This window comes from Balaenoptera acutorostrata, chromosome 9 (assembly GCF_949987535.1).
Source record: "Balaenoptera acutorostrata chromosome 9, mBalAcu1.1, whole genome shotgun sequence".
In the NCBI taxonomy this organism is placed as follows: Eukaryota; Metazoa; Chordata; class Mammalia; order Artiodactyla; family Balaenopteridae; genus Balaenoptera; species Balaenoptera acutorostrata.
In genome coordinates, this window is record NC_080072.1 from 53,531,709 (window position 1) to 53,595,324 (window position 63,616).

At 41.0% G+C, this 63,616-nt stretch overlaps 2 protein-coding genes and 1 non-coding gene across 4 annotated transcripts; 1 reads left to right on the forward strand and 2 right to left on the reverse strand.

Moving 5' to 3' along the window:
• The first annotated feature begins 5,470 nt into the window (after positions 1 to 5,470).
• MRPL48 (mitochondrial ribosomal protein L48) lies at positions 5,471 to 56,472 on the forward strand. Of its 2 annotated transcripts, XM_007173711.2 has the most exons (8): positions 5,471 to 5,610; positions 16,205 to 16,257; positions 17,268 to 17,305; positions 29,473 to 29,561; positions 43,856 to 44,025; positions 53,307 to 53,409; positions 54,900 to 54,989; positions 55,538 to 56,472. In XM_007173711.2, the coding sequence occupies exons 1-8, from the start codon at positions 5,590 to 5,592 to the stop codon at positions 55,610 to 55,612; spliced, it is 639 nt and encodes a 212-aa protein (XP_007173773.1). In that variant the 5' UTR covers positions 5,471 to 5,589; the 3' UTR covers positions 55,613 to 56,472. The 2 variants fall into 2 exon arrangements, with proteins under 2 accessions (XP_007173773.1, XP_057409893.1); XM_057553910.1 differs by lacking the exon at positions 54,900 to 54,989.
• Positions 14,566 to 14,638, reverse strand: TRNAG-CCC (transfer RNA glycine (anticodon CCC)). Its single transcript has one exon. It is a non-coding gene; the product is annotated as a tRNA-Gly (tRNA).
• LOC114236679 (60S ribosomal protein L13) lies at positions 18,453 to 18,806 on the reverse strand. The gene has a single exon (XM_028164409.2). The coding sequence runs from the start codon at positions 18,804 to 18,806 to the stop codon at positions 18,453 to 18,455; it is 354 nt and encodes a 117-aa protein (XP_028020210.1).
• Positions 56,473 to 63,616: the final 7,144 nt, after the last annotated feature.

Here is a 63,616-nt window from a genome sequence, read left to right on the forward strand (position 1 = left end):
TATGTACATTTTAATTAAAATTAAATTCAAATGCAGTTTCTAGGTTGCACTAGTCACATTTCAAGTACTCAATTGCCATAGGTGGTTGGTAGCTACCATACAGGACAGAGCAGATAATAGAACATTTACATATTTGCAGAAAGTTCTGTTGGATAGCACTGCTACAGGTAGTGTGTGGGGAGCATTAAACACATTCCCTGTCCTTGGGCAGGGAAGTGACATGGTCATATTTGTCATATTTGTGATTGGAAATATCACTCTGATGGCAGCATTAAGAATGCCATGGAGGAGAGGGAGAGAGAGATTTGTCAAATCATTTTAAAAGTGAAGTGATCATAATTTACTATTTGGTTACCTATTCCTTAGCCCTACTGTCTTAGCTTCCTCCCCTCCAGTATCCCCGCATCAAGAAGGCAAAACTATCCAGAATTTAGGCCTAAAGAATTTACTTCAGGCAGCCCTTACAGGTGGCATTCAAATGTTCCTTCCCTTTTCTTCTATTTCTCCCAATGGGGAGGTCACAAGAGATTTGTTGAGCCTCAATCTATTTCCTACTCTAGGCTGATGGCCCAAGAGGCTTCTAGGAAATAAAGAGAGGGGAAGCAGCATATCATATGCCTGGGAGAATGGGAAACTGGCTTATCTGCCACCTATTTGTAGATGGGTACTCAGTACTCATCCCAGGATATAACTCAGAATGTCCCTTACTGCCCACATCTAATCAGGCACCATTCCTGGTCATTATACCTCCTTAACATCTCTTATATTAATTCCTCTCCATCTCTATCAATGCCTTAACTTAGGCCTTCCTTCTTCTCTCTTATATTACTCCCTTAGGGAGCTTCCAGGTTGATGAACACCTGAAGATTTGGGGAGAGTGGTGTGCTCAGAGAAAGTATGGAAGCTCCTCCTCCTTTCCCCATACTTTGCCCTATGAATCTCTTCCATCTGGATGTTCACCTATAGTCTTTATCATATCTTTTTATAATAAACTGGGAATCCAGTTTAAAAAATTCCTCCCTTAGTCTTCTGGCTGGACTCCCTGGCTCCATTCTCTCCTCCACTATCCCACTCTTCACTGGCTGCTGACTGGTCAAAGCTTCCCCAACCCTTTGGCCTAGAATTTAATGATGTGACTCTGTTCTTCCTCTCTAGTCTCTTTTCTCACCATTTTTTCTCTATGTCTACATTTCAGCCAAACTTGAATTTCCCCAGACATTCATCACTCCCTCTTTTTCAAAACCACATAGTGAGTAAATGGCTGAAGCAGGATTGGATTCAATACATATTCTCCCATCCTTATGTCTCTACTATGCCACTTGTGAAAGTGCAGACAGAAATGCCATTGTAGAGATGGGTTAGAGGTAGGAGAAAAAAGAGCTAGAAGAAGAGGAAGATTTCAATCAGTTCACCAGATGCATATTACCATGGTTCAGGCCCTGGAGTAGATACTGGAGATACAAAGACAAGTCTATAGAAGGATGAAGCAAGAAGGTAGGAGCCTTAGTACCTGGAAAGTAGCCTGTGTTGAGGTGTGTCTTGGTATGCCCAAGAGAGTTTTAGTTTTTAGAGTCTGGAGAAAAAATAAGTCAGAGGAACTACAAAATAATGGATAGGGAAGGATATCTGATCATATCTGTATGAAAGTGTCCTTCTGGAAAGTTCAGTAAGCTCATATACCTTTATAACTCATGACATAATCAACAAAGCTTGGCAACAATAATATAGATTCCAATACATTAATAGATATTGCTAAGGTATCTTTACATCCATGTATGCTGATTTCACCTCCCTTTTGGGTCCTTGATTCCTGACCTTTTAAAGTATTCTAGTTTAAAAGGGAAGCCTTGTACTTCGATACATAGAACTAATTGTCCTCTTCTTTTTACCTCTTCCCTTCAGCTTCCTCCCTCCTCTGAGTGTATGAACAACACAAAGGTGGATTTGTATCTTACCAGATAGCATTTACCTGGACTAGACAAGGAAAAAACTCTCTGGCTTAGCCAACCTGCCCTTTTGGAAACCTATATTTGCAGTCCTATGGAGCAGAAGGAGCGCAGGTGCTGAAATTAGCCAGCTCATCACGTACAGTGTGCCTTATGTTAACTAGGTAACTTCTTTGTGCCTCTGTTCCGCATCTATGAAATAAGTATAATGATTCCCCAGCTTCACAGGGTTATCGGGAGAATAACATGAAAAGATCTGACCTGACACACTAAGAACTTGAAGCGTTTTGTTTTGTTTTGTTTTTTCCATTTAAAAATTCACTTCTGGGACTTCCTTGGTGGCACAGTGGTTAAGAATCCGCCTGCCAATGCAGGGGACACTGGTTTGATCCCTGGTCCGGGAAGATCCCACATGCCGTGGAGCAACAAAGCCCGTGCGCCACAACTACTGAGCCCACGTGCCACAACTACTGAAGCCCGTGCGCCTAGAGCCCATGCTCCGCAACGAGAAGCCACCGCAATGAGAAGCCCGCACACCGCAACAAAGAGCAGTCCCCACTCGCCGCAACTAGAGAAAGCCCACGCACAGCAAGCAATGAAGACCCAACACAGCCAAAAATAAATAAATAAATTAATTTTTTTAAAAAATTCACTTCTAAAAATCCCAACAGCTTTTAGATACCCATGCAGACAATAACCTGTGGTGGAGCTATGACTTGTCTGCTATTTCCCCAGGAAGAATGAATTGCAATCTCTGTGTTGCCCCCAATACTTTACACACAATTCTGCTATTTCATCTGCCATACTACGTATTAATTATTTGTTACTTTCTCTTTCCCATGTTTGTGAGTTCCTCAAGGACTGACATCCTGTCTGATTAATTCATTCCAGCATCTGGCACAAGATGTGTAGATCCGACTTCTAACCTCGATGTAAAAGCTGATTGACCCTAAGTGAATTTTCCGACATTCAATTGCCCCATAATAATTGATAATAACTATTTTTTATTTGAGTGGCTGCTATGTGCAATGCATTATGCTCAGTGCATCATTTAACTGTGAATTTGTCTCTTTAGATGGTGTCTTAGCAACTTTTCTCCACAGGGGTTAAGGGCTACCTTTGGGGGACGTAGATTTACCTACATAGCCCTTTGTAGCTCCTTGAAATTTCATCATAGGAAGGATTGATAAAGCAATAGGACAAGGTATCTTGGCAGGGTTTCTGACAACAAAGGAAACTCCCTGTTACTGAAGACCTATTCATATTTACCAGTTTTTACACCTTTTCCTTGCTAAGTACAAAAATAATAACAAAAAGAGTAGCAGCAGCAATAATAACAGCAACAATAAAAATAACTGCATATTTGTTATTTCACTTGACGTTGACTTTGTAACCATGCACTCCATACAGAGTTTATATGTATATCTCTGTAACTCCTCATTGCTTTATAATTGTTTACAACTTGGCCTCCTTACTAATCTCTATGAGCAACTTAAAAATTGTATATATTTAAAGTGTAAAATATGATGATTTGATATACATATACCTAGTGAAATGATTACTACAGTCAAGCCAGTTAATATATCATTTCCTCACATAGTTAGCTTTTTTTTGTGATGAGAGCACCTGAAATCTACTCTCTTAGCCTATTTCCAGTATTCAGTATGGTGTTATTAACTATAATCATGCAGTACATTAGATCTCTAGATTTTTTTTTTTTTTTTTAAAGAAGCTTTTTTATTTATTTATTTATTTTTGGCTGTGTTGGGTCTTTGTTTCTGTGCGAGGGCTTTCTCTAGTTGTGGCAAGCGGGGGCCACTCTTCATCGCGGTGCGCGGGCCTCTCACTATCCTGGCCTCTCTTGTTGCGGAGCACAGGCTCCAGATGCGCAGGCTCAGTAATTGTGGCTCACGGGCCTAGTTGCTCCGTGGCATGTGGGATCTTCCCAGACCAGGGCTCGAACCCGTGTCCCCTGCATTAGCAGGCAGATTCTCAACCACTGCGCCACCAGGGAAGCCCTAGATCTCTAGATTTATTCATCCTGCATAACTGGACATTTGTACCTTTGACTAACATCTCCTCATCTCTCCCCTTCAACCCCACTTCCCCAACCCCTGGTAACCACCATTCCGTACTCTGCTTCTATGAGTTTGACTATTTTACGTTCCACATAGGTGAGATCATGGAGTATTTGTCTTTCTGTGCCTGGCTTGTTTCATTTAGCATAATGTCCTCCACGTTCATCCATGTTGTCACAAATGGTAGGATTTCCTTCTTTTTAAATGCTGTTGTAATATTCCATTATTCATATACGATTTATACTGTTTTTGATAGTGGCTGTACAAATTTACATTCCCACCAGCAGTGTGCAAGGATTCCCTTTTCTCCACATCCTCACCAACACTTGTTATCTTCTGTCTTTTTGATAATCGCCATTCTAACAGGTGTGAGATGATATCTCGTGGTTATGATTTGCATTTCCCTGATGATTAGTGATGTTGAGCGTCTCTTCATATACCTATTGACCATTTGTATGTCTTCTTCTGAGAAATGTCTGTTTAGATCCCTTGCCAAATTTTAAATCAGGTTATTTGTTTTCTTGCTATCAAGTTGAGTTCCTTATATATTTTAGATATTAACTCCTTATCAGATGTATGATTTGCAAACATTTTCTCCCATTCCATAGGTTGTCCCTTCACTCGCTGATTGTTTCCTTTGCTGAACAGAAAAACTTTTAGTTTGATGCAATCCTCTATGAGCCACTTAAGGGCAGGGACCATGTAAATATTCATCTCTGTCTTCCCAAGGTTCAAAGGATTGGCACAAAAAGTCATGCTAAGTAAATGGTTGATGTGTGTAAAATAAGTAAATGAATGTGTGCTGTGACATTATCTCATGTGAGAAGGGGTATGTCAGAGGGAAAACACTTTGTATAAATGAGACAGTTTGAAGCTCAGCTCTGCCTTGGTCGGTTGGCCCTAGACAAGTCTCTTAACCTCCTGCAATATCCTTACATGTAAAATCCAGTGATAATATCTCACTAACAGGCTTGTTATGAGGAGTAAATTGATGCTCTGAGCATAATGCGCTGCACATAGTGGTCACTCAATAAAAAATAGTTATTATCAATTATTATGAGGCAACTGAATGTCAGAAAGGCTCACTTAGGGCCATTCAGCTTTTTTTTTTTTTTTTTGGCCATTCAGCTTTTAAATAGAGGTTAGAAGTCAGATCTCCACGTCCCGTGCTAGACGCTGGAATGAATAAATCAGGCAGAATTTCAGTCCCTGAGGAACTCGCAATCAAACACGGGAAAGAGAAAGTAACAAATAATTAATATATAGTATGGCAGATGAAATAGCAGAATTGTGCGTAAAGTATTGGGGCAACACAGAGATGGCAATTAATTCTGCCCGGAGAATTCGCAGTGAAGGTGACACTTGAGCTGCAGTGGGCGATTTCTAGACACTGTGTCTCAGAAGCTGCCGGAACCAAGGTGCTGCGGGAGTTGAGTGAGTCTCGGTCGGATATTGTTACAGGACCGGATTGAGGCTGTTCCGTCAGTGTTTTCGGATGCCCAGCGGTCGCGGCTTCTTGGGCCGATCTTCAGCTGGCACAATTACAGGCCGCGCAGCAGCAAAGGATGAATGGAGCTCTGGGAAAGGTAACGTAGGTTCCACGCAAGCTGGGCGCGGGGGAGGTGGTGAAAAGAGCTGAGCTGCGAGGTGGCCGCGGGGCTCTCACGCTGCTGCAGACATCCGGGTAAGAGACTTGGGAGAAAACAAGGCTCTTCCCAGCAGCAAGTGCGGCGCCTTGTCAAAGGGTTGCGCTTAGTCGTCTGCTGCCGGGGAGTTAACCCGCGCGCCACGCCCCCCTTCGCGCTACCCTCGCCTCGCATTGGCCTGGAAAGAAAGGAGCCCCGCAATGGGAATCACAGCGGAATAGGTCCAAATAATATGTACGACCTTGAGCAGGTCATTTTATTTTTTTACCTTTAGGTCATCAGCTTCCAGATTTTTTTCTAAGAATACCGTTTTGACTCGCTGAACAGATTGGGATGTGAGGCTACTTGGCGACAAGGGAAGGGTAATAATAAAAAAACATTTTTACTTACAAAACCTTAATTACGTGACTGCAGTAAAACCGTGTGAACCACGTGAAGCATTCCTTGACTTTCCTTTGTCCTCTTAACAGATTTCAGCTGTGCTTTTTCAGTTGTACCATGCTGCTTAGAATAATGACTTTTTTTTTTTTTGGCAATTTATGTTAAAATTTTATTCGAGGCATTAATTTGGAGACTGTACTCCATGATACACAACATGATCATTGCTGCTCATGGATCTACTGGTCCTAACTTTGGGGCAGCCCCTGAATGTCTCTAGGTTTGTTTCCTTAAGGTCCCAAACCTCACTTCATCCTTAATGAAGTAACTCTCTGTTGTTCACTTTAGCCAAATTGTGAGAATTTAACTAGATCTGGTGAAAGGATAATAGAAAAAAATCAAAGTTTTAAAATTTAGCTGTTAAAGATGGTCAGATTGGTGGCTCCACGCTCCTGCTCTAAGAGCCTTGATTCGGAGGAATGCTGAAAGGGAGGGATCATTGTTCAGGGAATACTGTTTTTGGCCATTCTATACTCCTGAAGAGCCCGTGGAAATCTGTCATAGGCTATCACCTAAAGATACAAGGCATATAGGGCCCCTCTGGGTCTGATGCCACTGTTCCCTTCCAGACTCCTTTGTTACTGACTTCACTCTTCCGTTCTGCCCTATTGCTTTGGCCAGGTAGTCTCTTCTTTATTTACCAAATGCTGAATTCCTAATCTTTGATCTTGTGGAGCTCTCTCACTTGGAATGCCCTCACCTTTTTCACCACCTATCCAAATGCTCCATGGTTTAAGGCCCAGCTCAGGTCTCATCTTTTCCTTAAAACCTTTCAGACCATTCCAGCCAAAGTGCTTGTTTATTTTTTGAACTCTTAGCTGGTATTATCTTTTGGCATCTAATCATATGCAGTCTTGTGACCATCCTTGTCTCAGCCTGTCTGGAAGTGTTAGTTAATGCCTTACATTTATAAGGAAAACACATGGGATTTGCATCAGACCTGTGTTCTATCTCTTGCTAGCTGTGTGACCTTAGGCAGATTATTTGACCTCGCTGTGCTTCAGTTTCTTATCTGTAAATGCAGATAATGGTGCCCATCATATGGAATTGTTGTAAAAATTATAGAAGATAATGTAAGTAAGAGTATTTTCTAAGTGTGAAGGACTATACAAATAGGAATATTGATATTATTCTATAGTTAATAAACTGCTTTCATTTCCATAATTTTTTTTTTTTAATTTTTTATTTATTTATTTATTTATGGCTGTGTTGGGTCTTCGTTTCTGCGCGAGGGCTTTCTCCAGTTGTGGCAAGTGGGGGCCACTCTTCATCGCGGTGCGCGGGCCTCTCACTATCGCGGCCTCTCTTGTTGCAGAGCACAGGCTCCAGACGCGCAGGCTCAGTAATTGTGGCTCACGGGCCTAGTTGCTCCGCGGCATGTGGGATCCTCCCAGACCAGGACTCGAACCCGTGTGCCCTACATTGGCAGGCAGATTCTCAACCACTGCGCCACCAGGGAAGCCCCCATTTCCATAATTTTATTTGAGCTTCATGATATGAGATAATCCTGGCAGACACACAGATAAGGAGGTGGAAGCTACTGGTGCAGTGTCTGATACATAGTAGGTTCTCAGATGCTTTACCAAATGCCCGAATGAACGAATGCCTCGCTTATAGGTCAACATCTCTTTTGTGGTAGTGCTGAACTGGAGCCTAGATTTTCTACACCTCCTAAAACCCCACTGCCTTTCCTCTTCTGAGTATCTTGCATCTCCCTAATTTGATAATAATCTTGGTTTCTCTCATCTGTGAAATGAGGAATGAAAACCTTCCTTGACCTTCCCAGTTGTCAGTCCTTCCCTTCTTTGTGACCTGTGCAACCCATTATACTGATCTCATTTCAGTGTAATAAATAATTTGCGGGGCTTCCCTGGTGGCGCAGTGGTTGAGAATCTGCCTGCTAATGCAGGGGACACGGGTTCGAGCCCTGGTCTGGGAAGATCCCACATGCCGCGGAGCGGCTGGGCCCGTGAGCCACAATTGCTGAGCCTGCGCGTCTGGAGCCTGTGCCCCGCGACGGGAGGGGCCGCGATAGAGAAAGGCCCGCGCACCGCGATGAAGAGTGGCCCCCGCTTGCCGCAACTGGAGAAAGCCCTCGCACGAACCGAAGACCCAACACAGCCAAAAATAAATAAATAAATAAATAAATAAGAAAATCCTTTAAAAAAAAAATAATAATAATTTGCACATCTACTTTGCTCATTAGAAAGATTGAGGGTAGGGACTTCCCTGATGGCCCAGTAGTTAAGAATCCGCCTGCCAATCCAGGGGACACGGGTTCGAGCCCTGCTCTGGGAAGATCCCACATGCCGCGGAGCAGCTAAGCCCGTGCGCCACAACTACTGAGCCTGTGCTCTAGAGCCTGCAAGCCACAACTACTGAGCCCACATGCCACAACTACTGCAGCCTGTGCACCTAGAGCCCATGCTCCGCAACAAGAGAAGCCACCACAATGAGAAACCCACGCACCACAACAAAGAGTAGCCCCTGCTTGCCGCAACTAGAGAAAGCCTGCACGCAGCAACGAAGACCCAATGCAACCAAAAATAAATAAATAAAAATAAAATAAAATAAAAAATTAAAGAAAAAAAGAAAGATTGAGGGTAGGCAACTGTATTTTCTTCATGTCTGTATATACGCAGCCTACAGTGTACTTGACCTGATAAATATTGAATGAATAAGTGAATGAAAAAATGTTGACATTATGTGGTAAGTACACAGTAGAGCTGGGACTAGAACTTCAAACTCTTAGCTCAGTGCTTGGGACCCTAAGAAATCATCTCAAATTTTAGATGAGTGAGAAGCTCAGCTTTACTGGAATAAAACTGGGTGGGATCACATACCTCTTTAGGTCAACAGAAGTAGTAAAACAGGGTTGATACAATTAAGACACTAATGCTGATAGTCATCAGACTTCAGAAAACATATTGTTTGATCAAGATGGAAGGGTGGTGCCTGTGGAAGTCAACACGCACAGGGAATTGGTAGTGACTCACCTGCTGAGTTACTTTGCAGAGAAAATGGATGGTCCTGGAGTGTCAAGCTCAGGTCTGGATGTCACTCACCCTCAGATTACCATTCTTTTCGGGGATTACCATACCCTTGAGCCACAAGGATATGATTAGGGGAGTGGTGGTGATCACAAAAGATATGCTAGCCTTACCAGCCCAGAAGGAGCAACCTTGGGGACTGATCTCATAGTAAGATGTTTTCAAATGAAAACACTGAAGACTAACATGGAGCAGAGTTCATATGAACAAATAGAAGTGAGGATTGAAAAAAATGACAGATCAACAGACATGAATTAGGAGGACATAAGAAGATGTGAAACAGGAGGACAGAAATTTCAGAGGGCCTAGCAGGGCAGGGAGTCCAAAAGCCCAGCAAAATGGTCAAGAAGTTGGCTATTTCCTGGTCACTACTAGACTGTAAGTTCTGGAGGACAGGAACATTTCTCTATTTTGTTCATGGTTTTATCTTCAGCACTTGTCACATACTAAAGTACATATTGTTTAATAAATGAGGAACTGAACAATCACCACTGTTATTGTCACTGCTCCCAATTTGACCGTTAACAATATGCCTTGCACTTGCTAAGTCCTTTTCATATAATATCTAATTTAATAGTATCAACAACTCTATGAGTTGTTTTTTGTTTTTGGGTTTTTTTAATTTAACTTATTTTTTTATACAGCAGGTTCTTATTATATGAGTTGTTTTATAACCTCTTTAGAGATAAAGAAGCGAGGTTTGGAGAGATTTACTAATTTGATCAGCAAATATTTATTGAGCACTTGCTATGTGCCAGAGAGTATGCTAGATGCTGGGATGTAGTAGTTCCTGTCTTCATGGAGCTTATATTTCCAGCAAAACAGACTAATTAAACATATAACTACCTTTTGCTGTATACCTGAAACTAACACAATATTGTAAATCAACTATACTTCAATAAAAAAAAGTATAATTACTTAACTGTGATAAATGCCTCAAAAAAAAAAGATTCTGTGTGCTATATGGTGTGTATAACAGCAGAATTCAAGTAAGTCTGAGCAGTCAAGAAAGTTTTCTTGGTGATGTTACACGACTAAGACTTAAAGAATGATAGAATTTAGACTGGGGAGCATGTGCAAAGGCCCTGAAATGAGAACACGTTTGGGGCTCCAGAGGGCCCAGAGGAAATTGGAAGGGAGAGAAGCAAGGGAGTTTGTATCAAGGGAGAGTGTGCGGAGAAGTATGGGGATGAGAGTTGGGGAGATGGTAGGGGATTGGGCTTACATTTCAGTGACCACAGTTGTTTTGAAACATTTTAGCCCTGGAGGAAGGTAGGGAATTGGGCTTAACAGAGCTTAGCTGTGGCCTAGAAGTGCCATCCAGCAGTATGGTGTGAGGCCAGATACTCCTTTCTTCCTCCCTTCCTCTCAATCTCTCTCTCTCTCTTTCTGTCTTTTTAAAATCGAGATATAATTCACGTACCATGATATTTACCCTTTTAAAGTGGATAATTTAGTGGTTTTTAGTATATTCATAAAGTTGTTCAGCCATCACCACTAATTCCAGAACATTTTCATCACTCTAAAAAGAAACGTTGTACCCATAAGCATTTACTCCTCAATTCCCCCCTCTACCCACCCACTGGTAACCACTAATCTACTTTATGTCTCTATGGATTTGTCTGTTCTGGTCATTTCATATAAATGAAATGATATAGTATGTGAGGCCAAATATTTCTTAAGTGACTTGCCAAAGATCATACAGCTAGTAACATGGAGGAGCTGATATTCAAACCCAGGTCTGTGTGAATCTATAACCTGTGTTCCTAACTGCTGTAAAGACTCAGTGCAAAGACAGGCTTTGATAGTCACCATATTAAACACATTCAGAAGAGAATGGCCAAAGGAAAAATTACAAACATAATCAATTTCGAAAGAACTTAGGAAAAGGTCAGCTCAAACACCACTTATTAGCTGTGTGCATCAGACATATTAATTAACATTTCTGAGCTTTGGTTTCCTCACAGTAAAATGGGGGTAGAAATATCTACTTCACAGAATGGTTGTGAGGGTTAATGCAAATGATGCTTGGCATAAAGCAGGTGCTCAAATGGTAAGATTATTTAGGCTATTATTATTATTATATGAATTTCGCTGCTATTAAATTGGTATTGTTCTTTTGAGAGGTAGTATGGCAGAATGGAAAACATGGGTTTTAGAGTCAGATTTGGTTTGAATTCTTGATACCTCTTACCAAACCTATAACTTTAGGCAATTTACTTAAGCCTCTGTTTTTTCCTCTATAAATAGAGACAATTATTTCAATGCCTCTATTAGAGGATTGGTGTAAAGATTGAGCAAAGTGCTTAGCACAAAGGATGTACTCAATAAGTGATAGTAACAATGCTATTTTAAATAATATTTGTTAATATACAAATATATTCTGTTAATATTCATAAGACAGTTGCTTGCCTCATGGGCCCCTTACCCACTTCTGTCACCATCCACCCCAGGGCTCTGGTGTCTGAAGCTACTCACACACCATAGATTTTGCCCCGTGACTTCAGTTCTTAAGTAGCTGTGTAGTCCTTTTCTGGTTCCTGACTCCCAAGCTCATGGGACAAGTATTTTTGTAACCCACTGCAACAGCTCTGTCCTCATTCATTCATTCAGTAGAGTCACTGGCCTTCTCTTCCATTTGGTCCGGAGCTGGAGCTACTCTTCATTTGCTGACTGCAGGGAGAGAGTATTTGTGGATACAATCCCAAAATAGATTACTTTTGTCCTGATAAATAATGCCGAGCATTGCAGGGGAGAGGAAGCACATTTCCCAGAGCTGAAAGGGAGAGTTCACACTACAGTTTGAATGTCTTCCAGACAGTTGTCAACCCTTAAAAAGGTTTGGCTTTTAGATAATTAAATCCATAGCTATTGTGGAGACTCAGAAATCTGAACAACTAAAGTGAGGAAAAATCAGTCTCATCTAGATCTTTCTTCCCATCCAATACCTCTTCTGTATGAAGTGACCCATTTAAGAATACATTCTGTTCACTCTGATTTCTATTCTGTTTGTCATGGTTGATAGATCTTGTACCTGGAGGGACGTTAGAGTCATCTGTTCTAACTCCAGAGAGGGGAAAATTACTAGCCAATCACTAGTATGGTGACCAGTGTGGGGGGAGCCAGCCAGAGCTCCTGTGTCCTGGGGCTTCCAGTTGCCTGCTCTGTCTTTTATGCTGGCCAATATAAGGTTAAGCATATTGTACACATGTTTACAAAGTCTTTTAGTATCTGATTTAATTGTCATTTTTAGGATTGTCTGCATACTTTGTCCTTCCTTCTGTTATTCATATCCTTCCCAATCTTCATGACCTCACATTCTCTGGGAGACTTTTCCTAAATGTGATCATTTTCCCCCCTGAATTCCTAAACACTAACACATTCATTTATGGGAGAGAGGGTGTAGAATAGTGGGAAAATTATAGGCTTTGGAGTCAGAGAAACCTAAGATCCTATGCTAGTTCTGATAGTAGCTGTTTGACTTTGGGTAAATTACTTAATCTCAGTTTCCCCAACTGTAAAATGGGATAATAATACTTGTCCTGTAATGGAATTATGATTTAGACACATGGTAGGTGCTCAACAAAATAGATGTGGGTGGTAATAAATGGTAGCAATGATTATCACTCATTCACTTCTTCCTAATCATTTATTTATTTACTAAAACAACAGGAAGATATGACTCTTGCCCTTGAGGATCTCTTGGTTTAGCATAGTGGCCTATGGGTGATGTTAAGAGTTTCAGTGAATCTCTTGAAGTAATATGCAAACTTTTTTCCCCCTTACTTACTTAATTTATTTGGTTCTACATACTACATTTTAATTTTTTTTTTTTTTTTTTTTTGGCCATGCCATGCGACATGCGGGATCTTAGTTCCCCGACCAGGGATCGAACCTGTGCCCCTTGCATTGGGAGCATGGAGTCTTAACCACTGGACCACCAGGGAAGTCCCCTACCTGCTACATTTAAAAAAATTGAAGTAGAGTTGATTTACAGTGTTTCAGGTGTACAGCAAAGTGATTCAGTTATATATATATGTATATATACCCATATTATATATATAGATTCTTTTTCACATTCTTTTCCATTATAGGTTATTATAAGATATTGAATATAGTTCCCTGTGCTAAGTATGCAAACTTTTGTATATTCGTGTCTATATGTATTTGTCTGGGGAGAAGGTTCATGACTTTGGGCAGATTATCAGCAATATCTGATCTGTAATACCCCAAAAGCTAAGAACTTCTCCTGGCCATCAACACCTGGATTCCCTGCCAGAGGTGCTTGTTGTTTGTGCCACCTATTTTGACTTAATCATATAATACTGTGATATTGCTTAGCTGTTTAGTACAAATGTGTATTCATATCTTCAGCCATTCAAATTCCTATAAGATGGGTTGTGCTTACATTTTTTAAACAGCTTTATTGAGATATAAGTCATATACCATACAATTTGTCCATTTAAAGTATACAATTCAATGGCTTTTAATATCTATAGAGCTGTGCAACCATCACTACAATCAATTTTAGAACATTTTCATCACCCCAGAAAAAAAACCCATATCCCTTAGTTGTCATCCCCAGCTCCCCAGACCCCCCCAGCCCTAGGCAACCACTAGTCTTTCTTTCTCTATAGATTTTCCTGTTCTGGCTATTTCATATAAATGGAGTCATACAATATTGGCCCTTTGTGACTGGCTTCTTTTATTTAGCATAATGTTTCCAAGTTCATTCATGCTGTTATATTTTGTTTTTACAGTCCGTTTCATATTCAGCACAGTAGTTGACACATAATAGGCTTTTTAAAATTTTTATTTTTATTTTTTAAAACTTTATTTATTTTTGGCCTCGTTGGGTCTTCGTTGCTGTGCATGGGCTTTCTCTAGTTGTGGCGAGCGGGGGCTACTCTTCGTTGCGGTGTGCGGGCTTCTCATTGTGGTGACTTCTCTTGTTGTGGAGCACAGGCTCTAACACGTGGGCTCAGTAGTTGCAGCGCATGGGCTCTAGAGCACACGGGCTTCAGTAGTTGTGGTGTGCGGTCTTAGTGGTTGTAGCTCGCAGACTGTAGAGTGCAGGCTCGGTAGTTGTGGTGCACGGGCTTAGTTGCTCTGCGGCATGTGGGATCTTCCTGGACCTGGGATCGAACCCGTGTCCCCTGCATTGGCAGGCGGATTCTTAACCACTGCGCCACCAGGGAAGTCCAGGCTTTTTTTTCTTAATTTAAAAAAAAAAATTTATTTATTTATTTACTTATTTTGGCTGCGCCGGGTCTTAGTTGCAGCATGCGGGCTCTTAGTTGTGGCATGCAGGCTTCTTAGTTGTGGCATGCAGCCTTCCTAGTTGTGGTATGTGGACTCTTAGTTGCGGCATGCAAACTCTTAGATGCGGCATGCGTGCAGGATCTAGTTCCCCAGCCAGGGATCGAACCCAGGCCCCCTGCATTGGGAGTGCAGAGTCCTACCCACTGGACCACCAGGGAAGTCCCCATAATAGGCTTTTAAAAAATAAAATTTAGAACAGTTTTAGAATTACAGAAAAGTTGCAAAGATAGTACAAAGAATTCCCATATACTTCATATCCAGTTTTCCCTATTATTATCTTACATTAGTATGGTACGTTTTTCATAATTAATGAACTGATATTGATATATTATTATTAAGTCCATACTTTATTCATATTTCTTTCATTTTTTAAAATCCAGTGTCCTTTTTCTGTTCTAGGTAGGATCCCATCCAGTATATTATATTACATTTAGTCATCATGTCTGCTTAGGCTCCTCTTGTCTATGACAGTTTCTCAGACTTTCCTTTGTGTCTGCAGGCTTTTACACATAATAGGCTTTTAACACGTAAATGTTGAAGGAACTGAAATTGTTCCTCATAGTGGACAGGATTTTCTGTTTGTGTTATGGGACCTTAAGGGCATTTATTATTTATTATCTAATTACTTTATAAAAAGAACTCCTCTATGTTAAGCACTCCCTTAGTAAACCTATAGCAGTGATCTTTTGAGTGGGTGCCAGCAGGGCAGAGTGAGATTAAAATAACTGGGTTGTTGGGGGTAAGATTGTGGGGAGTGGGGGAAGCTGCCCCTGCAACTGCCTCCTCTCATTATTATTGTTTTGTTCATGTTGGTATATTATCATTATTATTATTATTATTATTATTATTATTATTATTATTAAGAGAGTGTGGTGTAATAGAGGCATAGTCTTTGGAGTAAAACAGTCCTCTTAGCCACTTATTAGCTATAATTTCTTGGAATATAATTTTTATGGGCCTCAGTTGCCTCACCTGTAAAATTGCCTTGCAGTGTTTTGAGAATTAGGGAAGAGTTCAGAAAGTCCCTTGCATGGCGACTGTGCTTGACACGTACATAATAGTTGTTGATTGATATTAGAAAATATAAATCAGGGACTCCCCTGGTTGTCCAGTGGTAAAGAATCCACCTTCCAATGTAGGGGACGCAGGTTCAATCCCTGGTCGGGGAACTAAGATCCCACATGCTGTGGGGCAACTAAGCCCACGCGCCACAACTACTGAGCTCATGTGCCACAAACTACAGAGCCCATGCACCCTGGAGCCTGTGTGCCACAACTAGAGAGAGAAAACCTGCATGCCACAACGAGAGAGAAGCTCCCGCACCACAACTAGAGAGAAGTCCGCATGCTGCAACGAAAGATCCCACATGCTGTAACTAAGACTCGACGCAGCCAAGAAAATGAATAAATAAATAAGATAAATAAGTATTTTTAAAAAAGAAAATATAAATCAAATTAGAAAGGGGAAATAGGGTGAAAAAAAAGCAACCGAAGATGTGCGGGGCTGCTGTTTTTCGAGCATTTTCTGTAGTGGGTAGAATAGGAAAGAAGATGGCCTTGGTTTGCCTGCATGTTTGGTATTAACTGTAGGGCAGTTTCTTTGCTAGACAAGAGACTTTGGTTCCGTTTTGGTTTGTGTACTATGGGTTTCTAGCCTCTTTGTGAAGAGGTACTTGGATATCTGTGAATTCTTACAATTGTTCTAACGTGGCTGTTTTGCTGTAGGCGCTGTGTCTGAGGAATGATACCATTTTTAAGCAAGCCTTTTCCCTCTTGAGGTAAGGATATTAATAACAGTAAAAATATAGCTAATATTTGCATTCCACTAGGTAGTTCACACAGCATTCTTCTTTCATCATCTCCACTTACATGTTTACTAAGCATCTCAAGCATTAACTCCCCTGCCAACTTACTCCTTCCCCATTCTCACTAAATGACAGCTCCATTCATCTAGTCGCTCAGGACAAAATCCTTGGAATCATCCTTGACACTGTTGTTTCTCTCACTCTACATCTAATTCTTAAATAAATCCTGTCAGCCTTGCTTTTGAAATATGTTCTAATAATGCAAGGCTATTGCAAGAACCACTTCACTGGTTCTCTTCCCTCAGTTTCACATCTTCCTATTCATTGCTCACCTATTGCCAGGGTTAACCTTCTAAAACTTAAACTTGATCATATAACTTTTGTGATTAAACTGCCAGGAGCTTCCCACTGCCTACACAGAGTAAAGACAAAACTCCTTAGCACAGTGTTTGAGGTTTTCATAACCTGACTCCTGATTACCTCTTTTACTCTGCCCCCTTCCCTGCTGCTTAAGTGCCACTCACATCCACCTGCTTGCTGTTCCCCAGATATACTACTTTCATACCTCTGCCTAGAATGCTTTTCCTGTGGGGCTAAATAATCGAGAATAGTTCTTAATTTTTAAAACCTCATTTCAAATAGTTTCACCCCTCTGGTGAAATGAGCACGCTTTCCTTTGTATTCCACCAAATCTTGTACATGTTTTTGTTCTGGATCAGCACTGTATTGTGGCTCGCATCTGTTTACATATCTCTCTCCCAACTAGACCATAGATAGAGACATTTTACTTACTTTTGCGTCCTCAGGACCTAACAGATTGACCCACAGTAAGTACTTAATAATGTTTATGGAAAGAAGAGAAGGAGGAAATAAGGAAATATGTAGCATTGATATATACTAATGAGGAGCATACAAGTTTTGGTAGCTTTGCAAATAGATGTGGGTATCTAATTGTATTCAACATACTTTCTTCCTCTTTTTAGGTTCAGAACATCAGGAGAGAATCCTCTCTGTTCTGCAGGTAAACAGTTATTTCCTGATGTAGTCTTCCTGCTTTAAGTGACCCTCTAACACTATAATAATTTTGTCTAAAAAGATGCTTAACATATCTTTGAGAAGAGTGCCTGGGACCAAATCCTACCCCTCACATGGAACAGGACAAAGGGCAAGAACATAAAGTAGTGGGTTAAGAGCAAGAGTTCTGTAGTAAGTTTGGATTCCAACTCTACCACATACTATTCTGTGACTTTTAAGTACCTCTCCATAGCTTGGTTTCCTCACTTTAAAAAATGAGGAGAATTATAGTACAAACTACAGTGAATTATTTGAAGATTCAGTGAGATAAAACATATAAAGTGCTCAAAAAAAGTTAGTATTATTATTATTCTTGCTACTATTTCAGACCTTTCATGTCCATTATCTACCAGGCTAAGGCTTTTCTTCCAGTATTTTATCCAAAATGAATGTTCATTCAATCTGGTTAACTCAATGAATTTCAATCTGTTTCAACCCTATTATTTGCCATTTTTGCTTTGTCTATTATGTGACAAATTTCAAAGCAGCCATTGGATAGTAATGACATCTGTTTTTTGAGTGAAGAGTATCAGAAACAGGGAATTCCCTGGTGGTCCAGTGGTTAGGACTCTGCATTTCCACTGTAGGGGGCATGGGTTCGATCCCTGGTCGGGGAACTAAGATCCTGCAAGCCACGTGGTGTGGCCAAAAAAAAAAGAAAGTATCAGAAATAAAGGAATGGGAGCAAGGAAGGGAACTAACATTTACTGAGTGCCTAGTATGTGCCATGCGGTGCATAAGAAGCTTTACATCCATTAATTATTTCAGAAGATGGTGGCAATGTGCAGAGAATCACCACTTCTACCAGGCCTAAAGCCCAGCTTCTCAAAATATGTGCTTCTTTTTATTTATTCATTCTCTCAACAAACATTTATTGGACCAGGCTGTGTTTTAGGTGCTGGGGGTACAAAATTAAGATGATATAGCCCTTGCCATTTGGAACCTTACAGTGTTATAAGAAATAATTTTTTCCCAAAAGAATAATATAATGAACACTTTTATACCCATTACTTAGATTCAACTGTTGTTAACATTTTGTCATATTAGCTTTCTTTTTTTTTTTTTTTTTTTAATAACAAGTTGCCAACAGCACTTTACTTTTTCCTTTCAACATCCTGTTCTGCAGCTTCCTTGGCCCTTTTTGCCCAGATGCCAAAGAGCCGGGCATTGGCGTAGGCCATGCGGAGACTGGCGAAGGCCTTGAAGTTCTTCTCCTCCTCTGTGATGACTCTGGCCTTCTCCTTCTTGTAGATGTTCCGTATGGGCATGACTGGTCCGGTCAGCTGGATGGCCAATTTGAGCTTTGCAGCAGAGCTGTCTCCCTTCTTGGGGGCTGAGGGCTTCCTGCGGATCTTGCGCGCCAGCTGGTTGAACCACGTGGCCACGCGCCGCTGCCAGTTCTTGTGGAAGTGGGGCTTCAGGATCATATCATTACGGCTGGGTGCCATGGCTGCGGCCGACTGGCCTGGGGAGCAGGGAGGATGGGGAGCGAGTTAGGGCCCGGGCACGGCGGCCCGCCGGTGCGCGCACCCATGTTAGCTTTCTTGATCAGGTATTATGATACTTCACCCCTGAATACTTAAGCATGCATTTCTAGAAACAAGGATATTCTCTACATTCTATTAAAGAACCACAAAAGCATTATCTCCCTGAAGAAAATTAATAATAATGCCCCAGTGTCATCTAATACTCTATCCATTTCCTCAGTTGTCCCCCAAAAGTCTTTTATGGGGTTGTTTATAACCAAGAGCCAATGATGGTTCATGCTTTGCATTTTGCTATGATGTCACCTTTAATGCAGAACAGATCTTTCACTATTTTATTTCTACAACAGTTGCTTTTTGATTAGGCTAGACCATTTGACTTATAAAATTTCCTCCCTTTTTAATTTGATTATTTCTGTGCGGTATTTTTATAACATGTTCTTCTGTTCCTTTCCTGCAAACTAGAAGTTATGTCTAAAAGCTTTTCTAGATTCAAGTTAAACAATTTTAGCAAGAAAACTTAATAACTGATGCTCTGAACTTCATATTGCATCCTATCAGGAGAGGAAAAAAAAAAAAACTAAGAAAATCTGATCATAAAAGTGAAAAGCAGCCATTTTAGAGAATATGGAAAATAAACACACACACACACACACACACACACACAATACACACACGAAGAAGCTGAAGGAGATGAAGAAAATAAAAATCACTTGTAATCCTACCATCCAGAGATTATTGCTTAACGTTCTGGTGTATATCCTACCAGGCCTTTTTCTAGGCATTTCTTTCTCTGTGTGTGCATGCGTGTGTGTGTGTGTATTTTTGTCTTGCAGTAATGGGAACAAATTATATATAATGCTTCATAATCTTTTTTTCCTGCTTAATCTATGGTGAACATGTTTCTACTATAATAAATAAATAAATATCTACATAATTATTTTGAATATACTGCCTTAAATGGAACAACTTGTAGGGTAAGAACCTGAGTCTGGTTTTGAACATGTTGAGTTGGAGTGCTTGTGAGGAAGATATACTAAGTAGTCCATTGGAGACACTGATCTTGAGCTCAAAATATAGGTCTGGGTTGAAACTGTGAATTTGGAAGTCATCATATTGTTGATTTTAATTGAAGTCTTGGGAATGAATGAGACTACCTGAGGAGAACAAGTAGAGAAGAGGCCCAAGGATCAGGCCCTGAGGAACTCCAACATTAAAAAATTGGGTAGAGGGTGCAAGATATGGCTAATGAGCTTGAAAAGGGAGGCCAACGTGGTAGGAGAACACCAGGTTAGTATAGTTTCATGGCAGCCAAAAGGAGAGTGTTTCAGGAAGGAAAGAGTGGTTAACCACGTTACAGTTTCAGCTGTGTGCTTCTGAGAGGGGATCGCAAAAGACATGAACTAACGATGTTCCTTGGTTTCGACAACATAGAGGTGACCTTAGGGAGAGTAGTATCTGTGTGGGTGTGGTGAGGTCTGTTGTGGAAATCAACTGCATTGACAGGTGAATGGGAGTTCAGGAGTTAGAGAAAGCTATTACAGACAGTACGTTTAAGAAGTTTGTCTTTGAATGGGAGGAGAGAGGATTGGCAGGAGCTGGAGAGGCATGTGGGGTTAAGGAAAGATTTTTTTGATGGTTATTTTTCTCTTAATTATACTTTTAATTTTGAAAGATATAAAAAGTTATAAAAAAGTGAAAAGGGTGATATGTCAAATAAACCCAGATTTGGCAATTATTAACATTTTGTTAGACTTTCAATTTTTTTCTTGTATATTAAAAAATAAGGATTATGTTCAAGACCCATTTATTCCCTACTCTTGGTATCATCCCTTATCCCATAACCAGAGAAAAAGTTCATTTTGAACTGGTATGTATTCCGAGGAAGGTTTTAAAAATATATTAAAATTATCAACTGTTAAAAATTATAAAAGCATGCAAATGGTAAAAATAAATATAAATTGACAAAAGGGTGTATGATAAAAGATTGAATTTTTTTCTTTTTCCCACCTAGTCTCACTCCTCAGTGGTATGCATTGATAGCAGTTTCTTGTATATTTTTCAGGAAAGTTTTATGCGTATATGAACATATATGTTATAATGCTGGACATTTAGGATGTTTTTAGTTTTTGTTATTTCAAAAAATGCTGCAACAGCTGTTTCTATACATCTTTATAAACTTGTTCTGTACATTTGTAAGATAAATTCTTGGAATTGAAATTGCTGAGTCAATGGGTTGTCAGTTGAAAATTTTGGTAAGTATTGTCAGATTGCCCTTCAGAGAAGTTGTATTAATTGACATTTCTATTTTCTGGCCAAAACTGGGTTTTACAGAACATCTTATTTTTTCGCTGGTGAAAATTATGTCTCATTTTAATTTGCATTTCTTGAGAAAGTTTGTCATCTTTTCATATTTCTTTGGCCATTTGTATTTCTTTTCTTGTGAACTGCCTGCATATAATTTTTGCCCATTTTTCTTTTGAATTGTTTGCTTTTTCATTTTTGATTTGTAAGAACTTTTTATATAGTTCCTTTTTTTTAATGAAATTTTTTAAAATTTTATTTATTTATTTATTTTTCGCTGTGTTGGGTCTTTGTTGCTATGCGTGGGCTTTCTCTAGTTGCAGCGTGAGGGGGCTATTCTTTGTTGCGGTGCGTGGGCTTCTCATTGCCATGGCTTCTCTTTGTTGCGGAGCACGGGCTCTAGGCACACGGGATTCAGTGGTTGTGGCATGTGGGCTCAGTAGTTGTGGCTCGTGGGCTCTAGAGCACAGGCTCAGTAGTTGTGGTGCATGGGCTTAGGTGCTCTGCGGCATGTGGGATCTTCCCGGACCAGGGCTCAAACCCGTGTCCCCTGGATTAGCAGGTGGATTCTTAACCACTGCACCGCCAGGGAAGTCCCATAGCCAGTTGTTTTAACATTTATTGAAACATCCATCTTTGCCCCATAGATTTGAGAATGTCACTTTATCATATACTAAGTTTCCATATGGATCTAGAACTACTGTATTGTAACTTAGTATTGTTTTATAGATATGTCTGTATATTTGATACCAGTACCAAGCTGTTTTAATACTATTGGTTACTGTAGTTTTGAGGTATATTTTAGTATCTGATTCTGAGGTAGTTTTTTGTTTTATTTTGCTTTTGAAACTGGATTAAATGGGGCATGTTAAATGCTGTTGAAAAAAATCCAATTGAATAAAAGATCCTTTTGAAAAGAGAGGTAAGGACAATAACAATTTACTCAAACAGCTTCCTATTTGGAGAAATTTAAGTTGTCTCCAAAATTTTGCAATGTAAACAACACTACGATAAACATCCTTGTACATTAGTATTTGTGCCCTTGTGTGATTATTTACATAGGATATATTTCTAAAAGTCTAATTGTTGGGTCAAAGGAAATGCACATTTTAATGTTTTTTTTGGCTGCACCGGGTCTTTGTTGCTGCATGCAGGCTTTCTCTAGTTGTGGCGAGCGGGGGCTACTCTTCGTTGCGGTGCGTGAGCTTCTGATTGTGGTGGCTTCTCTTGTTGCCTAGCACGGGCTCTAGGCATGCAAGCTTCAGTAGTTGCAGCACACAGGCTCATTAGTTGTGGCATGTGGGCTCAGTAGTTGCAGCGTGCGGGCTTAGTTGCTCCGCAGCATGTGGGATCTTCCCGGACCAGGGATCGAGCCCGTGTCCCCTGCATTGGCAGGCAGATTCTTAACCACTTTGCCACCAGGGAAGTCCCAAAATGCACATTTTTAAAGCTATTGATGTGTATTGCCAAATTGCTCTTCAGAAAGATTGTACCATTTTATAGTTTTTTTGGTATTTGAGAATCCCTTTTTATACACTCATCAACATTGTTATTTTTTTAATATTTGCTAATATTAATAAGTTTAAAAATGCCATCCCTTGTATTTGTAATTTGCATGTCTTTGATTACTAGTTGGTTGAACATATTTTCATACATTTACTGGCCATTTATCTTTTCCTTTGCCCGTTTCAATTGTGGAATCGCAGTGCCTAGAAGGCTCCAAGGCCCAGGGTAACTCACCAATATCAGCATGCCAAGGTAATTCTCTTTGAAAGGACACAGCTTTGTTGGCATTTTTCGTGGGTCTTTGAGACTTCTTTAAAGTCAGAAATTTCAAAATTGAATTATAATGGTGTTCGGAAAAGAAGAGTAGGAAGCAGTGTCCTGTTCCTACCTTTACACATCATACTCTCTGTGGGCCCTGGGTACCATCCCAGCTGCTCTCTCTAAGGGATGGGTCTCATTGTAGTGACCATCTTTTTCTTACTGATTTAAACGTACATGGAGAGGTAGAAGTAAATATATAAAGAGGTCTAAAGAGGTTAAATGAAGGGAACTCAGACTCTTCTTATTATAGCATGAGCAAAAAGGTGGAGTCATCAAAACATGGTACATTCGGGACTTCCCTGGTGGTGCAGTGGCTAAGAATCCGCCTGCCAATTCAGGGGACACAGGTTCGAGCCCTGGTCCGGGAAGATCCCACATGCTGCAGAGTACCTAAGCCTGTGCACCACAACTACTGAGCCTGCGCTCTAGAGCCCGCGAGCCACAACTACTGAGCCCGCATGCTACAACTGTTGAAGCCCGCATGCCTAGAGCTCGTGCTCCGCAACAGGAGAAGCCACCGCAGTGAAGCCCGCGCATCACAAAAAGAAGAGTAGCCCCCCGCTCACTGCAACTAGAGGAAGCCCACACGCAGCAACGCAAACCCAACACAGCCATAAATAAATAAATAAATAAATAAATGAAATAAATTTATTTAAAAAAAAAAACATGGTACATTCAAGTCCAAATAGTTCGGTGTAATTAGAAAAACTGAAAGAAGTTTGAAAAGAGATTTTGAAAAAAGTGGGTAGCTGCCAGGGCCAAATCATTGCAGATTGTCTTGGTAAAATATCTCTAGAATTTCACAACAAAACAAGCAAACAAAAACACCCCAACACTTACTGAGCACATACCATTTGCCACGTGCTGGGGTGTATCTGCCCTTCAGCAATGTGTATTGGATGGAGAAGATATCCCGTAATTAGACTCTTGGCTAGGGTTACCCCAGCTTTTTCCTCGTTCCCTCCTGCATAGCCCTGCCAAAACGCTTGTTCCAATTTTGAAGGAGAAATAATTAAAATGAAGTTGTTTATCCCCATCCTGGATTGATGGATTTAGTTCCCAGTTTAGTAAACAAGGACATTGAAGGACAGTTGGCTCTGGCATATATAAAGGGAAGGGATGTGTTGTGGGAGAAGTCAATACATGATTACATTCTATAATTGTACTAATTGAAAGATTTTCAAAGCCTCCTTTTGAAATCATGGGGTTTTGTATCTTCTTCAACGAAAAGAGTTGCCTTTTCTCTCAGGAGGCTGCAATGTTAATATGACAGCAGAAAACCAGCTTAATGACACAAGCAGGGGAAGAAATTCAGTTGAACTTAATGGAAATCAGAGGCTTTCAAACTTGTAAATTTTATAATTAAAACAACTGGCTAATTAAGCAGTTTAACCACTGGTAATTTGACCAAAAACCTTTCATTTAAGAGGGAAAAGGGTTAATTTAACAGTAGTTTGAACGAGCTTCTTAATTAACCAGCTGCTCTAATTATAGGAATTGCCCCAAACTAAATTTGAAAATGCCTCCTTGCCAAGGAATTCCAGTAGATTAGAGGCTGAGGCAAGCATTTGTGGCATTTTCACCTGAGATGTGTCATCATCTCAAAGATCACTTTTGGTTCTGCTACTTGAAACCACTGGTGGGTGATTGAGTTTCTGTGTACTTAAAGATGGTGACGAGTGCCTGGGTTGTTGCTGTTTTTTAATTTACACAAAATATTTTACTATATAATGGAGGCATGGGAGAGCTGCAACTGTAAACTCTTGATGATGTTTGTATGTTTAGGGCAGCACAGAGACGACATTTAAGCTGGCCGTGGAGGCTGTGAAGGATATCACCAGTCAGAGAGGTGCAGTCCCAGCATGGGGGACAGCCCAGCGCCGCACAGAGGCATGAGAACTGCATGGTTTATACAGAATGGCAAGTGTAGCTCTGTGGCTGAGAAGCAAGGTTTTAAAAGTCTGGAGGATGGAGAGTGAGGACGTGAAGTGGTTGGAACTAGATTATAAAATTGAGACTCTTAAATGCTTGCCTAAGGAGTATGAACTTCAGGCAGTGGAAAATCATCAAACATTTTGAAATATAGCAAGGACCTTCCTTGTCTCATTTATTGGTGTTACTGTAGTGCCTGATACAGTGCCTGGCACAGAGTAAGTCCTTTTTAAAAATTGTGTGTGTGCAGTGAATAAATGGTTGAATTAATGAAAGAGAATAACATGATTAGGTTTGTGTTTTAGAAGGATTAATTTGTCAGCTTTAGAGGATGGAATAGAGAGGGGGGTGTGGATACAGGAAGACTAACAACAACAACTCAGCCAAGGATACTACTTGCATCTTTGCTTGAACTTCCATCCACATTCTCCCTCCCACCACTTTCCACCCACAACAACCAAAGTGATCTTTTAAAAACACATTAGACATATAATTTCTCCGTTGTTCAGCATGAAATCCAAACCCTTAACATGGCTCAAAGTGGTGGGTTCCAATCCACTGCCCTAATCTCTGGTGCACTCAGCCCCTCTTGCTTTACTTCAGCCACATGGACAGTCTTTTTGTTCCTTGAATGTGCCAATCTGTGTCCCCCTCTGGGGCCCTTGCACATGCTATTCCCTCTGCCTAGAACATTCATTCTCCATCTTTTTACCTAATAAACTCCTATCTGCCTTTCAGGTCTCAATTTATTTTATTTATTTATTTGAGTAGATAATGCATGTACATGGAACAAGTTTTAAATGATACAAGAGTATAAAGTCAACAGTAAGTCTCTCTCTCCTGCCGTCTAGCCACTTCTCCCTGGGGATAACCACTATTACTATTTTCCTCTGAAATCTGGTTTCAGTTCACATGTCATTTTTTTTTAGAGGCCTTTCCTGATATTCCAATCTAAAATAGATCCACTGATTGTATTGCCATAGCGCTTTTTATCATTCATCACAATTTGTAATTTCATATTTATTTTGTGACTATTCCCTCCTCCTACTAGACTATAAGCTCCATAAGCAGAGTTTTGTTGGCCTTGTCCCCTGTTATATCTCCACCTCTTTGCATCATAAGTACTGAATAATTAAGCCCTTCCTAAACTTTTTGCCTGTTTCTGTAAGCTCATCTCTTGCCACCCTGCTGCTTATACTCTGCCTTGAAATTCTCTCTCTGGGTCTTCCCCTCCCCATACTGTGTTCTCTCTAACTCCTAGTCATCTGTCAGGTTTTACTTAAAAGCCACCTGCTCTAAGAATCCTTTCCTGACACCACAAGTCCAGCCTTAGTGCCTCTCTCATGTATATAGCCCTTATTATAGGTAGCCCTTATCACCTGCATTGATATTACTGTCTCGCCACTAGATCATAGATTCTGTATTGCAGGGACTTTGTCTTTGCCCATTGTTACAGCTCCAGCATCTAGGGCAGTGGTTGGTACCAACCCAGGCCTGCCATGGATATTGGGTTGGTTGTACATTGCACAGCTCTAGTGTGTGCCATTCACATGGTTGTGAGGGTATAATTGTTTCTGGATACCCCGGTGGGTAGTAATACATATTTGTTGAATGAATAAACATGCTTTGGAGAGTTCAGTGCTTTTTAGGAGGTCATGTTTTAAAGTCATAATAAAATCTTTTTGGATGGATTAATTTTCAAGGCTCTGATCTGAGGATGATTGTGTACCCAATCAAGGGGATTTGGATATCAGCTCTTTGGGTGGGGCCCCAGGTTGCAGAGTCTGGAAACTAAAGCCTCAAAGAGTCAGCTGGGGCTGTGGCCAAGACGATACCTCAGTTATGTTCAGTGCTCTTTGGAAGCCTCTGCCAAAAATACCTCCTTCTTCCATGCGTGGTAAACTCTTACTCCTCTTTCAAGAATCAGCTGTTGGGACTTCCCTGGTGGTCCAGTGGTTAAGAATCCACCTTCCGGGCTTCCCTGGTGGCGCAGTGGTTGAGAATCTGCCTGCCAATGCAGGGGACACGGGTTCGAGCCCTGGTCTGGGAAGATCCCACATGCCGCGGAGCAACTGGGCCCGTGAGCCACAATTACTGAACCTGCGTGTCTGGAGCCTGTGCTCCGCAACAAGAGAGGCTGCGACAGTGAGAGGCCCGCGCACCGCGATGAAGAGTGGCCCCCGCTTGCCACAACTAGAGAAAGCCCTCGCACAGAAACGAAGACCCAACACAGCCATAAATAAATAAAAATAAATAAATAAATAAATAAAAATTAAAAAAAAAAAAGACTCCACCTTCCAATGCAGGGCACACGGGTTCAATCCCTGGTCGGGGAACTAAGATCCCACATGTTGCGGGGCAACTAAGCCTATGTGCCACAACTAGAGAGAAGCCCATGCGCTGCAATGAAAGATCCCGCATGCCGCAGCGAAAATCCTGCATGTCACAACTAAGACCTGATACAGCCAAATAAATAAATAAATAAATAAAAAAGATGGGAAAACTGACTTAAAAAAAAGAATGCAGCTGTTACCTCTCTGAACCTATTCCCCTGTACCGTCCTCCACTTCTCCCCGTTCACCCCTAAGGTGGAGTTAGTTGTTCTTTCCTCTAGGTTCCTTGCTCTCATCTCCATTAAAGTATTTTGTACACTATAAGGTAATTATCTGCTTTCCCATCATCCTTCCCCAGTACACATTGAGTGTCTCTAGGGAAAGTAGTATATTTTAGTCATCTTTGTAACTGTCCCAGTATCTATTCGGTTGTTAGCATATAATAGTAAATGCGGACTACTGCACATCATGGAAGTGATCCATGATATACCAGGGTTGTCTTGATGAAATACTGTGGATTGTAAACGTAGGGAAAGTCTCTGAAGCCACGATTCTTGATTGGCCTGGCACAGAGCAGACCTGCTTGGAAGCACATTTTAGAAAAGAGAAGCTTAAGAAACATTTCACTTGATGTCATTAGACTTTTCCACACCATTTTGTGTTTAGCCCCCCACAAAGTGGTGGGCCTGGGGAGATGCAGGACCACAGGAGCTGGGAGGAAAGGGAGCATAACCTAGGACTAGTACTTTTCCAGAAGGTAGGGAACAAGCAAGAGAGACAGACAGACATAACAGAGCTGTGTAGGGCTGGTTCCAGTGAAGGGTAGAGATAAGGAGCTGATATCAGATATGGGAGCAATCAAGTCTAGCTAGATTTTTTTTTTTTTTAAATTTGGCTGCATCGGGTCTTAGTTGCAGCACGCGGGATCTTCGCTGTGGCATGCGGGATCTTCCGTTGTGGTGCGTGGGCTTCTCTCTAGTTGTGGTGTGTAGGCTCTCTAGTTGCAGCACGCAGGCTCCCTAGTTGTGGCACGTGGGCTTCAGAGTGCAAGGGCTCAGTAGTTGTGGTGCGTGGGCTTAGTTGCCCCGCGGCATGTGGGATCTTAGTTCCCCAACCAGGGATCAAACCCACGTCCCCTGCATTGGAAGGTTGTTTCTTAACCACTGGACCACCAGGAAAGTCCGTAGCTAGATTTTGTATTCCAGAAATTCAGATGTTATAACACATCTGAGAACAGGCTGTTCAGTCACATAGACCTGGGTTTAAATTGCAGTTCTGCCTTTTACTTGCTGGTTGACCTTGGCCAATTCCTATTGTTTTGAGCTGCAGTTTCTTTATTTGTAAATGAAGATAAAAATAATGAGGATTAAAGGAGAATATGTATATATCAGCAAGTCCTTCTTTGAAGGGAATCTGGGTGGCATATCTCTGGGTCTACCACAGTGAATATGTGTATAGAGAGCCTATTTTTTACATACACACTGTTCTGTACCTTAGGTTTTTAGTTTTTATTGTTATTCACTTAACAAAGTCTGTTGGAGATTATTACATATCAACACAAATAAAGCAAATTAGATAGTTTAAAAAACTGTGGGGACTTCCCTGGTGGTGCAGTGGATAAGACTCCATGCTCCCAATGCAGGGAGCCCAGGTTCCATCCCTGGTCAGGGAACCAGATCCCACATGCATGCCGCAACTAAGAGTTCACATGCTGCAACTAAGGAGCCGGCAAGCCGCAACTAAGGAGCCCACCTGCTGCAACTAAGACCTGGCACAACCAAATAAATAAATAAATAAATATTAAAAAAAAAAAAAACTGTGGAAATCTGTGATTGTCCTTTTTCCTGGTTGTATTTGCCACCTGTCTCTTTCTCTGAACAATCCTCACTGGAAAACTTCAAAAGGATTATTGCCTGTTGAGGAACAGAGAAAATGAGAGCCCTGTGAGAATGTATTTTGTCCCCCTACCACCAGTGGCTCTAGCAGGAGAGAATTTCTCAGTGAAAGGTGGGTGGTGGGGATTAGATATAGTCCAGGGGCCAAACGGAGAGAAAAATGGGGTAAACCGAGTGTCAGCTCAGGATCAAGAAATAGCTCTGGTTCTTTAAGAGCCAGCAAGAGGCTCACTATCCCCAAATATTCCATTTCACGATGGAGAATTTGTCTCCTCATGTATGATCTATCTGTCCCTGGAGGAGCTTTGAAACAGGTTTGTCTTATTTTCTCTCTTTTAGGTGGCATTCTGCTGAGCATCAGTCGGCACTACAGGTCACAGCCCACGCATGGCATTGGAAGATACAAGCACCTAGTTAAAGCACAAGAGGTAAAAGGGGCAGGGGTCCTTTAGAAAAGGATAGTGTGCAGCTTTTACAAAGACCCCGAAGATCAGATGTGTATAGGTTGGATTATAGTGGAGCTAGAAGGGATAGAGGGTTGTCCCTCAGTCCTCTCCAGTTAATTAGTTTGGATATGATCCAGAGTGGAGATGTTTTTGCCAGTTCCTAATCTTGTCCCTAGGCCAGGTTATCACAGTGAAAAGCAAATGATTTGGTTTTATTATTTGTGACACTTAAAGAAAATATCTTCTTAGTACTTAGTTCAATATGGACCTCACAATGGAAATGATATGTTCAGTTCAGTTGAATGAATGGTTTGTGGCACATAGAGGTGGATTAACATTTTCAGCCAAATAGCTGATTTTTACAGTATTTACAGATTTAAAATATGTATGTGTTTCTTGAATCCATTATCACAGATAACTGGGAGTTATTTCTAAACATTGTAAGATTATTGAGCCTATTTCTTTGGCTCCAGCTGAAGGATTGCGTCTGTGGTGGTTAGATTTTTTGTGCATTTGCAGAGGATTTTGTAGTGGGATGGACACAAAACTGGCTTGAAAGTCAGACAGTCTAGCTTTGAGTCATGATTCTATCACTTCCTGTAAACAGTATAGCTAGGAAGATTTTGCTGTTCTACTTGGAGAGATTTCAACATCGCTTTTGGTTCTTTGGCTTAGTTCGATGCTCCCATGCAACCCCGCACATCTCCCATTGCCTCTCACCCTGGCAGAGGTCCAGTACCACTGCATTTGGGCCTCAGAAGCCACTAAACTTGCCACGTTCTCCTGAGCAACATCCTTATATCAAGGAATTTCATGACAGGAATGTTGCCACACCTGAGGCGTGTATCAGGCACCTTCCCAGCAGGAAACAGCCCTACTAAAATTGTTCCTTTGTGATGAGAAGAGTAGTGAATTGGGAACAAGGAAACTTGTGTTCTAGGCTTGGTTCTGCCAGTTATTAGCTTCGTGATTTGGGGTAAGTTAACCTAACCTCTTTGGGCATAGCAGGCCCTGAAATTATATGTAAAATGTTTTCTATGTGTGATTTTTCTGGGAAGAGAGTCCATAGCTTTTGTCAGACTCTTCACAAAGTTTGAGAAACTCTGGATTAGAATATCTTCAAGAGTCTTTCAGCTCTGATATCATGTAACTCCATAATGCTATGATACATTTTTCAAACATCTATTATGTGCTAGGTACTGTTGGGGGTGCCTTGCCTATTCAGACTGAGTTGCAATAAAATTTTATAGTATGAATGAACAAGACCTGGTTCATGCTCACAGGGAGCTGATAAACCACTAGAGATAAGACACAAATAATTATGCTCCCAAGCAGAAAGTGACAAGTGCTAAAAGGAAGATACAAAGTGCTATTTAAAATTCAGATGAAGGAGTGATTTACACACTTTCTGAGTTGTGACACCTCAGAGTAAGTTCTTGGAGTTGTTTTATTTTGGGATATCCCCCTTCTAAAAGTCTCACATAAATTTAGCAGGAAATAAAATTAGTTTTGTTTGGGTGTGAGTTTTTTGTTTTTTTAAATTTCTTGGGATCCTCCCTCATAGATAATTTTCTGTATATACCATGCTCTGGCCCAGTCCTTGGCTTGTTATAAAAGGAAGCTTAATGGCATGTCTAATGCCATCTGTCCCATCTTTCTCTCCATCCTCCTCTCCCATCTCATGGATACCATACTCAAATCATCATACTGTTTTGAGACCTCTCACATGCTCTTCTGTCTACTTGGAAGACCTGCTCTCCTTCTTCACTTGGCTAATACATTCTGAACATCTAAATCCCATTGAGGAAGCAGGATGAGGAGGGGAAGAACAAATCTCCCTCTCTGAGAAACCACTGATTGCCTGCACTGGATTACTTGTCCTACCATGAGCTGCTGGAGTTCCTTGTGCTTCCTCTATTCTAGGACTTGCTGCTCTGTTTTAACCACCTGTTTTGATGACTGTTTCTCCTCCTAGATGATGAGCTTCCTCAGGGTAGAGGCCATGTCTCATATTTTTTCTGTATCCTCAGTGTCCAGCACAAAGCCTGGCATCAAGTAGAGGACAATAAATATTGACTGAGCTGAACCTAAATGTGGTTATTGGAGCTGCCCCGAGGTTTTGTAAATCAGAGCTGGCAAACAACCCATTCTCTGCAAACAGCTGCCTCCAGATGACCTTGGTTGCTTGAAGGGAGTGATGCTCCCTTTTGTTAGGGCTGTAGGCTTTTCTCTGATGTCATTCATTGTTCCAGGGTGGCTAGCACAATAGGGCTGGATAGTGATGGAAGCTGCTAGAGGCTCCTCACTTCCCGCACGGAACAGCACAATGAAAACTTTCATCCGCCAGCTTACAGAGGCTCTGTCCCAAGTCCCTGTCCCTTTTGTACCCCTGGGGAACTGGACTGGAAAAGCTAGAAGTCATCTTTTGGCTTCCTTTCTCTCCCTGAACTTAGAACCTAGAAAAAACAATGAACAGCCATATTCCCATTTTTTCTTCTCTGACTCTCAGGCTGGCTCCTCTACTCTCTTGAGCCTTACATCCCTGAGACAAGAGTTAATTCTCATGCACAAAGTGGCCAACCCTTGTCCCTTTTCTGCTGGTATAATCTCTTCACTCCTCCTTCCAAAGGTCCCACACTCAGCCTTATGACTCCTGAACCTTGGGAAGGAAAAGGCACATCTACCTCACCTCAGCTTTCCTTGTCAATACTGGTTTTATCTCTATCTTGCATGGCCTGGTTTATAACTCTAGGTTGGTTCCCATCCCTCCATCCTGTGCCCTTGTCCTTGATGCTTCTCTGAGGAGTTAGTGAGAAGAGAGATGAAAACGAAGCTTCCTCTTGGGTGGCAGCATGGGGGATGATAGCAAACCATTTTTTCTGTATCCTCAGTGGGATTCCGGGTCTCTCAGCACAGACCCAATCTCCTTCTCAGTGATTTCCCATTTTGCACCCTATACTTCAGACACATTTTCTCATACACCCATTCTGTCTCATGCTTCTGTGTCTTTGAACATGCTCTTTCTTCTTTAAGACATGATACCTTCCTTTTTCTTCTCTCATCATGTAAGACCCACATTGACTCATGGCAGTAAGGGATCACACTTCAGAGCATATCTGCAGCCATAGCACTGTGTCTCAGTGTGTAATCTCATTATTCCTTCAAGGACCCTGCATAATTCTGTTAAATTTTAAAGGCTTCACATTGTTTGGAGTGATTTTTATTTGATAAAAATAAAAAGAATATAGTCCTTCACATTCATATAGTGCTAGGTCATATCTCCCAAGACCACTTACTTACTTGCCCTCAGCTGTTGTTCAGCCTCCAATTTTAGGGTAATAGCAGCCCAAGAATAAAAGCATTGCCAAGAGGAAGATGTGGGAGGATGAAATGGAGACAACATAAATTGCTGTCAGTTTTGGCTGTTATATGTTCTGTTTTTCAGGCTCTGGGGCAAGAGAGTAAGGTTTTTGAACTCAGACAATTTATTTCCTCTTTGTAGAATGGCCACTAGGAATCAAGATACCTTTTCTCTTGGAAACTTCATGCTGTTCTGACTGTTGACATAGAGGAGGTGTTTGTCATTTCTGACACCTACTTATTTTGTTGTAGCACTCATAGATTGATCAGCTCTAACAGCCACAAGTCTGTGAGGAGACTGTGACATCATTCCCAGAAAAATCAGCAGATCAGAATCACTTTGTGGTGATAGTCCTAGCTTCCTGGAAACAGAAAGATTGGTTTTGCGGGCCTGGTGACTGTAGGGCTAGACATGGATTATAGGACTGGCTTACAGAGAGTTGTTTTAAACTAGCATCCATGTTTTCCCTCAAGTCTGCCTCTTGTAACTCATTGAAAAGAACAACCGTTATTGAGTGTCCGCTATGTGCCAGGCACTGTGCTTTGCACAGATGATGCTGTGGTGAGTGGGACACAGTCTCTTCCTACAAAAAGTGTGAAGTGGCCTGGGAAGGATAGTGCTCAAAAATGTAACTAAAATACACGTGGGAAGTGCTTTGCTAGGGAAATGAACTAAATATCAAGAGAGCAAAGTTAAAGATGCAGTTCTCCCTGAAAGGGTCAGTGGAGGTGTTATAGAGTTCAGCTCAACAAACATTTATTAAATACTACCTGTATTCTTGCACTGAGTATGTAAAGTGAACTGACACTCATCTAGGAGTATGCAGTCGCTTGGGGTAGCTGGAAACACTGGGGCTGTAAAAACTATAAAAGAGTTTCCCAGAGCTTTTCCAGGCACAGAGCGATTCCTGTGAAGACCTGACTTGTAGCCTGTGCCATTAGAGCACCCTGGTCTCCAGCCCACTGGGCTCTCATCCTGCCTTGCCTGTTCTGCTAAATTACAACAGTGTCAGAGTTTTAGGGAGATTCATATTTGATATGAGTAAAAGTAATGATCTCTTTCCATTTTCAAAGTGCTTTCACATCCATTATCTCAGTGCCTCTCAAACCATAGGCCCTTGGAACACTGGTGATCCTAGAATGGAACCTCTTCTCAGGTTTAATAATGGCAATCTTCCACATTTTAGAAAGACAATTAAGTTAATGGATAGAATTTTCTAAATTTCAAGTTTTTCTCCCATCAGTTTTACTTGATGAAAATAAATGTTAACAGAGAAACTCATATGTTTTCATATTTTTTGAAATGCAGAGAACTCCATTTATATAATATAACCATATTTTCTGCTAGTTAAGTCATTCTTGTTTTATACAATGAAAGCACATTGATGAGTATTTCATGTGCTTCACAAAGGGAAACGTGAGTTTTTTCTTAGGCCCTTTGTAACCAACAGATTTGAAAACCATGCTTTTTGCTTCACCAACTATCCTGTGAGGTAGACTGGGCAGAAAAGGAAACTGAGGAGCGTAAGTAATTTCTCTATGACCATATGGCTAGTAAATAACAGAATTAGAACCAGAATTTAATTCAGCTCAACTCAACATTTAATATTGCTGGGCTCTAGGAATAGAGGAATGAATGAGACATAATACTTTCTTATTGAGGTAGTGGTTTGGCTGCCATAAGAGGGAGATCCACTCAATCAAGGGGCTTAAACAAGATAGAGTTTATTTTTCTGTCATATAAAGTATAGGTAGATATTCCCGCCTTTTGTTTTGCAACACTTATCATAGTGCTTCTATCTCATAGTCTGAGATGGCTGCTTGCACTTAAGCCTTCATGTCCACATTCCAACCAGCAGGAAGGGGAAAGGGAAAGCAGTATGCGTTAGCTCGTATCCCACCAGCCAGAACTTGGTCACATAACCATACTCAGCTGCAAGAATGGTTGGGAAATGTAATTTTTTTTATAAATGGTCATGTGCCCAGGTAAAATTCAGCAGGTCTGTGATTAAAGAGAAAAGAGAGAATAGATATTGAGGAAACTGGCAGGCTCTGCATACCTTCCTCAAAGAGAAAGACGGAGATTAAGAGAAATGTTTTAGAATTAGGCAGACCCAAGTTAAAGATTCAGTTCTTATGCTTACTAGTGTATGTCCTTGGGTAAGTTACTTAACTTTACAAGCCACAATTTTCTTGCCTTTAAATAACCATGTTATTTAAATGCTTTGTGAGAAGTAAGTTAAAAAAGAAAGTTTTAAGTACTTAGCACAGTGTCTGAAACATGGAGCCCATAAGTAGTTACTGGTGGTAATAATGATGATGCTGATGATGGCATTAGTCCTTCTTTTTACAATCCCATAGCACTCTATTTTCCTCCCTCAAAACATGCATCTTCTTATAATTGTTCTATGTATGCCTTTCCCAAGTTTCAGCAAGCAGAGACTATGGCTGTCTTATTTACTATCATATCCCCATTGCTAACCCTGGTCTGGCTTATCACTATTGGTTAGAAAATATTTGTTGAATAAATGGATACATGTGATAAGTGATAGTGGTATATAATGGGGAGGGGGTTGCTATGGGAACACATAGGAGTAGTACCTAACTCAGCATGAGGAATGAGGGAAGGCTTCCTGGAAGAGCATGAACAGAGTCTTAAAAAATGACTAGGAGGGACTTCCCTTGCGGTCCAGTGGTTAAGATGCCACGCCTCCACTGCAGGGGGCACGGGTTCCATCCCTTATCGGGGAACTAAGATCCCGCATGCTGCGTGGGTGCCGCAAAAAGCAACAACAACAGCAACAAAAAATTACTAGGAGTTAACTCACATTGAGGATGTTGGGTGAAGAGTCAGACTCTGCAGGGAGGGGAAACATTCTGGGCAAAGGTGGAAAGTCATTGATCCTGGAGATGCAGTTGGGAAACTTTTAGCAGTTTGTTAATCCTGGAATCTCAAGTGGGCACTAGGGGATGATGGGACATGAGACTTGAGAAGTAGACAGGTCTAGATCAACTTTTTTTAAAGTTGCCGTTTATTGAGGAACTACTATATACTCTTATATGTCACGCAAAAAACCTAGGAGTACTGACCTCATCATTGCACTTTCAGCTGCGGCTACCTGAGGTCATTGCTCTTGGGTTTTAATTGACATGGTGCAGCAAGGTAGCTTGTGTTGAACTTGCCATGGGAGGTGGGCTGCTTGTTATGATTAAATTGAGAGGATTGGTTCCTTTTCTTCTTTTTTCTTTTAAATTAATTAATTTATTTTTGGCTGCATTGGGTCTTCGTTGCTGCGCATGGGCTTTCTCTAGTTGCGGCGAGCGGGGGCTGCTCTTCGTTGTGGTGCGCAGGCTTCTCATTGAAGTGGCTTCTCTTGTTGCGGAGCACAGGCTCTAGGTGGGCGGTCTTCAGTAGTTGCGGCACGTGGGCTCAGTAGTTGTGGCGCACAGGCTTTGTTGTTCCGCGGTATGTGGGATCTTCCCGGACCAGGGCTCGAACCCGTGTCCCCGGCATGGGCAGGCGGATTCTTCACCACTGTGCCACCAGGGAAGTCCTGAGAGGACTGGTTCTTTCATGTGTGTCTTCTCTATCTCTCTTTCTCTGAACTGTAAGCCTCTTTAGAGCTGGGACTGTGTTTTCTCTTTCTTTGGTCTCTTTCCTTAGAGTGGTTGAATCAGCACTTTGCACACAGCAGGTGCTTGATAAATGTCTCATTCTGTAAAGCATACCAATAGGATACTAGGAGCATGCTTACCTCCAATTTGCAGTAAAAATAATGTCCTATCTGTGTACATTACTCAATCTTTCTTTAAAGATAGCACTAACTGAGCAACTACTATATACCAGACGTGTAACCACTGTGTGCCAGGCTTTAAAAGCATTATTTCATTTTACAGTATTACAAATGGTATGTTTTATTTAATCCTCATATATGCTGTGGTTATTAAGGACCCTGTTTAAGGAATCTAAGACTCATTAAATAACTTGCCCAAGTGGCTAGTAATTTCCAGAGCCATTATTTGAACTGACAGTGGTCCGAATCCATCTAATGTCCATGCTATTTCCATTTCACATAAATTCACTATTTTGAGCTTCACAAGAACCTTAGGTGTTACAGATGAAGACACTGACACCTAGAGAGGTCACTCAGTGTCATGTAGTGACTAAGACAGTACTTGAGCCCAGATTTTCTTTTTTTTTTTTTTTCGGCCATGCTGTGCAGCATGCAGGATCTTAGTTCCCCAACCAGGGATCAAACCCGTGCTCCCTGCAGTGGAACCGCGGAGTCTTAACCACTGGACTGCCAGGGAAGTCCCCCAGATTTTCTTTGGCTTCCATCTTAAGTCTAGGGCTCTTTATGCAGCACCAGGCTGAGCCTCTCTGCCATCCCAGTCAGGGTCAGGCCTTCTGTTTGGTGTACACTTCTTGAGTGTGCTACACTGAGTTATAAACATAACCACTTGATTTCTGTGCACCCTATGGCTCATTATGGACTGTTCAGAGTACCATCACCAAATCATTTAAGTCCCCAGGTGTAGCTTTTAAAATTTCCATCAGCAGAATTTCTGGAAGCTGCATATGCTGCAGGCCTGTCAGCTTTTCATTTGAGGATTAAGATGATACAATTTCTTCTCAACTTTCCCACCCTAGAGAATGCCACCTATAGTGATAGGCAGCTACTATCATCACTTTTGTAGAATCTAGAGGAGAGAGCCTGGGTTTGGGGCCACAGACTCAGCTTCTAGCCATGGCTAGACATATAGTGGTTGCCTTTTCCATTTCCTTACTGTTGTAACGTTTAAACAAGTCATTTCCCCTTTCTGGACCTCGACTTCCCCCTTATATAAAATTAGGGGAGGAAGGAAGGAGAAACTAAGTTATCTCTAAGTTACCTTCCAGCTATAACAGTCTGTGATTCTAATCTGAGTCCTTTCTCTATCTGTTCTTTGCCAGCAAAGTTTCCCAGTAGCCTTGGCCAAATAACATCCTTCAGAGGACCTCAGTTTTCTGTCTGTAAAATAGGAGTAATATGGATATTTCTGTACAAAAATTGTTTAGTGATTTATCCCATGGCCCATTTTGGGCATCATATTGTGCTTCTACAGGGATCCAAGGATGGCCACCCTGGGCCAACTCACGGTGAATCCAGGTCAGTCACAGGAGTACCAAAGTTTGATGGTGGACAGTAGTCCATCTTCCCTGCCATCTTTCTCGTAGCCTCCATTCCTTTCCTGCCTAGCTCTCCTTCCTGGGCAGTCAGGGTGGCCTTCCCAAAACACAGCCCTAGTCATGTACATCCCTTGCACAGATATCTTTAATAGCTCCCCATGGCAGTCATGAAGGTCTGAACTCAGGCAGTAGGAATAAAAAGGAGGGGATGAGAAAGATTGAGCAGGTAAAATTACAGGAACTGGTGTCTGAAATCTCATGCACTCAAGCTCTCACTGGGTATGCTGTGCCCTGGCTCAGAACTGAAATATAATATCACAGTGGACTCCTGATGGTGTGGATTGGTCCAGACAGATCTAGGCCAACATGGAAAAGCAAGTGAGATGCCAAGAGGGATACTAGAATCAGCTTTCTTCTTTTTGTTCTCCTAAAGTGACACCTTTGAAGAGCCCTGGCATTTTCCCTGGTTAAGAAAAGCCTCCTGCAGGCTTCAAAGAAGCTCCTCCCTTCCCTGCTGGAAAATTTCAGCCACTCCCCTTTGCATTCTGACTTTAGCATTCTTCACAGCTCTTACTGCAGTGCTGTCATGATGAGAAGTCTGGATGGCTGCATTTGGCCTCGGGTATGGTGGGCTCTGCAGGAGAGCCAAACCCCTGCACCTTTTTTTTTTTTTCCACACACACACACTGTATTTTATTTTTACAAGAGAGAAATAGACTGACACCAAGCATTGTACATGGATGACCACAACAAAAGCAACAATGATTGCAATTGCCAAACATGAAACACACTCATACTATGTCATAATATTGACATTCAGTCCAGTAATCCTCCACTGTAACAGCTCCTTTACTTTGCAGTGAAAATTGATTTGTATATTCTTTGCCTCTGAGTCCTTGTGGGATTTTTTTTTTTTTGATTCAAACAGAAAGTCACAAAAATTATACTCATCCTCATCAGTTCACTCAGTCCCATGTAATTAATTTTTTTTTTATCTTGATCTTTTGTTAGCACTTTTATGAGTTCATCAGTTTTTCATTAGAGTTCTGAAAATGCTTATCCATTCAGTTCAGCAGTACAGTCAGTTACCAGAAACCTGTACTTGTCAGAGTCTTTTCCATGAATTTCTTGAAGATGAAACCCTTTTATAGGAACATATTTGCAAAAGCCTCAGAGTACACCCAGAACTGTCTGTAAATGACAAAAGACTTAAAAATGACCACGGTTAAATATTTGATGAAAGTTCATAATAATGCAGTTGACAAGAAAATTAGTTATTTCTGAGATATACATTTTAAAGTAATAACTAGGATTATGACTTATAACATTATACCAGAACACATAATATTTTTAGAAATTTCATGTAATGTCTGAAACATTTATATTAACATATTTCCATACAAATAACCCAATGAAAGTTTAGTATTAGTTGTTTTGTTTGTTTTTTTTTTAATACTGCAGGTTCTTATTAGTCATCAATTTTATACACATCAGTGTATACATATCAATCCCAATCGCCCAATTCAGCACACCACCATCCCCACCCCACCACAGTTTTCCCCCCTTGGTGTCCATATCAAACCCCTGCACCTTGATGGTTGGTTATAGAAGTTGGCTTCTCACTCATAGCAAAGTCTAGGACCCTGGGGTGACTACCACTGTTAAGAACTTTAATAATGCAGAGGCTTCAGTGGAAAAATTTCTGCATTGGGAGTCAGGAGGTCTGGGTTAGTTCCTAGGATCTGTCCTGTGTGGCTGTGTGACTCTGGGGGACATATTTAATCTCTTTGGGCTTCATATTCTTCCCTGCAAGGATGAAGAACTGGGAAAAAGTTATCTCTAAATGCCATCCTATTCTAAAATTCTAAAATAGTGATTCACTGCATGTTGTCTCTCTGCTGGGCCCTGTGCTAGATGTGAGGAATATGAAAATGAAAAAATAATAATAAAAGTTAATGTTTATTGAGTGTTTAAATATGTGCCACAGGTTGAATTAACTATATAGTGTTTTGTTCAGTTCTCAGAATATCCCTGTGAGATCAGGTTTGTCATCAGTTTTACCCGCCTTGTGAAAGGACCATTTCTTGGTCCTCCCTCTGTTTCCCCAGATTGGGCCCCTGCTCTCTTAGACTGACCTGGAGAGCATTGATGTGAGAGAACCACTCTAGGTGCTCTGCCAGGAACACCTCTGCTGTGGCAGTAACTAGGCTGTTGGCTGTTAGATAGGGGTGACTTAAGACATGTAAATAGATCCCCACCCATTTTTTTCTTTAAAAAAAATTTCTACCAAATAGCAAGATTTATTCTAAATCTCCAATAATTAGGACAGTGTGGTATTAGCTCAAGAATAGACACATAGCCCAATGGAGCAGGATAAAGAATATAGAAACAGATCCAAGTATCTCTGAACATTTATTATATGACACTTATTATATTATAAGTGTTATATATGACATTATATTATAAGTGACACTGCATTGCAATGGTTCTGGGGTACTTGGGTCAATTGGATTGAATAGTCATGTGAAAAAAACTGACTTGACTCCTATTTCACACTGTACACAAAAATCACTTAAAATGATTGTAGATCTAAATGTAAATATTAAAATAATCAAACTTCTAGAAGATAACATATAAGAATATCCTCATGATCTTAAGGTAAGCAAAGATTTCTTAAACAGGACACAAAAGTCACTCTAAATATAAAAGAAAAAAATGAGTAAATTGGACTACATTAAAAATAAGAATTTTTGCTCATCAAAATGCACCATTAAAAAGTGAAAAAGGAAGACACAGGGAGGAAAAAGATATTTGCAACATGTACGTTTAACAAAGGATCATGTCTAGAATGTAGAAGGAACCTCTGCAAATCAGTAAGAGAAAGGAAGGCAACCCAATCTAAAAAATGGGCAAAATACTTGAATAGGCAGGTTATAAAAGAGAATATCCAAATGGCCAGTGGACATATGGGAACACGCTCAGGTTCAGTAGACTTAAAGGAAATGCAAGTTAATGTCTCAATGCATTACCACTTCATACCAACCAGAATGGCTAAAAGAAACCAACCAGAAAACCTGACTATACTAAGTTTTGCAAGAATTGGCAAGAATGTAGAGCAACTAGAACTTTCGTGTACTGCTGGTGGGAGTCTAAATTGGAAACCACTTTGAAAAACAGAGAACTTATTAAAGATGAACCTCTACATTGTCTGTAACTCAGTAGTTCAAGTTCTGAGTATATCCCCAATAGAAATACATACATATGTTCACTGAAAGATACATGCAAAAACATTGGTAGCAGTACTGTTCATAATGGCTCCACACTGGAAACAACTCTAATTTCCACCTACAGTAAAAAGGGTAAATAAACTATAACATATTCATATAATAGACTTACTGCGGCAATGAGACGGAAAGAATTCCTGTTTCACCTAAAACGTGATGAATCTTACAAACATAATGAGTTAAAGAAGCTAGACACAAAAGAGAACATAGTATATTATTCCATTTTCACGAATTTAGAAAAAAGGCAAAATAAGCATATGGTTTTAGAAGTCAGAATAGTGGTCACCAATTTGGGGGTGCTGGTAGTGGTCTGTTTCTTGTTCAAGATACTGTTTATACAGGTATTTTCACTTTGAAAATTCATTGAGCTGTGTACTTATTTATGCATTTTTAGTATGAATATTGTAAAAACATTTTTACTAAAAAATTTTAAAAAGCAAGGTAGATTTTAAGATTCTAACTTTGAATTGATAAAAGATTCATATTATTAAAAATTCAAAAAATATAGAAGGGAAATAGTTAAAAAGTCTCCTTCCCATCCCTGTGCCCCAGCCATACAGTTCCCTCCCTCATAGGCAGCCAATGGTATTAGTATTTTTGTGTATCCTTCCAGAGTTATTTTTTTGATATGCAAACAAATAAATATGTAAGTAATTAAACACACACATCTGTTCTCCCCCACCCACCCTTTGTATATGTATGGCAATATTTTGAAAACATTATTCTACAGTCTGCTTTTATCATTTAATTTATCTTAAAAACCTTTCTGTATCAGTACATAAGGAAGTTCCATATGTCTTCTTACAGCTGCATAATGTACTATTGAATGGATGTGCCATGTTTTATTTAACAAGTTCCCCTCCTGATGGGCATTTAGGTTAAATTATTTCTGGTTGAGAAGCTTTCTTGATCCTGATCTATGTTGTGTTACATATCTGTTTTCCCAGGGCTCATACTTTTTACAGCAGTTTGCACAGGTTGATATGTAGTGAAGCAATACTTTATATGAAAGAGAGGGGTAGAAATAAAATAATTTGTCTGCCTCTAAGTTTTTAAAAGGAAGGCTGTCTAAATAATTGGACTGCAGAATTTCAAAGCTAGGAGGGCTGGAAGAGAAGTAATTCTGCACTTCCTTGTGATTGATTTCTTTAAGATTCCGATGAAAAATTAAGATTCTCTCCTTAGAAAAAATGTGCACACATGTAAAATTTTGCATATAAGTTTTGGGGTTGACACACCCCTTGAAATTCCTTTATGGATTCTAGATTAAGAATCTGTTGGGAGGGCTTCCCTAGTGGCACAGAGGTTAAGAATCCGCCTGCCAATGCAGGGGACACGGGTTCAAGCCCTGGTCCGGGAAGATCCCACATACCATGAAGCAACTAAGCCCAAGTGCCACAACTACTGAGCCTGCACTCTAGAGCCCATGAGTGGCAACTACTGAGCCCGCCTGCGCGCATAGAGCCGGTGCTCGGCAACATGAGAAGCCACCGCGATGAGAAGGAGCCCGCGCACCTCAACGAAGAGTAGCCCCCGGTCTCCGGAACTAGGGAAAGCCCGTGCGCAGCAATGAAGACCCAACGCAGCCAAAAATAAGTGAATAAATAAATAAACTTATTAAAAAAAAAAAAAAGAATCTGTTGGGAATTCCCTGGCGGTCCAGTGGTTAGGACTCTGTGCTCTCACTGCCGAGGGCCCAGGTTCAATCCCTGGTCAGGGAACTAAGATCCCACAAGCTGCGCGGCATGGCCAAAAAAAAAAAAAAAATCCTCAAGAATCTGTTATCTAGCATAACCCCATTAATATAAAAATTGAGGGCTTCCCCGGTGGCGCAGTGGTTGAGAATCTGCCTGCCAATGCAGGGGACACGGGTTCGAACCCTGGCCTGGGAAGATCCCACATGCCGCGGAGCAGCTGGGCCCGTGAGCCACAACTACTGAGCCTGCGCGTCTGGAGCCTGTGCTCTGCAACAAGAGAGGCCGCAATAGTGAGAGGCCCGCGCACCGCGATGAAGAGTGGCTCCCACTTGCCGTAACTAGAGAGATTCCTCGCACAGAAACGAAGACCTAACACAGCCAAAAATAAATAAATTAATTAATTAATTAAAAAAAAAAAAAGAATCCTTAAAAAAAAAAATTTGGGAAACTGAGGGCCAGATTTGGAAGGTGAGTCTCAAAACTAGTTAATGGCAGAAGACAGTCACATGTATTTATGTTAAATAATGCCAGCAATATTCCCTCTCCTTTCATTGACTGATGCTACAGCCCAGAGTGTCAAGGGAGGCTGCCCATTCCTTCCCAGGAAAAGTTCAATTTATAGGTAGGGTAACCTGAGAGAAAAATGGTAAACAAATTTAATTGAAAGATTGATTTTTTTAATGTATATATATATCAAGACGGTATGGTTAGAATTTCTTGTACAATAATTTGATTTAGTTTCTTTCTCTTTTGTTTCCTGTTCAGCCCAGGAAGAAGAGGGGAAAAGTGGAAGTGAGACCCATTAATTTGGGGACAGATTATGAATATGGGGTTTTAAACATTCACCTGACTGCATATGATATGGCCCTGGCAGAGAGTTATGCCCAATATGTTCACAACCTCTGCAACCATCTCTCCATTAAAGTCGAGGAAAGGTATGAAAGATGCCTTTGCATGGGATGTTCTTGGTGTGGGTAGTATGCTCTGCTTTATTATTGTTAAATGAAGTTTTGAGATATAATTTACATGTAGTAAAATTCACTCTTTTTAGGTATATAGTTTGCCACAATCAAAATATAGAACAAGTCCATTAAGTTCTTAAAACAAAAAGTTCCTGGGTGCCCAAGGTGTAGTCAATTTCCTCTCTCTTTCCTCTCAAGTCCCTGGCAACCACTGATTGATTTTCTGTCCCTATTGTTTTTAAGTTCTCCAGAATATCATATAAATGGAATCATACAGTAGCTGTTTGTTTCTGGCCTCTTTCACTTAGCATAATGGGTTTAAGATTCATCTGGGGTTTTGCAAGTATTCTGTTGCTGAATAGTATTGCATTAAATGGTGAACCTTAATTGGTTTATGCATTCACCAATTGATATACATTTGGATTGTTTCTAGTTTATTGGTAATTATGAATAAAGCTGCCATAAGCTTTCTCATACCAGTTTTGTAAGGGCATGTGTCTTCCTTCCTCTTCAATAACTACCTAAGCCTGGGATTGTTGGGTTGTATGGTGAATATATGTTTAACTTTATAAGAAACTGCCAAACTTTTTCCAGAGTGGCTGTCCTATTTTGTATTCCCACCATCAGTATATGAGAGTTTCAATAACTCCTTACCCTGGTCAGCACTTGGTTTGTCACATTTTTTTAAAGCTATTCTAGGAGATATATGGTGGTATTTCATAGTGGCTTTATTTTCTTCTTCTTCTTCTTTTTTTTTTTTTTTTTTTTTTGCTGCACTGTGCAGATTGTGGGATCTTAGTTACCTGACCAGGGACTGAACCACTGCCATGGCAGTGAAAGCGCCGAGTCCTAACCACTGGACCACCAGGGAATTCCCCATACAACACTATCTTGATTACAGTAGCTTGATTACTGAAAAAGCAACTTTGTTCTTTATTCAAAATTATTTTGGCTATTTTAGGCCCCTGGGTTTTTCATTAAAATTTTAGAATTAGCTTGTTGATTTCTACAGAAAAGAGCCTGATGGAATTTTGGTGGGGTGTGTTGAATCTGAGGATCAATTTGAGGAGAATTGACATCTATTTTGAGTCCTCTGATCCATTAACATGGTATATCTCCCCATTTATATAGATATTCTTCCCCTCCTCTGCTTTTTACATACTCTTTGGGTTTGCTGGAAAACATAGGGGAGGAGAACTAACATTTACTGACTAGCTATGCCAAGCCAGGCACTTTACATATCTTATCTCAATGTTTGAGAAAGTGTGGGATGCCCTGTGGTTTGCCTTAGATAACATTAAATCACATGGCGAGAAATTTCTTCCCTTTTTAATTCTTTTTAAACCTAATTATGTCAAGGAGAGATTCTTCGTGTTGTGCTGGTATGTCCTTAACACCGCTGAAGTACTTCCTAATCTTTATAAGAAAGAGGGGACCTCAGGTTCAGAGTCTTTGGCAAGCACCACCATCTAGCTAGAATTTTATAACATTGTTTTGTTTTCACTCTATTTATTTTTAGCTTACCTTCTATTTATGTCAACTGATACTTGTTTTTCTATTTATTGTAGTGATATAAAGTCAGGCTTATTGAGGTATAATTTACGTTAGTAAAATTCACCCTTTTAGTGAACAGTTTCTGTGAGTTTTGACAAATGCATGCAGTAGAATAAATACCATCATAATCAGGATATAGAACATTTTCATCATCCCAAGATGATGAAAATCCCTCCCTTTGTAGTCAATCCCTTGTCCCACCCCCAGTCCCTGCAACTATTGATTTATTTTATGTCCTTGTAGTTTTGCCTTTTCCAAAATGTCATATAAATGGAATCATACAGTATTTTTCCATTTGAGTCTGGCTTCCTTCACTTAGCATAATGTATTTGAGATTCATCCATGTTGTTGCCTGTGTCAAGTAGTTTGTTCCTTTTTGTTGCTGAGTAGCATTTCATTGAATGGATGTACCACAGTTTGTTTATTCATTTGAAGGACAGTTGTGTTGTTTCCAGTTTCGGGCAGTTACAAATAGAGCTACTATAAACATGTACAGGTGTTTGTGAGAACAGAAGTTTTCATTTCTCTAGGAGTGTGATTGCTGGGTCAAATGGTAAGAGTGGTGTATTTTTATTTTTATTTAGTTTTAAAATAAATTTATTTATTTATTTATTGGCCGTGTTGGGTCTTCGTCGCTGCACGCGGGCTTTCTCTAGTTGCGGTGAGCAGGGACTACTCTTTGTTGTGGTGAGTGGGCTTCTCCTTGTGGTGGCTTCTCTTGCTGCGGAGCATGGGCTGTAGGTGTGCGGGCTTCAGTAGCTGTGGTGTGCAGGTTCAGTAGGTGTGGTGTGCAGGCTCAGTAGTTGTGGCGCACGGGCTTAGTTGCTCTGCAGCATGTGGGATCTTCCCGGACCAGGGCTCGAACCCGTGTCCCCTGCATTGACAGTCAAATTCTTAACCACTGCACCACCAGGGAAGTCCTGTACTTTTAAATGTGTAAGAAACTGCCAGGCTGTTTTCCACAGTGGCCATACCACTTTTCACTCTAACCAGCAACATGAGTTCCAGTTGTTCCACATCTCAAGTTTCTTTATTTTTAAATTAATTAATTAATTTATGGCTGTGTTGGGTCTTCATTTCTGTGCGAGGGCTTTCTCTAGTTGCGGCAAGTGGGGGCCACTCTTCATCGCAGTGCGCTGGCCTCTCATTATCGCGGCCTCTCTTGTTGCGGAGCACAGGCTCCAGACGCGCAGGCTCAGTAGTTGTGGCTCACGGGCCTAGTTGCTCCACGGCATGTGGGATCTTCCCAGACCAGGGCTCGAACCCATGTCCCCTGCATTGGCAGGCAGATTCTCAACCACTGCGCCACCAGGGAAGCCCTCAAGTTTCTTTTTAAAATTAATTTTTAAGTGAGTTGATTTAAAGAAAAATATTTAATAAATAATAGTTTGGGTGGTGGGTTTGCCATTGTAGCAAGGTAATACGTGGCATCATATGTGGATATGGCAAAAATTATACTTTCTTACTCACTAGATATTAGTATATTCCCATTTTATAGATGAGTAAACCAAGGCTCTGAAAGGCCAAAATTCACAGAACCAGTAAGTTGCCTGGATTTAACCCAGTTCTCCCTGACTCCAGTATTTTTAATTATATAGTATTTTATTTTAAGTCCTTAAGCCAAATTTGAACTTTTAAACCTTTATTACTTAGAGTATAACCGTGCTAAATGTGCTCCTTAGAAGACTGGATAATCAGCTGTGACTTTAGCTCTCACAGCTGATAGTACTTCAATTGTTTTAGGCCTAAAGATGTGCTTTATCTTTTTCTGATGCCCCAGAGACTTGGTTGCTCTTTCAGCACTTGCCATATACCTCTGTCATGTCACTTAGTGCTCTGGGCTGTAATGATCTATTCATGTGCCAGCTCCCTTCCCCCCTGACTAAATGGGGACTTGTGTTCTTCTTCATTTCTTTAGTACCTAGCATAAAGCCTGCCACATGGGGAACATTAAGCCATTCTTGAAAGAATGACAGGTTCTTGAATATGACTACACAATCCAGTTGTGTAGTATACATTTCCTAAAGTTTAATGAAAGTGCTTTTAAGTACTTAATTAAAGAACTGCTGGTTGAGCCTCTTCTTGCTCTGTGGTAGGCATTGGACTAGACATTCTGACTGGAGGATACAAAGGTAAATGCCCAATTTCAAGGAGAGTATGTGTGATGTGTGTGTGCACACATACACACACCAAAAAAAAATAATTATAACATAATGTGGAAGTGATAAGTGAAAGATAAAGTTTAATATCAGTTCAAGGAGGCAGAGTAGCATAATTTAGAGCAATGCTTCTCAAAATACCACTCTGCGAAGATATTAGGAGCTTATGCCAAAATGTACATTAACGCTTTGCTTCCTTCATCAAGAAACTCTTGCTATTGAAAACAAAATGTTGATTGAATTAAAGTGTGTTTACTGACTGTTTCATGCTTCTTATCTTGTCTTGAACTGATAACAAGCAGTTTGCTTACCAGCAGCTTGTCTTTGGATCACACTTTGAGTAACAAGTGGTTAAGAGTAAAAGCTCTGGAATCAAACTGTCTGCATTTAAATCCTAGTTCTACCAGTTATTAGCAATCTGACCTTGAGAAATTCTGAACCTCAGTTTCTTTGTCTTCATAATGGGGATGATAATTTTCCTATTTCTTTGAGTTCTGAAAATTAAATAAGAAAATATATAATAGCACTTAACGTTATAAACACTCTGTAAATAATATTATTGTTATTAGTAATTAATGAGATGTTTTTCAGCTGGCAGGGGTTAGGGGTAGCATCTCAGACGTGGTGGTGGCAAAGAGGCATTAAATGCCATTTACAGAATGTTATCATACCTACAGTGGATCAGCTCCTTGGAATAGTGTTTTAAATTTTCAGAAGGACTTTTAAAAATATTTTGTTTTTAATACCCTACTGTGAAAAGCTCTGGCTGCATTTGAGTAAAGGCAGGCAAGCAGTAACATTTGTTGAGCACCTACTATCCTAACAGCCAGCCACTCTGCTAAATACGTTTTTTGTATATTATTTTACTTAATTCATACAAGCACCTTGCCATAGTGGATCAAAGCATTGATTCTGGAGCCAGACTGCTTAGGTTTTGCTCTTGTTCTGCTACATTCTTACTGTGTGACATTGGGCAGTTTCCTTAACCTCTTTGTGTCTTGGTTTCCTTATTTGTAAAATGAGGTTAATAAAAGTACCTATCTAATAAAGCTACTGTGAAAATTAAGGGAGTTAATATATTTAAAATGCTTACAACTAAGTCCAGAAACTGTTGGCTGCTATTATTATTGTTGTTATTATTATTATTAATATAATAAAAGCTTGCCTATAGTCATAAGTGGCAAGGTCTGGATTTGAACCCACTTCTTTTCCTCCAAATTCGTAATTCCCTCTAACTGGTCCTCCACACTGCTTTTGGTGTAATCTTACTAGAATGGAAATATGATCATGTCGCTCTCATGCTTAAATTCCTTCCATGGCCTCCCATTCCTTTAGGATCAAAATAAAAGTTTCTCACATACCTTGCTAGGTGCTCCATGGCCTGGGCTTGCCTCTCTCACCTTAACTCACACTTCTCTCTCCCTCTCCTTCTATCTCCAGTTACACTGACTTTGTTTTTTGTCCTTTCCCACCTCAGGACCTTTGCATGTGCTCTCTAAAGCCTAGAATACTCTTTCCCCTTCAGCTAATCAACCCCTATTTTTTTCTTAGGCTTTATTTTAAATGTCACTTCTTCAGAGAACCTCATTAAGTTAGGTCTTTATGTTATATATTTAGGAGAAGTAAAGGGTATATTCTTCCCTGGTGGCGCAGTGGTTAAGAATCCGCCTGCCAATGCAGGGGACACGGGTTCAAGCCCTGGTCCAGGAAGATCCCACATGCCGCAGAGCAACTGAGCCCATGTGCCACAACTACTGAGCCTGTGCTCTAGAGCCCGTGAGCCACAACTACTTAGCCTGCGTGGCACAGCTACTGAAGCCTGTGCACCTAGAGCCTGTGCTCTGCAACAAGAGAAGCCACCGCAATGAGAAACCCGCGCACCACAACGAAGAGTAGCCCCCACTCGCTGCAACTAGAGAAATCCCGCGCGCAGCAATGAAGACCCAACACAGCCAAAAATAAATAAGTAAAATAAATAAATTTATTTTTTAAAAAAAGGGTATATAACTTCCTTTTCAAAATGCTCATTCCTTACCCTCATAATTACTTGACTATTATTAGACTCTAAGATATGTAAGGCAGGGATTGTTTCTGTCTTCATCAGCAGTCACGCTAAGACCTTGCCCAGTACCTGACACATAGTAGGCACTGAATGAATATTTGTTGACTTGGATTGAGTTCCAATAGGCATGAACATGAATTCTAGGTTAACAGAATGAATGACGTGCTGCTTTTTGCCTCTTTCCTGGTTCTTTGCTCCAAATAGTAGAGCATAAAGAGATGTTCATTTTTAGCAATTCACTTCTCTGCACTGATTGAGGTTTTCAGACCATCATATCAGGCATTCTTACTGCCCAGCTTTTCAGAGATAAAATGATTTTCTTTTCTTCTGATTTTCATTTTATCTTGATCCATTTTTCCTTTAGTAGTTGGGGGTAGGGCCCTGACCTTGAGATGGAATTGAGCGGGGGAGCTGTGTGCTAGCTTTTGTTCTATAAATGGTCTGCCTTGCTGCAGCTGCAGCTCACCCAGAAGATGAGAGGAAGGGGCCTCTCCTGTGGGTCCTTTAATTTGCCTGCATCCCTTGCTGAGCAGGTGTCTGGAGAGATGGAAATCTTACTCATCTGGGAGCAGTTTCCAAGCCTGAAGCTGACCCAGCTCCTGTTCTCCGTGGAGAGTAAAAGCATCATTCATCATCATTCTCTGTAAGGCTGCTCTTTCCTTTTTTTTTTTTTTAATCCACTTACATTTTTTTAAATGGAGGTATAACTTATATATAGTAGAGTCCACAGATTCTAAGTTCCCTAGGATCCCAGCAGGGTCCCTTGGGTCCTATCTCAGCAGTAGTCTTAAAAGCTAGCACTATTTTGTCATGTTAGGTTGACTTTTGAAATTCAACTACTTCATTTCTTCCCTTCTGTTTTTTTTTGTTGTTGTTTTAAAATATTTATTTATTTATTTATTTATTTATTTTGGCTGTGCTGGGTCTTAGTTGCGGCATGCGGGATCTTCATTGCGGCCTGTGGGATCTTTTTCTAGTCGCAGCGTGCGGACTTCTTAGTTGCGGCATGCGAACTCTTAGTTGCAGCACACATGCGGGATCTAGTTCCCTGACCAGGGATCAAACCCGGGCCCCCTGCATTGGGAGCGTGGAGTCTTACCCACTGGACCACCAGGGAAGTCCCTTCCCTTCTGTTTTTACTATCTGATCATCCAAGTAATGTTTATTGCAGAAAATTTGGGAAGTACAGAAAAGAGTAGATACTAAAGAAAAAGATACCTATACTCTTACTACTCAAAGGCCTATTCTACTTTGAAATGACTAGAGTTCTCAGTATTTTTTTTTATCGAACTATGTCTGGTTTTTCTGTTGGTTCTCTTCGAGGGCCTCATACCTCCTTACTTTTGTAGAATGCCGTTTTTTGGAATGGCAAACATCTATGTTCATTCTTTACATCTTGATAAAGCCCTACCTCACCTATGAAGCCTTCCCCAAGCTCTCCCCCTTCTCTCCCTCTTGTCCCTGTAACGTTTGGTACATACCTATATTGCCTTTGTCTTCCTGTAGTGCAGATGTTTGTGTACATACCTGTCTCTCCAAAACACTCTTAGCAAGCTCCTTGAAAGCATAGACTGCATAGTGCCCACCAGACTGCCTAGGACAGAACAGGATCTCAGTAAATGTTTGTTGAAAGAGTGAATGAATGAATAAACAAATCAATGGAATCTTGTAAGTGTTGAGGAATAAAATGCATGTTTAGTGGCAAGAATGAACAATTCTCACTTTATTCAGTCTTATCTGTGGAATATCAAAAAGGAAAAAGAGCATTTTAGAGTGCTGTTTACTTTTCTGAAAGCTTTTACATAATTACCTTATTTGATTTTCCATAACAAGTCTATGAATGCATCCCAATTTTTTTTTTTTTTGGCTGCACCACATAGCATTTGGGATCTTAGTTCCCCGACCAGGGGTCGAACCCATGCTCCCTGCAGTGGAAGCATGGAGTTTTAACTACCGGACTGCCAGGGAAGTCCCCAATTTTTTTATATAAGGAAGTTATTACCAAAGGTAAATTTGAAGAGATTGTGCTATAAAATGGAAGGGGATGTTATTTAGGGAGGCTATCTGGAAGTTTGAAGTACCTGGCATTTACTCACTGTTTATAAGGGCAAGGAAATTGGCATTTGTAGGCACAGTATGCCTGGCAAATTACTTATGTAATCTTATTTAATTATTGCTACAACCCTATGAACTAGGTATTATTATCTTCATTTAATAGCTGAAGAAACTACGACTCAGAGAGCTGAATTAGTTTGTCCAAGGTCAAATAGGTAGTAAGTGGCAAAGCCAACATTTAAATCCAGTACTGACTCTCATGTTTCTAATCCATTTTCCGTTACGCCAAACTTCTTTTAGTAGCAGTCTGTAGAGGGCCATGCTCCTTACTCTTAATTGATGAAGCTTTGTGTGGCATGAAAATTCAGCAATCCTACTGTTGTTATTATTATTCCATTTATCTTCAGTTTGAGGAATTTTTGATAAGATGAACAAAACACTAATACCATATTTCTGTGTAGCCATCAGTCCTATCTCATCACCATATCTGATTCTCACAATAGTCTATTGATATAAACCTAGATTATAATCCCCTTTATACATGGAGAAACTGAGGCCCAGAGTGGGAAGGGACTTGCCTAAGTAAATATTGCTAATAAGTGACAGGGCCAAGACTTGACCCCAAGTCCAGCACTCTTTACTGTGGCATGTAGATCTGCTGAAGCCGATTGTAGTGAGCAGAGACTCTACAACAATGGTTCTTAACCTGGGGACGTTTAACAATGTCTGGAGATAATTTTGATTGTTATCACTTCGGGGGTACTACTGGCACTTTCTGGGTGTAGAGGTTAGGGATGCATACTCCAGCCCCCACAACAAGAATTATCTGTTCTAAAGGGTCAGTAGTGCTGATGTTGAGAAATCCTGCTCTAGAACTGGAGCAGGGGACTTCCCTGGCAGTCCAGTGGTTAAGACTCCGCGCTTCCATCGCAGGGGACACAGGTTCGATCCCTGGTCGGGAACTAAGATCCCACATGCCGCACAACACGGGCAAAAAATTTAAAAATAAAATAAAAATAGAACTGGAGCAGGATTGGGTTTCGTGCCTTGTTTCTTCAGAAGAGGTGAAATACCCAAGGTTAGCCTCCAAAGTGTACCTAGTGATGAGCTTGATTCTTTTAGAACTGGCTATTCTTTAGTAGCAGTAAATACTTAGTAATCACCAGGTTTTATTCAGAGTGTTATATTAGGCATGACTGGGGATGCAGAAAAGTATTAGACATGGTCTGTCCCCTCACGGAGTTTAGAGATTTCTGGAGGAGGCATAAGAGGATCTGGTTACTTTGCCCCTGGCTGAAGATAAACAGCCTTAGATTGCAGGAGCTACTGCATGCAGTAGTGGCTGTACTCAGGGACTACCCTGACTGAAGTGGTGCTGCTGGCTTAAGGGAACCCTCCCAATAGCTGACTCTTCCTTCCCACAGTTATGCGTTGCCCACCAAAACCGTGGAGGTGTTGCAGTTGCAGGACCAAGGCAGCAAAATGCTCCTGGACTCAGTTCTCACCACCCATGAGCGAGTGGTTCAGGTAGGTACTCTGGGAGAAATTTGAAATGTATTTGCCTCTCCTGGTTCTTTTCTCTATCCCGATCTCTCGGTTGAGCTTCAAACCTGCTATCCAGTTGTCTACTGGGTTTCTCCACTAAGATGTTCCACAGGTGCCCTCACTCAGTGTATACAAAACTAATTGTAGAGGGACTGATGTTTTTTTCCTGTAATCCTCCTCACCTTTGAGCTTAATGCTTGACCCTTCTTTGCCCTTGGGTATCCATTCATTCTCCAAATTCAGTGGCTTCTACCCCTTAAAATCTTTCAGATCCATCCACTTTGCTTTACGCTCATATCAATGTGATCATGTCATTTTCCCGCCTAGAACCCCTCAGTGGCTCCCCTTTCGCTCTGTACCCATTAGCAGTCACTCCTCTTTCCCCATCCCCCCAGGTCCTGGCAGCCACTAATCTGCTTTCCACTTCTATGGTTTTATCTCTTCTAGGCATTTCTTCAAATGGAATTATATAAAATATGGCCTTTTATATCTAGCTTCTTTCACTTAGCATAATGTTTTCAAGGTTCATCCATGTTGTAGCATGTATCAGTATTTCATTCCTTTTTACTGCCAAGTAATATTCCAATGTATGGCTGTCACCCCTTTTTGATCCACTCAAGAAACATATCAGGAAGGTAACCAGAGGGATGTTAAGGTAGTAACACCCTAAATCTATGTTAAATTTTTAAATAATTAAAGTACTTACAATCTTAGTTCTTTAAATATTATCAGGAATAAATTATTTGAGCTACATTTTATGACAGCTCTAACTTGCCACTGAGGCTCACAGGATAAAGTTTGAACTCTTTTGATTAGCACCTAAGTGCCTTCATGTTACTCCTCCTGCTTTTCTTCTTCGCACCCCCTTTCATTCGGGCCACACATGGCACTAGTTTTAATTCCCTAGTACTGTGCTATTCCTCCACGTTTTACTGAATATTGCTTCCTCTGCCTTAAAAAAAACTCCACACTACTGTTGAATTCTCCCGATTTACTCCTGTATTTCAAGACTCTAACCAGATGTTACCTCTTTTGGAAGCTTTTTCTGACCCTCCTGATTGTTAGGTAGGTGTTTGTCTTGTGGGGTCCTATAGCCCCCTGCATGCCCTTCTACCACATATCTGATTTAACTCTGGATTTTCAGCACAGGGTCTGACAACAACAGGTCCTGGTCTATGTGGGTAAACCTGAGTTGATTCAGAAAGTCATCCTGGACTTGACTTCTTGATCCATTTATGACATTCATTGCCTACAAAAGCAGATATTGGCCATGACCATCTTAGTAACCAGACAACTTGGCAGATCAGCAAGAGAAATCCTGGAAAGTCTGGGCTCCAAAACCAGCTCTGGGTGTTAATCCTTCACCCAAAGGCCCTCTAGCTCTGCTGGAGCTGACATTTGAGCCCTTGCCATGTCTGCCCAATAACCTAGGTTTCAGTGCCTCTCTTAGAGCATCTTCTTTCCTTTTGCAGATCAGCGGTTTGAGTGCTACATTTGCAGAGATTTTCTTGGAAATAATCCAAAGCAATCTTCCTGAAGGAGTCAAACTGTCAGTGAGGGAGGTAGGTGCTAATTTGAGAAGAGGCCCGCTGGTGGGCTCAAAATATGGAATAGAAAATCTGGACTGGCTGGCTTTAGAAACAGAAAGACATGTGAATAATTTAGCCCAGATAATAATAATCAGGAAAGGTGTGCAGGCTGCTTTACCGTGATCATTATTCTGGCTTTTCCAGTGCATCAGGGATGATGCTTTATAGACCATGGAAGTTGAACTCCATCACAGCATCCTGATGTTAGGGGTGAGCCCATTACACCCACAAATTCCCTCCCTTGAGGCAGTTGTATAGCAGAAAGAACATGATTTACGATCACATACAGTGTAATTAAACAGAACACAAATAGGGAAATGTACTTAAGGCAGGGAGAAAGTCCAATTCAACTTTGAATCCTTGATACCTAATATAAGTCTGGTACATAGTAGCTACGCAGTAAAAGTTAGTTGAATCTAAATCATTTTCTACAGAGCTGGCTGATGGATCCTTTTCTGATGCTGGGCATATCTGAGTAACTCTGTAGTAATTCCCTCTTATCTTCTTTTTCTTCTCCTCAGCACACTGAAGAAGACTTCAAAGGAAGGTTCAAAGCTCGGCCAGAACTGGAAGAACTGCTAGCCAAGTTGAACTAGCTCACTGCAGACCCTTTCATGCCAGCACTGGTGATACTGAGTGGCAACAGGAAGAGCTTCCTGGGTGGCCAAAGTTAAGCAGGAGACCCTGACCCTCAATATCATAAGTACCCATCTCTACAACCAGGAGTGCCTCCTCTCCTCTATGGAGGAGTGCTTGCCGATTGTCACCACTTTCCTTTGAGCCAACCCTAGGTATCTTCCATCTAATAAAAATCTGCTGTTGATGGATGTGTGTGTATGTGAGAAGTCAGTCCATCCTGTCGAGTATATTTAACTAAGGGATTCAATTTCTCTTTGCCTGGTGCTTTAGCACATAAGCATGTCCCCCTTCAGTATTTCTCCAATTAGAGTGAACTCATCCTTTAAATCAACCTGGCATGGAGTCCCTTTAGTGAAGCAGACAATCATAAGTAAACTCTCTGTGGATAGAAGGCATAGGGAGGGAGATTTTGTATATGAAAAAACCCTCCAGATAGGATCAGGGTCTGTCCATAAGTGAAAAAAAAGTACCTTGTGGGGTAGTGAGTGACCTGTCACAAGTATGCAGGTAGATGTTACATAACTGCAAATTAGGGTTGCCTGGAATGAGTTTAAGCAAAGAATTAAAGGTTGATCTTGGTCACGTGTCAGAAAACTACTACTTGTGAGCCAAATCCCAACAACTGCCTATGTGCTTTTTAAAAATAACTTATTGAGGTGAAATTCACATGTCACAGAATGAACCATTTTAAAGTGAATAATTCAGTGGTATTTAATGCATTTGCAGTGTTGTGCAACCTCTATCCAGCTCCAAAACCCCATTGCCTGTTTTTGTAAATAAAGGTTTATTGGAACAGAGCCCTGCTCATTCATTTACACATTGTCTGTGGCTGCTTTTATGCTACAATGGCAGAGTTGAGTGGCTGTGACAGAGACTGTTAAGCTAAAACATTTTTACATGGTCCTTTATAAAAATAGTTTGTCAAACCCTGATCCAAGTCATTGGTTCTCAAACTTAAGCATACATCAGAATCACCTGCAAGGCTTTTTTAAAAATTTATTTATTTATTTATTTATGGCTATGTTGGGTCTTCGTTGCTGCACGGGCTTTCTCTAGTTGTGCTGAGTGGGGACTACTCTTCATTGAGGTGTGCAGGTTTCTCATTGCGGTGGCTTGTCTTGTTGCAGAGTATGGGCTCTAGGTGCACGGGCTTCACTAGTTGTGGCACATGGGCTTCAGTAGTTGTGGCTCGCGGGCTTTAGAGTGCAGGCTCAGCAGTTGTGGCACACGGGCTCAGTTGCTCCGTGGCGTGTGGGATCTTCCAGACCAGGGCTGGAACCCATGTCTCCTGCATTGGCAGGCGGATTCTTAACCGCTGTGCCGCCGGAGAAGCCCCTGCACGGCCTTTTTTTTTTTTTTTTTTATAATATCTCTGTTTGGATCCACGTTTCTCACAATTTTTTTTAAAATTAATTTTATTTATTTATTTTTGGCTGTGTTGGGTCTTCATTTCTGTGCGAGGGCTTTCTCTAGTTGCGGCAAGCGGGGGCCACTCTTCATCGTGGTGCGCGGGCCTCTCACTATCATGGCCTCTCTTGTTGCGGAGCACAGGCTCCAGACGCGCAGGCTCAGTAGTTGTGGCTCATGGGCCTAGTTGCTCCGCGGCATGTGGGATCTTCCCAGACCAGGGCTCGAACCCGTGTCCCCTGCATTAGCAGGCAGATTCTCAACCACTGCGCCACCAGGGAAGCCCCCCTGCACGGCTTTTTAAAACACAACTTACTAGGCTCCATCCCCAGATTTTCTGACTTAGGAGATCTTGAGCAAGGGTGATGCTGCTGCTGGTCCAGAGTTACCTCCTTCAGAACCACTAGTCTAAGTTGACCTCTAATGTTTTTCCTATTCTGAGCACTAGTGCATTCATACTTTTGTACAAAATAGCTATAATTTATTGAGCTAGACCCTATGCTAGGTACTACATTAGCTCTAATCCTCACACCAGTTTTTCAGGGTGTATATATGAGTGTGCGTGTGGATAGTAACCGTGAGTATCTGAGTGTGAGTGTATCTCACTCACATTTATTGAGCCCTAATTTGCTATATACTTTATACAGATTATCCTTGATATTGATGGTATTATCTCAGTCTTACAGGTGGAGAAACTGAGGTTTGGAGAGATGAAGTGACTTCCTAGGGTCACACAGTTATTAAGTGGCAGACCCTGTCCCCCACTACTTTTCTGGGATACCCCTGCATAGAGGTCTGTGGGAGCATAGAGCATTCTTAGCATTGTGTGTACTTTTCTGAAACTCATCAGTTTCAGTCCTGAAGTTATTTTGTTTTTTTCGACTTGGTTTCCAAAGGCAACAAGAGGAAACTCAGATTTCCTCTCAAGGTGTAACACTAAGGGAGGGCTGTCAAGATAGCAGGTGCCTTCAGTTAAAATGCTTTTCTGAATTCAAACTGAAGGCTCAGCAGGCCAGGACTTACAAGTGAACCCCATTGGGAGTGTGGGCAGAATTTGCCAGGTGAGGACTGATATTTTGGTTGCAGAATTGCTCATTGCTGAGTCTCCTTTAGGGAAGATGAAAGAGCAGCAGCTAATGGATGAGTATAAAGTTGGAGGATGTGTAGGGACTTGAAGATAAAAAGGTGAATAAACGCATGTATACACACAGACACAAGCTGCCTCCATATCATGTGGGCAATGGGCAATGTCATGTGGACCCCATTTAGGAGTCTGGAATACAGTGGTATTTTCCAGTTGCCCATCTTTCCTTGTTATTAATTTGTGAAAGCAAGATGTAAGGTTTCATAAATTGACAAGATATTAGAGCTAAGGGACCTTGGAACCCAGCCAGCCTAAAGCAAGTGCAGGTTAGGGGCCCAGGAAGGGCAGTGCTTTACTCAAGGTGACAGGGCACCTCATTGGCAGAGCTGGGAGCAGGATTCAGATCTCTTGATTCCCAGTGCATCCCTTTCCATTACATCACTGAGGGATGAGTCAGGCTTCTCTCTTAAACAGGAGGCTGCTGGGTTCTGTCACCTTGGAGCTCTTGTGTCACTGACCTAGTTGATTTATCCTCTCACCAGAGCCAAAGGGCTTTTGTTGCTCATGATTAGTCTGACCTGAAACAAGTGGAAATTGCTCATAATGCCTTATCCTGGTAAGAGGGACAGATATTCTGATTGCTAGAACCTCAGAGTTACAAAACAATTATAAGCTTCATTTGGTTTTCCAGAGGGAAATGAACTTCCCTAGGATCACATGGCAGTGAAATCAAATGGAATGCAAATCTCTGGGCTCTAGGTTGAAAATACCGTCCCCTCCCTTCCTGAGACAACCTACAATATTAAAAAGAAAAGAGGCAGACAAACCTGAGCTATTCCTAATTTCTACATTTATTAGTTTTGAGGCCTCAGGTGAGTTGTTTTAACCTCATTAAGCCTCAGTTTTCTGATCTGTAAAGTGAGGATAATCCCTTGTAGGAGCTTGAGATGGAGATGATGTATAAAATGGGCAAGCATGTGCTCAGTAAATGTTAGATTACTTTCCCATCTAAACTTCACTATACATTTTTTTTTAAAGTTTGTTTGTTTATTTATTTATTTATTTAGGCTGCGTCGGGTCTTAGTTGCAGCACATGGGATCTTCCTTGCAGCATGTGGGATCTTTGGTCGCGGCGTGCGGGCTTCTCTCTGGTTGTGGTGCACAGGCTCCAGGGCATGCAGACTCTAGAGCACTCAGGCTTAGTTGCCCTGTGGCATGTGGGATCTTAGTTCCCCGACCAGGGATCGAACCCGCATCCCCTGCATTGGAAGGTGGATTCTTAATCACTAGAGCACCAGCGAAGTCCCTCACTATACTTTTTTAAAAGATTATTTTTTCATTGAGGTATAATTTATCTATAGTGAAACACACAGATCTTAAGTGTATATTTGATCAGTTTTGAAAATGCAGTCACATATGAAACCTACACTTAATATCAAGTTAAAGAACGTTTCCATCTCCCCAGAAAGTTCCCCTACATTCTTTCATAGTCATTCTTCCCAGAAACAACCACTAATCTTATTCCTATTGCCATAGGTTAGTTTCGCCTATCTAGAACAATATGTAAATATCATAGAGTTATAACCTTTTGTGTCTGACTTCATTCACTTACCCTGATGTTTTACCCACATTGTTGCATGTAACCATAGTTCATTCCTTCAGCATACTTTTAGTTTTTGAACCCAGTTAGGGTTAAATTATGCCTAGTACTGCTGCAAAAACATGAGAGCTAGGCAAGAGAGAAGAAAAGGAAGGTCAGTGGATTAGGAATCAGGGTAGCTAGGTTCTAGTTTTGGCTCTATCAATGCATAACCTTTGAGATAATCTGTTTTGATCTTCATTTTACAGATGACTTAACTGGCCCAGGAGGGAAAGAAACTTGTCCAAGGTCACTCACAGGGATCGCTCCAGGTCACTCGATTCCTGGTTCAGTACACATTACTGAGATTTTTAGAAATGGATTTTTATGTGGATCAGTAACTTTCAAGAAGGACCAAATGTCCAGGTTAAACGGGCAGTTTTCCTAGTGAAGGCCAGTGGATTCCTCGGCTTGTTAGTCCCTTTCTTCTGGCTGGGGATGCCTTGTTCCTCCACCATCGAGCCTAAAAATTGCCAGCTGTGGGTTCTGAAAGGGTACTTTTTAGTTGCAGAGAAAGAAATGGAATCTGGATATTCTGGCCATTCAGACAATGTAGCAACACTCAGAGACCCCAGTCCCCACTGTTCTAGGATGTAAAGTATATTTAGGGAAGGAAAGCTCTCTGAGCATGCATTGGGTATGTCTGGAACTAGATCTGCTGACAAGGCACTACAGACAGAAGCAGCCAATGTGTCTTGTGCTTGTTTAATCTGTACTTTAATCTTTGTGCCATTTTTGTCTTCAAATGTCTGATCTCCCTGGAGAATTTGAAATGATTCATTTAGTTCTTATACCCCCCCTGGAATAACTTTCATTCTCAGACATTTCAGGTTTAGAGAATCAGCTCCATGTTTAGACAGAATAGCCAGGCTCTGAAAGATGTCCAGGCTCTGAGGAATGAAAACTCTTCAGAAGATAACTGCTAGAGAAGGAAAGAATCCCTCCTGCTTCCTCTGCCTGTTTTAAGTCCCTGCTGGAGCAGAGCAGGGAGCCCTACCATTCCATACAGTGGAAAAGTATATAAGGTTTCAACCTGGACTTCCTCCAGTTCTCCTCGGATTTCTAAAGTCAGCAGCCCAGGATTTGGTCTGGCAACTTTACCTGAGGGAGGAAGAGTGGGAGGAGTATCTCATTACTCATCTAGTAAAACACTTTACAGTGCACCTTTGTACTGAGCACTGGCCATATCCCCAGCCAAGGAACTTGCAGGGAAGAGCCAAATCATGAGTCTGCCCTAGGCCTAGACAACGGTGGCACCCAGCCAATAGATCTCTCCACTCATCCCTGGCACCAAGCCTCTCTGCAGAGGTAGATGTAGAGTGTATAGGGATAGGCATGGACCACCCTAAACTCCAGGTCCATGGCTGTGGGCTACAGAGCTGAGAGACTAAAAACCCATACTAATCTAAAACACTGTGGGGAACTTGCACTAGTTAGTTTCCTTTTTTATAAAGCACTAAAAAAAAAGTAAAGTAATATGTATTTACACAGTAAGTATGTTTACTTACTGTGTGTTAAGCACCGTACTAGGCACTACATGCTTGTGAGCGAGAACAGAGCAGAGAATAGCATAGGCTTTAGAACATAGACTTGGGAGTCTGATCCCCAATCTGTCCTTTATTTCCTCCTCTGTCAAGGGGAGTTAGTAGTGTTATGAGGATTAAATGAGATAATGTGACTCAGGACAGTGACTAGCACACAGTAATAATAATAGCTAACATTTAGTGAATGCTTACTATGTGCCAGATGCTATTTCTAAGCTCTTTACCAATATTGGCTCATTCTTTCAACAACCCTATGAGGAAGATCTACATTTATTAGCTTTGATGCCTTTGAGGAAGGTATTTTTACAGAAGAAAAAACAGATCCTGTGATGTTAAGTAGTTTGCCCAAAACCATACTGCTAATAAGTGGCGTAGTGGAATTTGAAAGCAGCATATCATAGGGATTGAGAGCACAGACTCTGGAACCAGATAGCCTGAGTTAAATGCTTCATACATATTAGTTATAGTAGTTTAATAAATACTAACAACTTTTATTACCAGGTATTTATATATTACCTCTCATTTAATTATCTTAGTGTGCCTATTAAATAGGAATTATCCCCATTTATTGATACTTGAGGAAACAGGCTTGGGTGGCAATAGAGCCCTCTTTGCCCAAACATTCTGTGACCGTCCCAGTGTTAGCTCCCTGTTGACTGGAGTCCTTCCAAACCTGCTCCCTCCACTTAGCTGGTTTGAAAGCCATTCCTCCTGCTGAGGTCCTTCCACCCTTTCCCTTTGCTAGAATACCCTGCCCCCCATGACCTATTATTTCTATTAATTATACAAATTAATATATAGGTACATTTCTGTTGTAACATATTTGAATATATAAGAATACAGTCCTTACTGATGGAACTTCACACTGTGACCACTTATTCACTATTATAAACAATGCTGCAATGAACATAATAGATGTTTAAGCGGATTCCTACAAGAGGAATTGCTGTTTAAATATTTAAAACATTTGTAGATCTCACCAAATTGCCCTGAAATGCTTTACTAATTTATGATCCCTTCAATAGTGTGAATGTGTCTGTTTCTCTCCATCCCCACCAACACTGGTCATTATAAATATTTTTAATTTTTGTCAACAGGATCATCTAATAGTACTTTTATTTTTTTAAAATTAATTAATTAATTTATGGCTGTGTTGGGTCTTCGTTTCTGTGCAAGGGCTTTCTCTAGTTGTGGCAAGCGGGGGCCACTCTTCATCGCGGTGTGCGGGCCTCTCACTATCGTGGCCTCTTGTTGCGGAGCACAGGCTCCAGACGCGCAGGCTCAGTAATTGTGGCTCATGGGCCCAGTTGCTCCGTGGCATGTGGGATCTTCCCGGACCAGGGCTCGAACCCGTGTCCCCTGCATTGGCAGGCAGATTCTCAACCACTGCGCCACCAGGGAAGCCCGTACTTTTGTTTTTAAAATCTGTATTTCTCTGATTATAAGTGATGTAGAATATATTTACATTTTCCTATGTTTGGGGGGCATATTTAACTTTGTTCACTTCTCAGTTGGGCTATTTGCTTTTTCTTACTGATTTCTAGGCTGGTTTTTTTTTTTTTTTGCCGCACCATGCGGTATGCAGGATCTTAGTTCCCCGACCAGGGATCGAACCCGTGCCCCCTGCAATGGAAGCAGTGTCTTAACCACTGGACCACCAGAGAAATCCCTCTAGGGACTTTTTATTTGTTGCAGATGGTAATCCTTTCTGCTATATATGTTAAAATATGTAGTGTCTACTTCATCTTTAATGGTGTCAACTCAACTACCTCCCTTCTCTTTGAAATTCTTGCTGACAGCTGCAGTCCACACTGCTACCTCTGATGACCCACAGCACTGGGTACACATGGCCCAACAGAGATTCATTCATCCTTTTATATATATATACACACATACACACAATCATCCCCTTCTGCCAGAAGGCTGAAATTGGATTTTATTGTTCTTTGAACTCGTATTCCTCATATCTTCTCCCCTTCTCTCTTTCTCTCCTTCCCGAATACCAACACAAAGGCTCAAAGTAGTTTTAGGGCCTACTATATTTCAGACTTGTGCTTCTAATATATATATATGCTTAAGAAATGTTACTGATGATGATGAGAGCACATGCCCCTTTGCATTCCAGTTCTATAGCAGGGGTCACCCTCCCAACTCCCTTCCCACTCCCAAATGTTAGACAGAAAGTAATAGAATGGGTAATGCAGTTCCATGGAAGAAAATGAAAAGTGGTGGCAACTGTTGTGAACTGGAAAACACATCCACCTAAAAGAGGAATTGTTAATTCAGC

Excerpts from the sequence above, each read along its gene's own strand:
- LOC114236679 (XM_028164409.2), bottom strand. The coding sequence starts at position 18,806 with ATGGCACCCAGCCGTAATGATATGATCCTGAAGCCCCACTTCCACAAG.
- MRPL48 (XM_007173711.2), top strand. The coding sequence starts at position 5,590 with ATGAATGGAGCTCTGGGAAAG. Across the intron at positions 5,611-16,204 it reads TGAATGGAGCTCTGGGAAAG|GCGCTGTGTCTGAGGAATGA; the intron begins GTAACGTAGGTT and ends GTTTTGCTGTAG. Across the intron at positions 54,990-55,537 it reads TCAAACTGTCAGTGAGGGAG|CACACTGAAGAAGACTTCAA; the intron begins GTAGGTGCTAAT and ends TCTTCTCCTCAG.